We start from the raw sequence: 72,089 nt of genomic DNA, 5'->3' as shown, positions 1-72,089 counted from the left end.
ATAGATAGGCCCTTCGCAAAGGGAAGCAGGGATTTGTAGAGGTGCCAGAGCTCGATTTTGAAATAGAGATAAAAATATTTTGGGTGGTATACTTTCATTGTCAACATAACAAACAAGAGATCTCGATATCTTACATGCTACACACATTATAGGCGGTTCCCAAACAGAATGGTAAATTTTATACTCCCCCACCACCAATAATCATCAATCCATGGCTTGCCTGAAACAACGGGTGCCTCCAACTAATAACAATCCTGGGGGAGTTTTGTTTGCAATTATTTTGATTTGATTTGAGCATGGGACTGGGCATCCCGGTTACCAGCCATTTTCTCATGAGTGAGGAGCAAAGTCCACTCCTCTTGAGAATAACTCGCCTAACATGGAAGATACAGACAGCTCTAGTTGATACATGAGTTGTTCGAGCATACAAAACATAATTTCATTTGAAGGTTTGGAGTTTGGCACATACAAATTTACTTGGAATGGCAGGTAGATACCGCATATAGGAAGGTATAGTGGACTCATATGGAATAACTTTGGGGTTTATGGAAGTGGATGCACAAGCAGTATTCCCGCTTAGTACAAGTGAAGGCTAGAAGAAGACTGGGAAGCGACCAACTAGAGAGCGACAACAGTCATGAACATGCATTAAAATTAATAGACACTGAGTGCAAGCATGAGTAGGATATAATTCACCATGAACATAAATATCGTGGAGGCTGTGTTGATTTTGTTTCAACTACATGCATAAACATGTGCCAAGTCAAACAAATCAAATCATTAAAAGGAGGATACCACCCTATCATACCACATCACAACCATTTAATAGCATGTTGGCACGCAAGGTAAACCATTATAAACTCCTAGCTAAATAAGCATGGCATAAGCAACTATAATCTCTAATTGTCTTTGCAAACATGTTTATTCATAATAAGCTGAATCAGGAACGATGAACTAATCATATTTACAAAAACAAGATAGGTAGAGTTCATACCAGCTTCTCTCATCTCAATCAATTCATCATATATCATCATTATTTCCTTTCACTTACACGACCGAACGATGTGGATAATAATAATAGTGCACGTGCATTGGACTAAGCTAGAATCTGCAAGCATTCAATTCAAGGGAGAAGACAAGGTAATATGGGCTCTTAGTTAAACCAACAATAATGCATATGAGAGCCACTCAACATTTTCATCAAGGTCTTCTCCTCTCGACCCCCAAAGAAAAGAAAAAGAAATAAAACTATTTACAAGGGAAAGCTCCCAACAAACAAAAGAAGAACGAGAAATCTTTTTGAGTTTTCTTTTAATTACTACTACTACAAGCATGGAAAGTAAACTAGCTAAAAGCTATTACTAATTTTTTTTGTTTTTTTGTTTTCTCATAATGCCTAATAGGTATCCTAAGGTGTTTAGTAAGGCGTGAAGCATAGATACCTCCAAAGATGGGGCCCTTTGTATGGTTCAGACTTAATCGTTTAGCAACAATAGCGCCTAAACTAATAGTGTTATCATGAAATAAAGCATGGCACAAAATAGCAATATCAGGAACACTGAGGTTTCCACAATTCCCACGACCAATTAAGCATCTACTAGCAAATATTGCAAAGTAACGTAGAACAGGAAAGTGTATGCTAGTAATTCTTGCATTGGAAACCTTCCTCGTTTCTCCTATAGTAATCATATCAATAAAACCATCCACATCTCTATGATGTGGTTCCTCTATGCTTCCCCCGAAGGGTATCTTGCAAACCGCACAAAATTCACATGGTGACATCTCCCTAACCTCATCATATAAATGAAACTCCACTGAAGGTGGTGATTTCTTAGCACGAAAGTAAAATTTTTGCACGAAATTATTAGTGAGTAAGAGATACTATTCGAGTTGGTCGTGGAGGAAGTCGGTGAGGCCCGCATTATCAACCAAAGAATAAAAATCATCATGTATCCCGGCTGCTCTCAAGAACTCATCACAAGGCCATTCACACGGCCGAACTTCCACGACGTGAGGGAGATTATACTTGGGCTTATTATTCTCCTTACTTTGCTTATCCTTCGAGCTTTGGCTAGAAGAGCCCCTCAAAAATCTCTTCATCATTTTCTGAAATTTTTAGTAACTCAAAATAAAAGTAAACCAAACTCAATAAAATTGATAGCAACTACTCCCGCAAGTTCTTAGAGACTATATCATGCATTAGAACTACTTGGGACCAAATAAATTTGACATGCAAGCTCAAGAACAGGGTCACCTTCGCAGCAAAAATTTGCGATGAATAAAACACTAGAACAAAAACTAATTGGACCATGGAGGAGTTACATACCAAAGAACAATCTCCCAAAGCAGTTTCGTGAATGGAGCTTTGAGCAAGGAGATCAAAAATGGTAGTAAGTTGAGCTAGAACTCGTGCTTGAGCTGGTTGGTGATTTTTTGGGAGTAAGAAGAAGTGTGTGGGTGCAGGAATAAGTGGAGGGGGGCCACCAGGGGCCCACGAGGCAGGGGCGCGCCCCAGGGGGGCACCCTGGACCCTCGTGGCCAGGTGTTGTCTCCCTCTGGTCTGTTCTTAGTGCCAGATATTCTCAAATATTCCAAAAAAATCATATTTAATTTGCAGGGTATTTGGAGAACTTTTATTTTCAGGGTATTTTTTATTCCATGGATAATTCAGAAAATAGACAGGAAATACTATTTTTGCTTTATTAAATCTAAATAACAGAAAGTAAGAGGAGAGTATAGAGAGTGGTGCTTTCTAACTTCTTCCATCTCATGCCCATCAAAAGGAATCCACTAACAAGGTTGATCAAGTCTTGTTAAAAAACTCATTTCGAATCGCATGAAACTGGAGAATTTTTGAATAACACTAGGTTACCTCAACGGGGATATGTACATCCCCAACAATAAGAATATCATATTTCTTCTTGACAGTAGGAAGAGGAAATTCAAAACCTCCAATAATAATTGATGGAATTTTTCCAATAGAACTGATACTGTGAACTTGAGGTTGTTTCCTCGGAAAGTCCGTTAAAATAGTAACGTTTGCAACCACAACAGGCACATCCTCACAAATACCGACAGGTATAGCGGTTGATTTATCGGACATTTGCAAAGATATCTCAGTAGGCGTCAACTTATTCAATTCAAGTCTACGATGTAAAGAGAGAGGCATAACACTAACACCGGCTCCAAGATCACATAAAGCAGTTTTAACATAGTTTCTTTTAGTGGAGCATGGTATAGTTGGTACTCCTAGATCTCCAAGTTTCTTAGGTATTCCACCCTTAAATGTATAATTAGCAAGCATGGTGGAAATTTCAGCTTCCGTTATCTTTCTTTTATTTGTAATAATATCATTCATGTACTTAGCATAAGGATTCACTTTAAGCATATCAGTCAAACGCATACGCAAAAAGATAGGCCTAATCATTTCAGCAAAACGCTCAAAATCCTCATCATCCTTTTTCTTGGATGGTTTAGGAGGAAAAGGCATGGGTTTCTGAACCCATGGTTCTCTTTATCTACCATGCTTCCTAGCAACGAAGTCTCTCTTATCATAACGTTGATTCTTTGATTGTGGGTTATCAAGATCAACAACAGGTTCAATTTCTACGTCATTGTTATTGCTAGGTTGAGCATTTACATGAACATCATTATTAGCATTATCACTAGGTTCATGTTCATCACCAGATTGTGTTTCAGCATCAGAGATAGAAATATCATTAGGATTCTTAGGTGTGTCTACAACAGGTTCATTAGAAGCATGCAAAGTCATATCATTTTTCTTCTTCTTCTTTTTAGAAGGACTAGGTGCATTAGCATTATTTCCCTGAGAATCTTGCTCAATTCTCTTAGGGTGGCCCTCAGAATACAAAGGTTCCTGAGTCATTCTACCACCTCTAGTCATAACTCTAACAGTATTATCATTTCTCTTATCATTTAATTCATTGAGCAAATCATTCTGAGCCTTAAGCACTTGTTCTACTTGAGTGGTAACCATAGAAGCATGTTTACTAGTGAGTTTAAGTTCACCCTTAACTCTAGACATATAATCACTCAAGTGTCCAATCATATAAGTATTACTTTTCAATTGTCTACCAACATAAGCATTGAAATTTTCTTGTTTAGCCATAAAGTCATCAAATTCATCCAAGCATTGGCTAGCAAACTTAGTAGACGGGATTTCAACTTTATCATATCTATAGAGAGAATTTACCTTCACTACCTGTGTTGGGCTATCAAGACCGTGTATTTCTTCAATAGGTTGTATATTAAGGCCATGTATTTCTTCAACAGGAGGTAAATTCTTAACATCTTCAGCTTTAATACCTTTCTCTTTCATAGATTTTTTTGCCTCTTGCATATCTTCAGGACTGAGAAATAGAACACCTCTTTTCTTCAGAGTTGGCTTAGGAGTTGGTTCAGGAAGTTTCCAAGCAATTCAGCTTGATCAACTGTTCTTTCCCTGAAAACACAACCAACACAACTATCCAGGTGGTCTTTGGGAGCATTGGTTAGTCCATTATAAAAGATACAAGTATTCCATTTTTCATAAGAGGGTGATCAGGCAAAGCATTCAGTAATCAGAGAAGCCTCCCCCAAGCTTGTGGGAGACTCTCTTCTTCAATTTGCACAAAATTATATATTTCCCTCAAGGCAGCTTGTTTCTTATGAGCGGGGAAATATTTAGCAGAGAAGTAATAAATCATATCCTGGGCACTACGCACACAACCATGATCAAGAGAATTAAACCAAGTTTTAGCATCACCCTTTAATGAGAATGGAAATATTTTAAGGATATAGTAGTAGTGAGATTTCTCATCATTAGTGAACAAGGTGGCTATATCATTCAATTTAGTAAGATGTGCCACAACAGTTTCAGATTCATTGCCATAAAAAGGATCAGATTCAACCAAGGTAATTATTTCAGGATCGACAGAGAAATCATAATTCGTATCAGTAACACGGATAGGTGAAGTAGCAAAAGCAGGGTCATGTTTCATTCTAGCATTCAGAGACTTTTGTTTCAGCTTAGCTAATGATTTGTTAAGATCAGATCTATCATTGCAAGCAAGAAAATCTCTAGCAGTTTCTTGATCCATAACATAACCCTCAGGAACAATAGGCAATTCATATTTAGGGGGATAACCTTCATCATCACTTTCATTAATATTATCAGTTTCAATAGTTTCATTCTCTCTAGCCCTAGCAAGTTTTTCATCTAGAAATTCACCTAATGGCATAGTAGTATCAAGCATAGAAGTAGTTTCATCATAAGTATCATGCATAGCAAAAGTGGCATCGTCAATGACATGCGACATATCAGAATTACTAGCAAAAGCAGGTTTAGGTGTCGCAAGTTTACTCATAACAGAAGGAGAATCGAGTGCAGAGCTAGAGGCAGTTCCTTACCTCCACTTGTAGTTGAGGGATAAATCTTAGTTCTTTCGTCTTTCAAGTTCTTCATAGTGATCAGCAGATATAAATCCCAAGTGACTCAAAGAATAGAGCTATGATCCCCGGCAACGGTGCCAGAAAATAGTCTTGATGACCCGCAAGTATAGGGGATCGCAACAGTTTTCGAGGATAGAGTATTCAACCCAAATTTATTGATTCGACACAAGGGGAGCCAAAGAATATTCTCAAGTATTAGCAGTTGAGTTGTCAATTCAACCACACCTAGATAACTTAATATCTGCAGCAAAGTATTTACTAGCAAAGTAGTATGGAAGTAATGGTAACAGTAGCAAAAGTAACAGTAGCAGTTTTGTAGTAATTGTAACAGTGGCAATGGTAAAGTAACTAAGCAAAGATCAATATGTGAAAAGCTCGTAGGCATTGGATCAGTGATGGATAATTATGTCGGATGCGATTCCTCATGTAATAGTTATAACATAGGGTGACACGGAACTAGCTCCAGTTCATCAAAGTAATGTAGGCATGTATTCTGAATATAGTCATACGTGCTTATGGAAAATAACTTGCATGACATCATTTATCCTACCCTCCCGTGGCAGCGGGGTTCTATTGGAAACTAAGGGATATTAAGGCCTCCTTTTAATAGAGTACCGGACCAAAGCATTAACACTTAGTGAATACATGAACTCCTCAAACTACGGTCATCACCGGTAAGTATCCCGATTATTGTCACTTCAGGGTTAACGGATCATAACACATAATTGGTGACTATAGACTTGCAAGATAAGATCAAGAACTCACATATATTCATGAAAACATAATAGGTTCAGATCTGAAATCATGGCACTCGGGCCCTAGTGACAAGCATTAAGCATAGCAAAGTCATAGCAACATCAATCTCAGAACATAGTGGATACTAGGGATCAAACCCTAACAAAACTAACTTGATTACATGGTAAATCTCATCCAACCCATCACCGTCCAGCCAGCCTACGATGGAATTACTCACGCACGGCGGTGAGCATCATGAAATTGGTGATGGAGGATGGTTGATGATGACGACGGTGACAGATTTCCCTCTCTGGAGCCCCGAACGGACTTCAGATCAGCCCTCCCGCGAGAGTTTAGGGCTTGGCGGCGGCTCTGTATCATAAAACGCGATGAATCCTTCTCTCTTATTTTTTTTCTCCCCGAACGTGAATATATGGAGTTGGAGTTGAGGTCGGTGGAGCACCAGGGGGCCCACGAGGTAGGGGGCGCGCCCCCACCCTTGTGGATAGGGTGTGGGCCCCCTGGCCTTGATTCTTTTGCCAGTATTTTTTATTAATTCCAAAAATAACTTCTAAGGAGTTTCAGGTCATTCCAAGAACTTTTATTTCTACACAAAAATAACACCATGGCAATTCTACTGAAAACAACGTCAGTCCGGGTTAGTTTCGTTCAAATCATGCAAGTTAGAGTCCAAATCAAGGGCAAAAGTAGATATGACAAAGACGTATCAGCCCTATTATCATATCTATATTGACTTATTCCAAATACAGAGGAAAGCCCATGCGGACCAAAAAGAACCTGAACCAAATGCAGTGCAAATCTTCAAGTATTACCACACCAGCAAGATGAAGGGCATGAGCACACCAGTTCAAGACGCTGTTGTAAGTCCTTACTCCTCCCGCCTTTGAACTGATTGGTATTGTGATGTGTTCATTTAACTACTTGGTTTGCAGCCAATGTCAGTTACTCTGTTCACTTTTATACACAGTTGTCTTAACGTATCATTTCACCTTACATGGTTTAAAAGAGATGAAGAATATTCTTTTGGTCTGATCTGTAATCTAGTTGTTATGTTCACGTGTGCACACAATGATAAAATAGGTTGTTTGTTTTATATTTGTTTGCCCATGATATGAATGATGTCATACTATGTTCATCCTACTTTAAACCATGTCTCTTTATCCTTAGATGTCAACTAATGTGAGGAAATAGACAATACAGTAGGCATGCTACATGGACATATGTTCTGAAAGTGATTTTATTATGTAGTTGGCTCTACAATACATGTTAATGTATCACACTAGTTCACCAAAATAAGTTATGTATAAACGTGTAACCTACTTTGTTTGTTTTTGTATCATTAGTAACTTATCTGGTACACTAATCTACAAGTTCAAACTTTCAGGAAGCTATGGAACAAATGATTGAACAGCCACAACCACCTGAAGGTAACGAGGCTACCAAAGGAACAATGTCACCTCTTGCTGTAGTGTGTCAGTATCTCTCCACTATCAGTGCAAAAAGCACCTTCCTGCGTAATTCTGGGTTGGTTGTCAAGGTAACCTCATCCAAATCGCCTACTGAACAAAATCTTCCGGCTAGACAGAGTGATATATCTGTTCTCCAGACACAAGTACAATCCCTAATGGACGTCGTTTCGGAAACAAGAATAGTGGTTGACAAATGTCGTCAAGATATGAATGGTTTTGAAACCAGACTATTATACATTCGCTTCGTTGTTCAAGAGCAATGCGGAAAAAAGGTGAAGATCGTGCTGCTCCATCAGATTCTACAGCCTAAAACATTAGCACTCAGGTCAAATGATATGTGCTTCTATACATCTGATGGTGCTTTTATCTGCAAGCACTGTAAACTTTATGCCAACGGGCCTTTTGTTGTATGGTTGGAATTTATTTTGTTGTGATATAGCATTTATGATGCTGCCAAAGTCTGCAGTAATTACGACACTATTTTTATGTAGTGTAGGTTTATCTTAGTAATGTATTTGGCCAAAAGCTTCATAGGAGCCCATCATGCCAACATTCGTCGGGCCCATTCCAATTGGGCTAAAAACAATTATGGGCCAAAATTTGCATGTAGCCCACTAAAAATATATGGGCCTAATTCAGCATAAGCTTTCATATTTTTCTGGTAGGCCTGTGCCCGTAGTGGACCTTTAACAGGCCTAAACATAATTTGGGCCCTCAGTAACAATAAGCCGTTTACAGGTGTAAATATCTCGAGCCCATAAAAAACATGGGCCTTTAATAGGCTGAAAGTGAGATTGGGCCCTGATTGTGCCAAATAACCCACTGGTCTTAGCAGGCCGAAATGGTGGCCCATTTATGATGCGGATCTTTCACGGGCCGAAATTCGGACAGGCCTTTAACATGCTGGAAGTTCGGTCAGGCTAGATTATCGTCATTTTTATATGGGTCATTAATGGGCCCGATGTGACGTTGTGCCACATATGGCCCATGGATTTCGTCAGACGTTAACAGGCCAAAAATCACAACAGGTCGAAAGTGGCCCAAATCTATAGTGGGCCTATAACAGGCCGAATGTCACACATGATCGAATATGACCCAAATCCTTCACGGTCGTTTATGGGTTGATAGTTTCAATGGCCTGTAAATGGGCCCAAATGAAGCAGGACTTTTAACAGGCTAGAAATACATCAGGCCGTAATTCGGCCCAAATACTTAGCGGACTGTTAATGGGCCAGAAGTGACCATGGGCCGCGATGATGACAAGTTTAAGACAGGACGTTGACGGGCCGATTTGAAACTAGCCGTACAGGCCTTAACTGAGAATGTTGGGCCTTTAGCTGGGCCGGCCCATTATGGTCTACAAAATCTTGTGGGCTTTAGCTGGGCTGGCCCATTGTGGTCTGCTAAATCCTTTGGGCCTTTAGCTGGGCCGGACCATTATGGTCTGCAAAATCTTGTGGGCCTTTACCTGGGCTGGCCCATTGTGGTCTGCTAAATCTTGTGGGACTTTAGCTGGGCCGGCCCATTATGGTCTGCAAAATCTTGTGGGCCTTTAGCTGGCCCGACCCATTATGGTCTGCAAAATCTTGTGGGCCTTTAGCTGGGCTGGCCCATTATGGACCACAAAATCTTGTGGGCCTTTAGTTGGGCCGGCCCATTTAAAGCTTCATGGGCCACTTTTGGGCCAGTCCACGTGTCAACATTTCATAGGCGCATCTCGCCCATTCGATGAGTGACACCTGTGCCAACGCGGAGCTGACACGTGTTTCCTCCAGCCAATGATGATTTTACACGTGGAAAATCCCCGTTGGTCCGAGCTGTTAACGGGATATCGGATCCAAAACCGGACCCGATAGCTTAACGGTGTTCCGTTACGGTGGATACCACGTGTCGGTCACCCTTGACGAAAGCACTTCTGTGACGCGCGATTTATCATCATGGAAGTGGACACTTCTATGATGATAATTTTGGTAATATCATGGAACACTTCTACGACAGCACAGGTATGACTATCTTGATTCTGTCATAAAATCGTCATGGATGTACATGCATGACAAAAAACACGACCTACTGTGAAAAACACGTATCATCACGGAAGTGTATTTTTTTGTAGTGAGAGTATGATGAATAAAAGTTGTTGAGAGTTGACAAGCATAGTTTTGGTCATCATTGCAATTAATAGGAAGTAATAAAGAAAGAGAGGTTTTCACATATAAATATACTATCTTGGACATCTTTTATGATTGTGAGCACTCATTAAAATATGACATGCTAAAAAGTTGATGTTGGACAAGGAAGACAACATAATGGGTTATGTTTTCTTATATCCGAATAAGTTATATTATCATGGATCATCCAACATGTTGAGCTTGCCTTTCCCCCTCATGCTAGCCAAATTCTTTGCACCAAGTAGAGATACTACTTGTGCTTCCAAACATCCCTAAACCCAGTTTTGCAATGAGAGTCCACCATACCTACCTATGGATTGAGTAAGATCCATCAAGTAAGTTGTCATCGGTGCAAGCAATAAAAATTGCTATGTATGCTCTATTAGTGTGAAGAAAATAAGCTTTATACGAGCTTGTGATATGGAAGAAATAAAAGCGACGGACTGCATAATAAAGGTCCTTATCAGAAGTGGCAATATAAAGTGACGTTCTTTTGCATTAAGATTTTGTGCATCCAACCATAAAAGCACAGGACAACCTCTGCTTCCCTCTGCGAAGGGCCTATCTTTTATTTTTACCTTCTACCCTTATACAAGAGTCATGGTAATCTTCACCTTTCCTTTTTACTCTTTATCCTTTGGCAAGCACTATGTGTTGGAAAGATCCAGATATATATATATATATATATATATATATATATATATATCCACTTGGATGTAGGTTTTCATAAATTATTATTGTTGACATTACCCTTGAGGTAAAAGGTTGGGAGGCGAAATTATAAGCCCCTATCTTTCTCTGTGTCCGATTGAAACTTCATACCCATAAGTATTGCGTGAGTGTTAGCAATTGTGAAAGACTAAATTATAGTTGAGTATGTGGACTTTCTGAAAAGCTCATATATTGACTCTTTCTGATGTTATGATAAATTGCAATTGCTTCAATGACTGAGATTATAGTTTGCTAGTTTTTAATGAAGTTTCTAATTCATACTTTAAATTGTGAATAGATTGTTACTTTAGCATAACAAATCATATGACAATATATATGTTGCTATTCTAAGAATGATCATGATGCCCTCATGTCCGTATTTTATTTTATCTACACCTCTATCTCTAAACATGTGGACATATTTTTCGATATCGGCTTTCGCTTGAGGACAAGCGAGGTCTAAGATTGGGGGAGTTGATACATCCATTTTGCATCATGCTTTTATATCAATATTTATTGCATTATGGGCTGTTACTACACATTATGTCACAATACTTATGCCTTTTCTTTATTATTTTATAACGTTTACATGCAGAGGGAGAATGCCCGCAGCTAGGATTCTGGGCTAGATAAGGAGCAAATATTAGAGACCTATTCTGCACAACTCCAAAAGTCCTGAAACTCCACGAAAGTAAGTTTTGGAATATAATAAAAATATTTGGTGAAGAAAGCACCAAAAGGGGGCCACCCAGCAGCCACGAGGGTGGAGGGCGCGCCCTACCCCCCTGGGCGCACCCCGCTACCTCGTGGGCCACCTGGCAGGACCCCGATGCCCATCTTCTGCTATATGGTGTCTTTTGCCCTGGAAAAAATCATAAGGAAGATTTCAGGACGAAGCTCCGCCGTCTCGAGCCGGAACCTAGGCGGAACCAATCTAGGGCTCTGGCGGAGCTGTTCTGCCGGGGAAACATCCCTCCGGGAGAGGGAAATCATCGCCATCATCATCACCATCGATCCTCTCATCGAGAGGGGGTTAATCTCCATCAACATCTTCACCAGCACCATGTCCTCTCAAACCCTAGTTCATCTATTGTATCTGATCTTTGTCTCAAAACCTTAGATTGGTACCTGTGGGTTGCTAGTATTGTTGATTACTCCTTGTAGTCTATGCTAGTTGGTTTATTCGATGGACGATCATATGTTCAGTTCCTTAATGATATTCAATACTCCTCTGATTATGAACATGAATACGATTTGTGAGTAGTTACGTTTGTTCCTGAGGACATGGGAGAAGTCTTGCTATTAGTAATCATGTGAATTTGGTATTCGTTCGATATTTTGATGAGATGTATGTTGTCTTTCCTCTAGTGGTGTTATGTGAATGTCGACTACATGGCACTTCACCATTGTTTGGGCCTAGGGGAAGGCATTGGGAAGTAATAAGTAGATGATGGTTTGCTAGAGTGACAGAAGCTTAAACCCTAGTTTATGCGTTGCTTTGTAAGGGGCTGATTTGGATCCATATGTTTCATGCTATGGTTAGGTTTACCTTAATTCTTCTTCCGTAGTTGCGGATGCTTGCCAGAGAGGTTAATCATAAGTGGGATGCTTGTCCAAGGAAGGGCGGTACCCAAGCACCGGTCCACCCACATATCAAATTTTCAAAGTAATGAACGTGAATCATATGAGCATGATGAAAACTAGCTTGACGATAATTCCCATGTGTCCTCCGGAGCGCTTTACTTTATATAAGAGTTTGTTCAGGCTTGTCCTTTGCTACAAAAAGGATTGGGCCACCTTGCTGCACCTTAGTTACTTTGTTACTTGTTACCCATTACCAATTATCTTATCACAAAACTATCTGTTACCGATAATTTCAGTGCTTGTAGAGAATACCTTACTGAAAACTGCTTGTCATTTCCTTCTGCTACTCATTGGGTTCGACACTCTTACTTATCGAAAGGACTACGGTAGATCCCCTATACATGTGGGTCATCAAGCACCAATATGTTGTGGTAAAAAAATTGGCCACATTTGGACAAGTTTTGGTATAAGCTTCTTGCAATCCGGAGCTTCTCTCGAGAAGACTCGTGGTTCCCAAGGGGGGGACCTGTCACCTTTGTGTGTGAAACGATATACACTGCGTCCCCCCTTGATTTTTTTATAGAGGCAACATAGAACTATATGAGTGTCGTTTTAAAATTTGGAATTATTCTGGGTTCGTTTGGACTTTTTATACATTAATTGAATTTCTGGTCATTTAATGTGCATAATACAAATTTGAACTACAAGCACATGCTCCAGTGCACCAAAGTTGGTTGAAAAAACACACGTGTATCCTTGGGTGAATTTCTATGTCCCATGCAAGAAATGGGAATGAAATTCAAACATTTGGGCGTCATGGCTGAGGCGGAAATATTGAGAAACTTGTTTCTTTAATTCATGTAAATCCAAAACACGCCTGAAAAACTTGAAACTTGGCATGGTGTCATGACATAGCACCAACATGTTGTGGCAATTTTTTTGGCCAAATTGGGACACGCTTTGGTATAAGCTTCTTGCAAACCGGGGCTTCTATCAAGAAGGCTCATGGTTCCGAGAGGGAACGTGTCACCTCCGTGTGCGAAACGACATACACTGCCTTCTCCCGCCTTAATTTTTTTACACGGGCAGATTAGACCAAATAGAAGTATCGCGCTAAATTTTGGAATTTTTTCGGGTTCGTTTGGCCTTTTTTATACATTAATTGAATTTCTGGGAATTTAATATGCATAATTCAAATTTGAACTACAAGCACATGCTCCGGTGCACCTAAGTTGGTTGGAAAATCACATGTGTGTCCTTGGGTGAATTTGTAGGTTCCATGCAAGAAATGGGAATGGAATTCAAACATCTGGGTGTCGTGCATCGGCTGGAAATATTGAGAAACTTTGTTCTTTTAATTCCTGTAAATCCCAAACACGCCTGAAAATCATGAAACTTTCCATGGTGTCATGACATGGCACCAACATGTTGTGGTAAATTTTTTAGCCGAATTGGGACAAGCTTTGGTATAAGCTTCTTGCAAACCAGAGCTTCTCTCAAGAAGGCTCATGGTTCCGAGAGGGAACGTGTCACCTCCATGTGCGAAACAACATACATTGCCTTCTCCCGCCTTGATTTTTTTACACAGGCAGCTTAGACCAAATAGGAGTTTCGTGCTAAATTTTGGAATTATTCCGGGTTTGTTTGGCCTTTTTATACATTAATTGATTTTCCAGGCATTTAATGCACATAATTCAAATTTGAAGTACAAGTGCATGCTCCAGTGCACAAAAGTTAGTTGAAAATCATTTATGTGTACTTGGGCGAACTTCTAGGTCCCATGGAAGAAGTGGGAATGGAATTCAAACATCTGGGTGTCATGGCTCGGCCGGAAACATCAAGAAACTTGGTTTTAAAATTCCCGTAAATCCAAAACTCGCTAGAAAATCATGAAACTTGGCATGGTGTCATGACATGGCACCAACATGCTGTGGTAATTTTTCTGTCCGATTTGCGAAGGCGCACACATTAACAATCAACAAAGTCATTTTGGAACAAGTACTGTCACGTTACAAATCAGAAACACAAGCATTATTGAAACCGTGGGCATTCTACTTACGAGTTACGTGTCACCACGCGTCCCCTTTTTTATTGGCTAGGAGATGACATGCGGGGTAGCTATTTGAGTATGGGAGGCGTGCGATCAGACACCTACGCGTGCTCATCGGGAGGAGAGCCCTATGACCTCTATCTACCGCCCACCTCCCTCCCAACGTCTCCATTAATGGCGCTCGAGCCCCTATTTCACAGCGTGGATATGTCTCACTCGACTGAGATTTAAGAGAGAGAAAATAAAATATGAAAAGTGAGTTCTGCACGGATCATGACGTAAGATCCGACAGACCTATATAGCATCGACTGTGACTTATAGCAATACTGATGAATATAAGGACGATGATAGTGTATCATAATTGTCTTACATATTTAGGAAGATAATTAAAAAAGCCACATGCGGTAACGCCTGAAATACACAAGAGCAAAAGAAGAAGGAAGACAATGATCTAGCTCGTTGATCTCTACTTTCTTGATGTGTTGCTGCAGGCCGCGAGAACTAGTCTCCACGGCAAGCGGCAAACTCATTCGTGTCCTCAAAATGATGCTTGATAGCATCCATGGATTCCTCCACCAGCCTTTGGCGCTCGATGCGGAGCATGTCATTCTCGTTCATAAGTTTCTTGATGATGACGCTGGTCCTCTTCAACAAGGCAGTGGTCTCCTTCTGCTGCTCCACACTTCCGACGATGTTCGCCCTCAGCAGGTCATGCTTGGACCGGAGCTTCGCATTTCCCTCACTTAGTTGCCGGATGACGCCGGTAGCTTGTTCAAACGAGGCTTATTTCATGTCGTCCTGCAACCTCCCCTAGCCGGAGATCTGATCCATATGCCTATGGATGATTGCATTCATGTGCCTGTAAGAGTCCTCCCCTGCCCGTGAGACATTTTCCCGGGCCACCGCAATGCAGGAGGACATCTCTGCTGCATTCGCGGTGCAGTGGGACATTTTTGCTGCTTCTGCGGTGCGGCCAAACTAGTCTGCTGCATCGACGGTGCGACGGGACCTTCGTGCTGCTTCAGTGGCGCGACGGGACCTCTGTGCTGCTACGGCCGCGCGGCGGGACATGTCGGTTGCTTTCATGGTGAGGGGGGACATCTCTCGTGCTTCCGCTTCCATGCTTGCCTCTCCCTGGTGGTAATCTCTCGACCCATAACTCACGCTAGCCATGGCAGACGCAAGGGAACGATGATGAATGACTTGTTTGTTTTTGTGGATGAGGAGTTCAGGAGGAATGTGCAGTCATCTTGGAGTAATAGTATTTACTAGATCATTGACGGCGCGCGTTGCTGCGCCCGTCTATTTCACGATGGAATGTTACGAATTTTCTTCAATATACAAATACATTAATTTGCCAAGACTTATACATTTGTTAGCACAATAGATGAGATGAATGTCTTTTTTTAGGGCTAGAAGAGGTAATGTTAATTTGTTTGCTTGGGAAGTACTGTGGTAGTACAGCGGGACATGGTTTTTGCCTTCGGTCTAATGGGCTTCAACTTGGTGCTTCGATTTTGAATTTATAAGCTTTTAAATAGAACGGTGAACAAGTGGCATGGTAGATAATGAACCACACATAAAATCAAAATCAGGAACCAATACATGGACGCTTAGACAAACGACACAATCTGTATCAGGACAAATCTAAGACAAGCTTTTTGGGATGGAGGCAATATAACAGAGTGCTGGTACATCATGAAGCACTAACGCCCTTTTCCTAGACAACATAACAACATGTGCAGGGCTGATCAAAATGAGTTATTCAACAACTGGTTTACAACATTTGCATAGATTCAATATGTTGAAGCCTATGTAATCAACATAGCAGTAAGCTGCCCAAAAGCATTCTAGCATGGAATTATTCAATGTTGTCTGTGGATCCAAAAGATCTAAAAGAAAAATATTACAGTCACAATATGTCTACATTTAGGCTTGTGAACTCATAATCAAAGTCAGGCTACATACGATGGAAATCAATATTAAACATGACATAAACAAAAGTTGTAATTTAAATGGCACATAACAGTAAAGTGCATGCTACCATTTGTTTCCAAATTTATAATCTTCCAAAATGAATTCATGAGGTGTAAACTTTTACTGACGTTGTATGGTGCAGCATTCTGCTTTTGTGCCAGCTAGCTAATCATATATGAGATGTAAAGTTTTACTGGCATTGCATGTGGCAGCTTATTCTGTTTTTGAGCCAGCTAGCTAATCAAGAGAAATTAGTGTTCATTAGGCCACATAAAAGATGAATGATAAGGTTGAATATGAAATATTTTGTTTAGGAAAAGCACGTAGCAAGCCATAAGCTTAGGAAGAGCTGCCACGATTTTGTTTGAACATGTCAATGAAGTTTTCTGGTCAGGTAGTCATGTAGTGTGGAAACTGGAAAAAAAAGTACAAAAGCAACATTCCCTAGTCTAAAGAGTGTCTTGACTGCCAAACCTAAGCCACTGAAAAGCAAGTTACAACCAAGATATCTCACTTCTATGTACCCTTGATTTGTCGATGCAAGATACATGCAAATGATACAAGGGGGGCGAATGATCTGATCTGCGCAGACTTCAGTGTAGATCAGATTCAATTCATGCATCATCAGAGAAAACTCTAGTTCAGACCGTTGAAGTGCAACACATTCTGACCAATAATATTATGGAGAAGACAAACAGGAATGCATGCCTGGAGATCAGATCATGAGAAAAGAGAGAAGTACCTAGATGTGGTCGATGGTGGCACGGAGGTTGGTGGAGTACTTTTAAGCAAATTATGTTTTGTGTTAGCACCACGCCAAAATGAAAACTGAAGTATGCTACTTGAGAAACTGAGATGTGTACCTTCCCAATCAGTATTAACCCAATAATAGTATTTACATTGTTCAGAGCCTAGCAAAAAATGAGACGAGTCCATGTTGCTATCATGCACCGTGAATAAAGCTAGCCTTTTATCTTTCTCGGGTATATGACTTTGCTCGCCTACAAATTCAATGCCGCATATATATATATATATATATATATATATATATATAATTGCAGGGAGAAGAATATTAGGTGGAGAAGCTAAACTTAACTTTCATAGATGTTCAAAAGAATAGTGTCAATCTATCTATCCTAAAACTTATAAACGAATAATTGGATTTAAGAGGCAAACTTGAAGGCATTTTTTTTCTCTTTGACAACCTGCTCCTATGCAGGGAGAAGAATACTATGTGGAGAAGCTTAATTTAATGTTCATAGATGTAGCAAAAATATAGTGTCAAAATTATAGAAGCAAACCTGAAGGCATTTTCTTTTCTTTCTGACAACCTACTCCTACGGGGTTGATTAATGAGTACACACGCACTACATAGCAATAGAATCAGGAAATCATTAGTTCCAGAACACACGTCATTCAAAGGGCAAACTCCATGTTGATTTTGCAGTAGCATATCTTGTATTGGTTCTCTTCCCAGCCAATGAATCAATCCATGTGATGTCCTGTTAAACCGCAGGAACACAATTACCAACCCATGGAAATCGAATCAAGGAAGAAAATCATATCCTCACGAATGACGAGTGATAGGTATTATAGGCTGCCGCTGCGGTGATTAGGGTGATAGAGTGCTCACTGGTGCATTGTTGCAGAGGAAGGACCGGCATGGAGGGAGGACCAGAGGAGGCACGGCGTCCAAATTTGGATGACCTCTCGCCTACGGACGCCGGCCAGGCGAGCTGGCAAGTTGAGATGGCCCTTCCGCTCGGGTTCATGGTCGCGCAAGGGTGGGTAGGAAATTGCCATGGCGTTGATCGCGTCACTGGGAGGGTGATGGTTCGCCGCCGCCGCCTGCTTCATCTTGGACTCCTGGTTGTCACCATCCGACGTCGCTGCCACTGCCGGCGATAGAGTTTGCGAGGGACTACCGTGAGAGAGGGTGGAACCGTTGAAAAGAAGGAGTTTGCCCGCCATCGTTGTTGTCGTCACCTCTCTCCCTTGTGGCGGCGGCGACAATCAGATCGGGAGGATTTGGGGGCGTGACCATGAGAGGAGGTGGGGAATGTGCGTGTCGTGAACCCCCTGAGACATCCAGTCATCCAATGGGTTGGGCTTCAATAACAGCCCAATTAACCACAGGTCTTGAAAAAAGTCCCCAGAGTAGCAGCCCATTAGGACAGATGGCCCAAGTCGCGGTAAACCGGCAACGAAACGACGATCTAACGATCAGAAACGGGTCCAATGCGAATCTGACGGCCAAAATCGTTGATAGCGTGAGAGGACTCGGTTTGGGTGCGGTTATACTGTCCTTAATAACCGAGTACTAATATGCTCCTAAGTGGGAAACCGTTTAGGTTTTGATCCGTGTGAACAGGTTTGCAATTAAATATAGTGTGGTAGTAATTTGGGATGTGACGGGACGCAGGCTCAAAATTTATTGACTGTTATATCATTTCTAAGTGCGGCACTATTCACGGACGACGTAACGTGGGCACGCTTTCTCGGCGGCGTACGTGGCGTTTTCACTATAGGGTGCACCGCAATAGGCAATGTCAGCACACGTCTTGTTCCAACAACCATGCGCGCTCGTTATTACCATCACTGATGCTTCTTTTAATTAGAATGTGTGCCCGTCTAGCGCACACACGTTGATCTGTCTAACTATTTCTGTTTGTTGTGGCTTAACATAAACAGTTCATCCGTGTGAAGTGTATGCCATCAATTGCAGACACTTTGATCTGGCTGACCGTTTCTATTCTGTTGCCTAATCGCAAACAGTTAATCCTTCTGAAGTGTATGCCCTCAATCGCACAAACCTTTATCCAGCTGTCTGTATCTGTTGTTCTGCCTCATCATAAACAATTAATCCGAGTGAACTGTATGTCGTATATCGCACACGCCTTCATCTGGCTGCCCGTTTCTGTTCTTCTTCCTCATCTCAAACAGTTAATTGAACTGAACCATATGCCCTACATAGCACACGCAACTAAAATCGGAACCGTGTTTGATGGCTCTGCCATCACAAACATTTTGCATCTTTTTTAATGGTTTTCTACATCACCTTTTGTGATTAATGCATAGCACACAGTTTTGTCACAGGGTCTCTGATCGTAGTGTCGCGTTAGCAGCATCCTGCATTAGTGAATCACTAGTAAACACTTTTTCTAAAAATTCTCTTTTAGCTCTAAGCATACCGGTTCTTTACTTACTTTCATCCATAGAAACATATAAAGCTTTATTTGATTCCTCAACCTTAGGCACACAAATTTTCATCTTGAGATTTTCTACATCATGAGAAATTCTATCAACACTTCTAGACATATCATCAATCTTATTCAGCTTTTCTTCTATAGTAGCATTAAAAACCCTTTGAGTATTGAAAAATTCTTTAATATTATTCTCAAGATCAAAGGTGTTCCTATTATTATTATAAGAAGGATTACCATAGGAATTACTAGGAAAAGGCTTAGGATTAAAATTACCTTTATAAGCATTGTTATTGAAATTGTTTCGAGAGATAAAATTCACATCTACGGCATTACTATTTTGCTCAATCAAGGTAGACAAAGGCACATCATTAAAATCAATAGGAGCACTTTTATTAGCAACCAATTTCATAAGAGCATCAACTTTTTCACTCAAAGAAAAAATTCTTCAACCGAATTAACTTTTTTACTAGTAGGAGCTATTTTGGTATGTCATTCTGAATAATTTGCCATAATATTAGCAATTTAGTAGCTTCACCGAAAGTAAATTCCACAAAAGTATCACTTATGGTGGAATCTAAAAGATTTCTGGAAAGAAAATTCAATCCCGCATAAATTTTTTGTATGATCATCCAAAGATTTAAACCATGAGTAGAACAATTTCTTAGCATCAATTTCATTCTTTCCCAAGATTGCGCAACATGTTCGTGCTCAGGTTGCTTAAAATTCATGATTTGCTTCCTAAGGGAAATGATTTTCGCGGGCAGAAAATACTTAGTAATAAAGGCATCTTTGCACTTATCCCAAGAATCAATACTATTGCGAGGCAAAGAAGAAAACAAATTTTTTGCATGATCTGGCAAAGAAAACGGGAATAATTTCAAGTTCACAATATCGCTGTCCACATCTTTTTTCTTTTGCATATCGCATAATTCCACGAATGTGTTAAGATGGGGACACGGCATCCTCACTAGGAGTACTGGAAAATTGATCTTTCATAACAAGATTCAACAAAGCGACATTAATATCACAAGACTCTACACCAGTGGCGGGAGGAGCAATCGGAATGCTAATAAATATTTGTTGTTGGTATTGGAGAAATCACACAACTTGGTGTTCTCCGAGTCATTCTGACTACGCAACAAGATTGCACTCAAAACAGATATGATGAGAAAATGGCAAACGAAAAAGATGGCAAATAAAACGGCAAATTTTTGTGAAGTGGGAGAGAAGAAAATGAGAGGCAAATTGCAAATAATGTAAATTGCAAGGAGATGAGATTTGTGATTAGGAACCTGGTAGATGTTTATGATGTCTCCTCGGCAACGGCGCCAGAAATTCCTTTCGATGCGGCTTGAACTACGTTGGTATTTCCCCAAAGAGGAAGGGATGATGCAGTACAACAACGGTAGGTATTTCCCTCAGTGATGAGACCAAGGTTATCAAAACAATAGGAGAACCACACAACACCATGTAAACAGCTCCTGCACACATAGAACAAATACTTGCAACTCGACGTAAGAGAGGGGTTGTCAATCCCTCACGGGTAAAAAGATAGGTAAAATTGTAGTAGATTAGATACATAGATCTCGCGGGAACGCGAGATAAAATAAATAAATAAAAATTGCAGCTAGATATTTTTGTGTTTTTGGTTTAATAGATCTGGAAATAAAAGCAAATAAAAATAGATATCAAAAGCAAATATAATAAAGAAGAGACCCGAGGGCCATAGATTTACTAGTGGCTTCTCTCGATAAAAATAGCATACGGTGGGTAAACAAATTGTTGTTGGGCAATTGATATAACTTCTCATAATCATGAAGATATTCAGGCAATGATCATTATATAGGCATCACGTCCAAGATTAGCAGATCGACTCCTGCCTGCATCTACTACTCTTACTCCACACATCGATCGTTGTCCAGCATGCATCTAGTGTATTAAGTTCATGAAAAATGGAGTAATGCAATAAGAACGATGACATTATGTAGACAAGATCTATTTATGTAGAAATAGACCCCATCTTGTTATCCTTAATAACAATGATACATACGTGTCGGTTTCCCTTCTGTCACTGGTGTCACATCCCTAGCTTTACCCTGGCCATGGACTAGCTTGGTTGCTGCATCATGTTTAAATTCAAATGAAATTTGAACTGAGGAATTCAGAAGCCTCAAAACCCTAATTAAAAGAAGGGCAAGCAACCCTTAAATTGCATTCTGTGAATCCAAAATGCCCTAAAAATAGTTTTGTGAATTTTGGCAAGAGTTATATATGAAACCAAAATTCTGGAATATTTTTAAGGAATTATTTGGTCTCTGAATTTAAATCAATAATCTATTTGAATTTGGGGATATATTCATAATATATAATGAATATATTTTCAAATGCTTTGAAATGTTTTATGTACTTTTGGAATAGTCCAGAGAGGTAACATAAAATATTTCAGAATGTTTTGGCACTGTATGAAATTATTTTGGAATTGAAAACAGTGGCAAAAGATATTAAATAAAAAAAACAGAACAGAAAAATTAAAAGGGACAGTACTTACCTGGCCTCACCCGTGCAACCCACCAGAGCCGGCCCAGCTCCTGTGCTGGTCCAGCACTGTGCGGCCCAGCCCATCCCGGTCGCCACCGTCTTCAACCTCCTGCCAGTAGGCAGGAGGGCGTGTGCCCGACGCGCGCGCGCACGCTCCGGCCACCTCCTGCTTACCCGCTCGCCGCTGGAGGCACCCGAGGGCGCCACGCACTCCCCCTCGCCCCCTGCACCTCCCCTCTCTCCCCCTGGACCTCATTCCCTCCTCTGTTTCCCTCTCGCGCACACCACCGAGCGGAGCTCGCCGCCATCGTCGCCGTACCCATGGCCACCGGCCACTCCTAGCCTCGCCGACGCCCCAGGAAGCTCCGCCGGTCCTCCCTCGACCTCCTCGTCGTGTCACGCGACCAGAAGAGCCCCGGAACGCCACCCCGACGTTTTCCCCTCGCCGGCCGCCGAGGAGCTTCTCCGTCGATTCGGCCACTCCGGCGCGCCCCCGAGCCAGCCAACCATCCCTACGGCACCGCTGTGAGCTCCTACGCCTCCCCTCCCTTTTTCCCCCTTCGATTGCGCCCTGTAACCGCCGCCCCACGAGCACCCGAAGCCGCCGTCCGCCATGGCCGGTGAGCTCCGTGCTCCCGAGCTCCTCCACCTGCGCTTATTGCCTTCGAGTGCTCCTGACGACCCCAGTAATCCGTAGAGACCCTCAGCTGACCTCGCCGTGCCGTGTAACGCCGAACCCGAGCACGCCCGAGCTCCGGCCGCCGCTGCCAAGCTCGGGGCCGTCGTCTCCGGCCGCCCTAGCTGCTGCTGCTTGCTGAAACCGGCGCGGGTGAGCTCCAGCTCCCCGTAGCCGCTCTCCTCCGTCCATTTGGACGCCGGAGGAGCGAACCCGAGCCCTCCGCCGCGCCTGTTGCCACCGGCGACGATCCGCCGGCGTGTTAGGCCCTGTTGACCAGGGGTTTGACCCCCCCTGGGTCATTTACATGTGGGCCCGGGGCCCTGCTAATTTAGTTTAGATGCTAATTAAATTTTAGCTAACCCACTGACTCACTGACAGGTGGGCCCTACCCTTTAATTAACCCGGCTAACCATTTAGTTAAGTTAATTAAACTCTGTTAAATCACTGTGCAGCTGACATGTGGGTCCCATAGGTCAGATTTGACCTGGACAACGCCGTTGACTTGCTGACGTCACTGTGAAGTCATGCTGACGCAGTAATTCATTTCTGGATTTATTATTATTCAGAAATTTCAGAAAATGCCTAAAAACTTCCAAAATTCATAGAAAATTAACCGTAACTCCAAATTTAATAAATTATATATGAAAAATTATCAGAAAAATTCAAGGAATCCATCTGTACCATTTTCATGCATGTTAGAACAACTTATAGGTGCTGTTTAGCACAAATCATATAAAGGGCATTTAAATAATCACATATGGAGTTTGAATTTGAATCTTGTATTCAAACCAACTTCATTTAATCTGTTGCTAGTTGCATTAGCCCAAAACACATTCATTTTGCTATGTCATGATCATGCATCATATTGTGCATTGCATTGATTGTGTTTCCTTCTGTGTTACCGGTATTTGTCCCCTCTCGATAGACGTGATACCGAGGATGTGATCGTTGACACTGATGAAGACTCAATGTTATCTTCAGAAGTGCCAGGCAAGCAAAACCCCCTTGTTCATTCCGATACAATCCTACCCTCTCGCTCCTGCTCTCTTTTACTGCATTAGGACAACACCGATTCAACTGTTACATGCTGCGGTAGTTGAACCCCTTTATCCTTTGCATGACCTGTCATTGCCACAGTAAATAGATGAAACCCACTAGCATGAGTAGGAGTTGTTTGAGCCCTGTTGTGCCTACTCATTCATGCTTGTTTGTCATGCCTGCTACTGCTTAGAGTTGAGTCAGGTCTGATTCATCGGGGATGAATCAGAGGCGTGTGAACATGTCCTACTGTGTGTGAGCTAAGTGTGTGAACACGATTTGGTAAAGGTAGCGGTGAGAGGCCATGTAGGAGTACATGGTGGGTTGTCTCATTGTAGCCGTCCTCAGGAACTGAGTTCTGTGTTTGTGATCCATGATTCAGTTACTACCATACATTGGGCCCTAAAATATGACCCCGCTCGACTTCTTATTCACCCATGTCCTCTGTCCAGGAGTTGCAAGTAGTTTCTGGTGTTTGTAGCTTACTGGAGGCCGTGGACAGCGCTGACCGTAGGGGTGGGCTGTGATGCGGTAGGTACGTGGCACGGTGTACCGGATGCCCGTTAGGTATCTCGGGAACCCTGTTCACATCGTTTGGGGCTGTGAGCGAAACTCCGGCCGGATCTCCTCATGGATGGAACCCGAATAGGCGATAAACCTGGACTAGAGACTTGAGTGTTTAGGTAGGTCGTGGTCTACACCCACGTCGGCTTTCGCTTGAAGTCTGCCGAGCACATGTCGTGTGCAGACGCTAAGTGGTGGAAACATGTATGAAGAAGTACACCCCTGCAGGGTTAACATCATCTATTCGAATAGCCGTGTCCGCGGAAAAGGACTTCTGGGTTGCTTATATCAGTTCATAGACAAGTGAAAGTGGATACTTTAAAATACGCAAGATAAGCGTGAGTGCTATGGATGGCGTTCTCGTAGGGAGACGGGAGCGGTTCCATAGTGGTGTATTGATATGGTGAATATGTGGACTCATGTGCGCCACCTCAAAAGAGTCGCTTGCAGTCGTAGTTTAGGATAGCCACCGAGTCAAAGCTGGCTTGCTGCAGTTAAACCCCACTATCCCCTTGTTGAAAATGATGCATATGTAGTTAGTTCTGATGTAAGTCTTGCTGGGTACATTTGTACTCACGTTTGCCTATTTTATGTTTTTGCAGAGAGACTTCAGTCTCACTAGTAGTTCCACGTGGACTTCGACGTTTAGCTTGTTACCTCAGCTACGATCTTGTGCCCTCGGCAGGATCTGATAGATAGTCAGGCTTCTCAGCCTTTTTCATTTATAGATGTCTGTACCCAGACATGATAGCTTCCGCTTGTGCTTTGATTTGTATGCTCTGAATGTTGGGTCATGAGACCCCTGTTTGTAATATCTCGCTCCTCGGAGCCTATTGAATAAATTACTTGAGTCGTAGAGTCATGTTGTGATGCCATGTTGTGTTTGCACATATCGAGCATATTGTGTGTATGTTATTGAAATGCTTGGTATGTGTGGGATCTGACTATCTAGTTGTTTATCTTTAGTAGCCTCTCTTATCGGGAAATGTCTCCTAGTGTTTCCACCGAGCCATGGTAGCTTGCTACTGCTCCGGAACACTTAGGCTGGCCGGCATGTGTCCTTCTTCGTTCCTGTGTCTGTCCCTTCGGGGAAATGTCACGCTTTGAGTACCGGAGTCCAGTTAGCCCGCTACAGCCCGGTTTACCGGAGTCCTGCTAGCCCAGTGCTACAGCCCGGACCCACTTGCTGATGACCGACACGTTCGAAGCTGGGTCATGGATGCCTGTCCCTGTAAGTCTGTGCCACTTTGGGTTTACGACTAGTCATGTCAGCCCGGGCTCTTTATCATATGGATGCTAGCGACACTATCATATACGTGAGCCAAAAGGCGCAAACGGTCCCGGGCAAAGGTAAGGCGACACCCGTGGGAACACCGTGCGTGAGGCCGCAAAGTGATATGAAGTGTTACCGGCTAGATCGATGTGACATCGAGTCGGGGTCCTGACAGCGTTGGTATCAGAGCTTGACTGCCTGTAGGATTACCAAGCCAAACTGGTCGAAGTTGAGTCTAGAAATTCTTTAGTTATGTAAGGGAATTGATTGTGGGATGGAACGTAAGGCTCTTTTTACTCCTTATACCTTATGCCCTTCTGATCTGAGTCATCATCTTATCTTCTACGGGGATTAAGAACTAGGCTTTCTCTTCTTTCTATCAGGATCACGTGTTACTAATCCGAAGACTTATAAGATTGTTGGATTTAAGCTTGAGTTCAGTTCCTACTACTTCCGTATGTTAATTGTTGATCTCGAAACCTTGATATTGTGTTTCTGAGTGGTTATGCCACCATTTTTGTGAATGTCTCAAGTCTTTTCTGAGCATTTACAGCCGTTATGCTGTCCGAGTCATCCCAGGTTTCTAAATAGTCCGATGCATTTGCAAATCCCTTCCTTCTGTTTCCGATGTTCCCATGGGCCAGATTAACCACACTAATCGGTGTGTTGAGGTAATTATTGCCTCGACATATATGTTGGAATTATTATTATGACCCTAAGTGCTTAGGGGATCATCTAGTAATTTAGCCATGATTGTGTTCCCAGTGTGAAGATTCTGGCCTTTATTCTCGGAAGCATCCCGTGATGCTACTTAGTAGTAGGTATTCTACTCCTTGGGCTTTGAACCCGAGATTCACTCTACCTACTTCATGTTGATAGTAATTGCTAGTGCCTTCAGGATATTAGTAACCTTTGCGATAGTCCTTGAAGTCCGTGGTATCTTCCTCTTCCAAATACCAGGAACTACTTATGGCAGAAGTTCCTCGTTGAACTGAAATATCACAACAGGATTATTCTTGAGGAGTTCTCCATTCATAAATCGTGACTCTGCCAGTTCTACCTCTCTGCATGGGTTATCCGGAAGAAATATGTTGAACTTGGTTCGACATACTAATCTATGCATCCACAACTCGGAAAATTATATGTTCCTTTGAGTTGTTCTCTTTACTTGCATTCTGACCCTCGTCTATCAATTGATAGTCAAGAGTATGCATGCATTCGTTCGTCGATGTCTATTACTCTTGTGGTCCGTCAAGCCATTCTGTCCTGAATGACTTGGAGAAACAAACTCCAGTACCTCTTCCATATCCAGGATTGGGTCAAAGAAGTTGTGCTCCGCAGATCAAATTGCTAATCCAGCTTTTGGTTCCGCTCTACCTTGGAGTATTACATATTTTATATCGAGATTGTTATAGGAATTGCACACCATTCCATGAACTCTTGGTACAGTGATACTTCTTGCCATCGCTGTTCATTCCTCGGCCCTCGTGTTGATGCAACCGGAATACCGACAAATGAATTGTGATGTGTGAAATCAATACTGCTAGCAACTCTGTTGCTTGGTAGTTAAAGGATAATAATTTCATTCTTAGTATGTTGGTTTTCGAATCATCATTCTAAGGTTGATCATGCTACCTAGTCCTTGTTCTCAGTGCCCTCCTCGATCGATGGGTTAGGATTATTTCAAATTCTTGCTCTATTGATCATATCGTCTTGCCCTGAAAAGCAAGATTGTTCTCGAGCTTAGTAACATACCAGTGGCTCGTGATTTTCTGAATATCTTCTCAGAAGTATTACCAGGTTGTCACCTGACCGCTATGTTGAGCTCGTGATCAAGTTGGTTTCTTGTGAACCACCTTCTCTCCAAGAATCGGTGTTAGATATCCCTGAGCTAGTTGGTTAAGCTAAACAATAACTTGGAGGGTTGGAAGATAAAAGCTTGCCTGACTTAGTTCGTTCCAAAGGGATATTCTTGTGTAGTGTGTATTGAAGAAAGATGATATCTTCATCGATTGGTCCCTGTGATCAGTTGCTGGACCTATTGTCTTATCAATCCTTTAATTTGAGTGTGGGCTATCGTCAAATCAAGTCAGAACCAACGATGTTCGTAATGTTGTCTTACTCGTGGTTGATCCCTCGAGCATACACCATTATATCTTTGGGGCTGACCAATGCTATCACCGTGTTCACACGATGGTGGAAGTCCAGTGATATGGAAATTCTGATGAGTTGTTGTTGAGCCCATTGACAACATTCTTATCTCCTCCATGATGTTGTTGAACATTAAGTTAGTGTTGGAAACTTTTGAAAGCATTTACTTCATGCCCCGTTCATGAAGTATATGTTTGGATGAAGGTAGTGACTTCCTTTAATTCATGTGCATCTGATGCAAGTTGCCGCCGTGGATTCGAGAAAGTCAATGTTGCTTTCTTTGGAATCATTCCAAATCAGTCATGCACATGTGCGAAGAATGCTGTGGTTTGAAGACTTGCAACCTTCAATCTATATGTATCCCTAGCACACCAAGCCACTGATTGATTTGTTCAAGGAGAAGGAGTTCCTTCATAAGAGCTAATCCGGACTTATGAAAGAACTTCGATACCCTCGTTGATGGTTCCCCCTCCTGAACTCGGTAGTGTTTTATTATAAGACTACCACGTGGTCATGTTTGTCTGGGACAGCGTGTTCACATGTTGTAGCAGAACCAGCTCATGTTTTGGAGCTTACTATCGTAGCTCACTCCCCGAGAATCTCGCAACGTCATCTCGTCGAATTGTGTTACAAACTTTCATTTTTCTTCCTAGACTCGATGAGTCTGGAATATCCTGACACCAACCAGATCTGAATCTCAGGCAGATATGATGGTTTGGAACATTTCCCAAGAACTATAATATTGGTCCCTTGATAACCGGTAAAGTGGATGTCGTGGCTAGCACCACCTAGCCGAAGGACCTATTATTGTGGTATCTTGATTGAAGCAGTTGGCCACCTTCCCATAAGGACTTCGTAGGATTTACTTCCTAGTTGTGCCTTATGCTTATTGTGTTCCCGAAGTTCGACCTTTTACTTGATGTTTTAGATATCAAACCATATCTATGAATGGGTTATACTAGCACATCAAGGAGAACATTAGAAGCGGAGTGCTAAATGTCTCTCGGTCGATCATCCAGATTTTATTTGCTTGGCCTCGCTAAGGTGAAATCTGAGAAAGTGTTATCCTCCTTCGCATCTGCATCGTCCATCGCTATTCATCATGGTAGTATGTTGTTTTGTCAGCACCCTTGACGCGGTTGTTGATAAAACCTTGATGATTGTGGAAATGCTTAAGTTCTTGAGAGAATGCACAAGCGCTACGTCTTATCATCGGCACTAGCTGGGATTGCCCCAGATTTCCTCGGTTATGCTATAACCACTCCAACAGTGAATTCACTCTCTATTGTTGGGTTCTTCCCCAGTTACCAGAATCATTCCCAGCATTTGCATTTTGTTCCCAGCTTGCACCACCAATGTGTCATTCTACCATGGGTCCCTTCCATTTCCGGTGATAAGCAAAAATCATCCATTACGTTGTCTTCAACAAGGTAATCCACATCATCCAAGTTTGAGTATGCCATTCTACCGACCCCCTCCAAACGATCGCTCGAGAATTGTCTTAGGCTGGTTTAAAGAGTTTCAATGATCTCTGAATCAAAAGTAATTCTTTTTGCCACTTAAGGGAATATCTCTACGAGTCACGGTTCCGAAGGTGTCTCGTTGTGATATCATGGCAACTCAACTCCTCGCTACGTTGACAATTGTTTACCACCTTCTTAAGCGTGAAATTGTTGTCTACCTAGTGAACCCTCGTCATCTGCTTCACTCCTTTTCTTCGGATCTGTGCTTCATCTCTCAGCTCAAGAGATGTTGCTATGTCTCATCCCATGAGTTGATCCTAAGTTGTTCGGTCTTCTCGAAGATCGATTGTTCTAGAGTTTCCTTCCCTCTTCTTGTCATGATTAGCTGGAGTTCTCAGAGCAAGACATCAAGACAAAGATGGTGTTCAAATCAACGTTCAACTGAAGTGCACCCTGGATCGTGAAGATTATACTAGTCCGCGTTACCCTTCACCTTACCCTACGCTTGAATCTCGAGACAAGATTCTTGTTTAGTGGGGGTGAGTTGTCACATCCCTAGCTTTACCCTGGCCATGGACTAGCTTGGTTGCTGCATCATGTTTAAATTCAAATGAAATTTGAACTGAGGAATTCAGAAGCCTCAAAACCCTAATTAAAAGAAGGGCAAGCAACCCTTAAATTGCATTCTGTGAATCCAAAATGCCCTAAAAATAGTTTTGTGAATTTTGGCAAGAGTTATATATGAAACCAAAATTTTGGAATATTTTTAAGGAATTATTTGGTCTCTGAATTTAAATCAATAATCTATTTGAATTTGGGGATATATTCATAATATATAATGAATATATTTTCAAATGCTTTGAAATGTTTTATGTACTTTTGGAATAGTCCAGAGAGGTAACATAAAATATTTCAGAATGTTTTGGCACTGTATGAAATTATTTTGGAATTGAAAACAGTGGCAAAAGATATTAAATAAAAAAAACAGAACAGAAAAATTAAAAGGGACAGTACTTACCTGGCCTCACCCGTGCAACCCACCAGAGCCGGCCCAGCTCCTGTGCTGGTCCAGCACTGTGCGGCCCAGCCCATCCCGGTCGCCACCGTCTTCAACCTCCTGCCAGTAGGCAGGAGGGCGTGTGCCCGACGCGCGCGCGCACGCTCCGGCCACCTCCTGCTTACCCGCTCGCCGCTGGAGGCACCCGAGGGCGCCACGCACTCCCCCTCGCCCCCTGCACCTCCCCTCTCTCCCCCTGGACCTCATTCCCTCCTCTGTTTCCCTCTCGCGCACACCACCGAGCGGAGCTCGCCGCCATCGTCGCCGTACCCATGGCCACCGGCCACTCCTAGCCTCGCCGACGCCCCAGGAAGCTCCGCCGGTCCTCCCTCGACCTCCTCGTCGTGTCACGCGACCAGAAGAGCCCCGGAACGCCACCCCGACGTTTTCCCCTCGTCGGCCGCCGAGGAGCTTCTCCGTCGATTCGGCCACTCCGGCGCGCCCCCGAGCCGGCCAACCATCCCTACGGCACCGCTGTGAGCTCCTACGCCTCCCCTCCCTTTTTCCCCCTTCGATTGCGCCCTGTAACCGCCGCCCCACGAGCACCCGAAGCCGCCGTCCGCCATGGCCGGTGAGCTCCGTGCTCCCGAGCTCCTCCACCTGCGCTCGTTGCCTTCGAGTGCTCCTGACGACCCCAGTAATCCGTAGAGACCCTCAGCTGACCTCGCCGTGCCGTGTAACGCCGAACCCGAGCACGCCCGAGCTCCGGCCGCCGCTGCCAAGCTCGGGGCCGTCGTCTCCGGCCGCCCTAGCTGCTGCTGCTTGCTGAAACCGGCGCGGGTGAGCTCCAGCTCCCCGTAGCCGCTCTCCTCCGTCCATTTGGACGCCGGAGGAGCGAACCCGAGCCCTCCGCCGCGCCTGTTGCCACCGGCGACGAACCGCCGGCGTGTTAGGCCCTGTTGACCAGGGGTTTGACCCCCCCTGGGTCATTTACATGTGGGCCCGGGGCCCTGCTAATTTAGTTTAGATGCTAATTAAATTTTAGCTAACCCACTGACTCACTGACAGGTGGGCCCTACCCTTTAATTAACTCGGCTAACCATTTAGTTAAGTTAATTAAACTCTGTTAAATCACTGTGCAGCTGACATGTGGGTCCCATAGGTCAGATTTGACCTGGACAACGCCGTTGACTTGCTGACGTCACTGTGAAGTCATGCTGACGCAGTAATTCATTTCTGGATTCATTATTATTCAGAAATTTCAGAAAATGCCTAAAAACTTCCAAAATTCATAGAAAATTAACCGTAACTCCAAATTTAATAAATTATATATGAAAAATTATCAGAAAAATTCAAGGAATCCATCTGTACCATTTTCATGCATGTTAGAACAACTTATAGGTGCTGTTTAGCACAAATCATATAAAGGGCATTTAAATAATCACATATGGAGTTTGAATTTGAATCTTGTATTCAAACCAACTTCATTTAATCTGTTGCTAGTTGCATTAGCCCAAAACACATTCATTTTGCTATGTCATGATCATGCATCATATTGTGCATTGCATTGATTGTGTTTCCTTCTGTGTTGCCGGTATTTGTCCCCTCTCGATAGACGTGATACCGAGGATGTGATCATTGACACTGATGAAGACTCAATGTTATCTTCAGAAGTGCTAGGCAAGCAAAACCCCCTTGTTCATTCCGATACAATCCTACCCTCTCGCTCCTGCTCTCTTTTACTGCATTAGGACAACACCGATTCAACTGTTACATGCTGCGGTAGTTGAACCCCTTTATCCTTTGCATGACCTGTCATTGCCACAGTAAATAGATGAAACCCACTAGCATGAGTAGGAGTTGTTTGAGCCCTGTTGTGCCTACTCATTCATGCTTGTTTGTCATGCCTGCTACTGCTTAGAGTTGAGTCAGGTCTGATTCATCGGGGATGAATCAGAGGCGTGTGAACATGTCCTACTGTGTGTGAGCTAAGTGTGTGAACACGATTTGGTAAAGGTAGCGGTGAGAGGCCATGTAGGAGTACATGGTGGGTTGTCTCATTGTAGCCGTCCTCAGGAACTGAGTTCTGTGTTTGTGATCCATGATTCAGTTACTACCATACATTGGGCCCTGAAATATGACCCCGCTCGACTTCTTATTCACCCTTGTCCTCTGTCCAGGAGTTGCAAGTAGTTTCTGGTGTTTGTAGCTTACTGGAGGCCGTGGACAGCGCTGACCGTAGGGGTGGGCTGTGATGCGGTAGGTACGTGGCACGGTGTACCGGATGCCCGTTAGGTATCTCGGGAACCCTGTTCACATCGTTTGGGGCTGTGAGCGAAACTCCGGCCGGATCTCCTCATGGATGGAACCCGAATAGGCGATAAACCTGGACTAGAGACTTGAGTGTTTAGGTAGGTCGTGGTCTACACCCACGTCGGCTTTCGCTTGAAGTCTGCCGAGCACATGTCGTGTGCAGACGCTAAGTGGTGGAAACATGTATGAAGAAGTACACCCCTGCAGGGTTAACATCATCTATTCGAATAGCCGTGTCCGCGGAAAAGGACTTCTGGGTTGCTTATATCAGTTCATAGACAAGTGAAAGTGGATACTTTAAAATACGCAAGATAAGCGTGAGTGCTATGGATGGCGTTCTCGTAGGGAGACGGGAGCGGTTCCATAGTGGTGTATTGATATGGTGAATATGTGGACTCGTGTGCGCCACCTCAAAAGAGTCGCTTGCAGTCGTAGTTTAGGATAGCCACCGAGTCAAAGCTGGCTTGCTGCAGTTAAACCCCACTATCCCCTTGTTGAAAATGATGCATATGTAGTTAGTTCTGATGTAAGTCTTGCTGGGTACATTTGTACTCACGTTTGCCTATTTTATGTTTTTGCAGAGAGACTTCAGTCTCACTAGTAGTTCCACGTGGACTTCGACGTTTAGCTTGTTACCTCAGCTACGATCTTGTGCCCTCGGCAGGATCTGATAGATAGTCAGGCTTCTCAGCCTTTTTCATTTATAGATGTCTGTACCCAGACATGATAGCTTCCGCTTGTGCTTTGATTTGTATGCTCTGAATGTTGGGTCATGAGACCCCTGTTTGTAATATCTCGCTCCTCGGAGCCTATTGAATAAATTACTTGAGTCGTAGAGTCATGTTGTGATGCCATGTTGTGTTTGCACATATCGAGCATATTGTGTGTATGTTATTGAAATGCTTGGTATGTGTGGGATCTGACTATCTAGTTGTTTATCTTTAGTAGCCTCTCTTATCGGGAAATGTCTCCTAGTGTTTCCACCGAGCCATGGTAGCTTGCTACTGCTCCGGAACACTTAGGCTGGCCGGCATGTGTCCTTCTTCGTTCCTGTGTCTGTCCCTTCGGGGAAATGTCACGCTTTGAGTACCGGAGTCCTGTTAGCCCGCTACAGCCCGGTTTACCGGAGTCCTGCTAGCCCAGTGCTACAGCCCGGACCCACTTGCTGATGACCGACACGTTCGAAGCTGGGTCATGGATGCCTGTCCCTGTAAGTCTGTGCCACTTTGGGTTTACGACTAGTCATGTCAGCCCGGGCTCTTTATCATATGGATGCTAGCGACACTATCATATACGTGAGCCAAAAGGCGCAAACGGTCCCGGGCAAAGGTAAGGCGACACCCGTGGGAACACCGTGCGTGAGGCCGCAAAGTGATATGAAGTGTTACCGGCTAGATCGATGTGACATCGAGTCGGGGTCCTGACAACTGGGATCAAGCACTGTAAGATCGAACCCATCACAAAGCACCTCTTCCCATGGCAAGAAAAATCGATCTAGTTGGCCTAAATAAACCAAAGAAAGGAATAAATACGAGGCTATAAGTAATCATGCATATAAGAGATCAAAAGACTCAAATAACTTTCATGGATAAAAACATAGATCTGATCATAAACTCAAATTTCATCGGATCCCAACAAACACACCGCAAAAAGAATTACATCAAATAGATCTCCAAGAGACCATTGTATTGAAACCAAATGAGAGAGAGAGGAATCCATCTAGCTACTAACTACGGACCCATAGGTATACAATGAACTACTCACGCATCATCGGAGAGGCACCAATGAGGATGATTAACCCCTCCGTGATGGTGTCTAGATTGAATCGGTGGTTTTTGGAACTTGCGGCGGCTGGAATTGATTTTTGTCGACTCCCCTAGGGTTTCTGGAATATTGGGGTATTTATAAAGAAAAGAGGCGGTGTGGGAGGCCATCGAGGTGGGTATAACGCACTAGGACACGCCTCTGGTACTTTGTTGGCCCATATGGTGTGGTCCAGAAAAAATCACCAAAAAGTTTTGCTGCGTTTGGACTCCTTTTGGTATTGATTTCCTGTGAAGTAAAAAACAAGCAAAAAATAGCAACTGGCCCTGGGCACTATGTCAATAGGTTAGTCCCAAAAAATGATATAAAGTTACTATAAAATGATTGTAAAACACCCAAGATTAATAATATAACAGCATGGAACAATCAAAAATTATAAATACGTTGGGGATGCTGATACGTCTCCAACGTATCTATAATTTTTTATTGTTCCATGTTGTTATATTATCATTCTTGGATGTTTTACAATAATTTTATAGCAACTTTATATCATTTTTTGGTACTAACCTATTGACATAGTGTCCAGTGCCAGTTGTTGTTTTCTGCTTGTTTTTTACATCGCAGGAAATCAATACCAAACGGAGTCCAAAGGCAGCGAAACTTTTCGTGGATTTTTTCTAGACCAAAAGACACCGTATGGGCCAAGAAAGTACGAGAGGGGTGCTCTAAGGGGAGCACACCCCACCAGGTCGCACCTGGGGGCCCAGGCGCGCCCGGGTGGGTTGTGCCCACCTCGTGGCATCCTGCACCGCCTCTTTGCTCTATATATAAATACCCCAATATTCAAGAAACCCTAGGAGAGTCAACGAAAATCGATTCTAGACGCCGCAAGTTCCAGAAACACTAGATCCAATCTAGACACCATCACGGAGGGGTTCATCATGTCCATTGGTGCCTCTCCGATGATGCGTGAGTAGTTCTTTGTAGACCTATGGGTCTGCAATTAGTAGCTATATGGATTCCTCTCTCTCTCTCTCTCTCTCTCTCGATTCTCAATACAAGGGTCTCCTGGAGATCCATATGATGTAAGTCTTTTTGCAGTGTGTTTGTTGGGATCCGGTGAACTTTGAGTTTATGATCAGATCTATGTTTTTATCCATGAAAGTTATTTGAGTCTTCTTTGATCTCTTATATGCATGATTGATTATAGCCTCGTATTTCTTCTCTGATATTTGGGTTTTGTTTGGCCAACTTGATTTATTTATCTTGCAATGGGAAGAGGTGCTTTGTGATGGGTTCGATCTTATGGTGCTTGATCCCAGTGACAGATGGGGAAACGAAATGTATGTATCGTTGCTATTAAGGATAACAAGATGGGGTCTATTTCTACATAAATAGATCTTGTCTACTTCATGTCATTGTTCTTATTGCATTACTCCGTTTTTTCCATGAACTTAATACACTAGATGCATGATGGATAGCGGTCGATGTGTGGAGTAATAGTAGTAGATGCAGGCAGGAGTCGGTCTATTAATCTTGGACATGATGCCCATATAATGATCATTGGCTGGATATCATCATGATTATTTGAAGTTCTATCAATTCCCAACAGTAATTGTTTTCCCACCGTTTGCTATTTTTCTCGAGAGAAGCCACTAGTGAAACCTATGACCCCCAGGCCTCTTCTTATCATATTTGCCTTTGTGATCTATTTTCCTTTGCTTTTATTTTCAGTTCTATTAAACCAAAAATACAAAAATACCTTGCTGTACTTTATGTTATTTGCGATCTATTTATCCTATATATTACAACTTTATCACGTCTCTGTGCCAACTTGTGGCGCTGAGGGAGTCCTGGATTAAGGGGTCCTCGGACAGCCGAACTATATGCATGTGCTGGATTGTTGGGCTATGAAGATATGAGATAGAAGACTTCGTCCCGTGTCCGGATAGGACTCTCCTTTGTGTGGAAGGCAAGATTGGCGATTCGGATATGTAGACTCCTTTCTCTGTAACCGACTCTGTGTAACCCTAGCCCCCTCCGGTGTCTATATAAACCGGAGGGTTTAGTTCATAGGGCAAGAACAATCATAATCATAGGCTAGCTTCTAGGGTTAGCCATTACGATCTCGTGGTAGATCAACTCTTGTAATACTCATACCATCAAGATCAATCAAGCAGGAAGCAGGGTATTACCTCCATAGAGAGGGCCCGAACCTGGGTAAACATTGTGTCCCCCGCCTCCTATTACCATTAGCCTTAGACGCACAGTTCGGGACCCCCTACCCGAGATCCGTTGGTTTTGACACCGACACTGGTGCTTTCATTGAGAGTTCCACTACGTCGTCATCATAAGGCTTGATGGCCCCTTCAATCATCTACAACAATGCAGTCCAGGGTGAGATCTTTCTCCCGGGATAGATCTTCGTATTCAGCGGCTTCGCACTAAGGGCCAACTCGCATGACCATCTGGAGCAGATCGACAGCTACGCCCCTGGCCATCGGGTCAGGTTTGGAAGCTTGAACTACACCGCCTACATCTGTGGAGACTTGATCTTTGACGGATTCTAAACCATGACAGCCGCACCTTGCCGCCACGATGAACATGACCTAAATTTGTCATCACACTGTGTGCAGGAGATAGCGCCCATAACAGCCCTGGCCCTAGATCCAGAGCAGATCGCGCCATCCGAGGACGGGAGGCTGGACCCTGCCATAGAAACTGCAGACTCAATGGCGTTAGAGCCGAACATAGATCTGACCTCCAATGAGGCCTGTGTCATCGGAACTTCGGACTCATTTCCGGCCATAAGTTCCGAACCGCATATATCCGCGCCCACCGAGTCCGGCTGGGCACCGATCTTGGAGTTCAGCTCCGCGGACATTTTCCAACACTCCCCCCTGGGTGACGTGTTAAACTCATTGAAATCTCTCTCCTTGTCAGGAGATTCGGGGCCGAACTATGTCCGTCTTGAGTGGGAAGCGGACAACGAAGAACTTTGTTACCCACCCACCACCCACTTGATAGCCATTGTCGACGGCTTGACCGACATGCTTGATTTCAACTCCGAAGACATCGACGGTATGGATGATGATGCCGGAGAGGAACAGGAACCATCGCCCATAGGGCGCTGGATAGCCACCTCCTCATACGATATATACATGGTGGATACACCCAAAGAAGACAATGGCGAGGACCAAAAGGATCCAGTCGAGGATAAGCCTCCTAAGAAGCAGCCGAAGCGCCAACGTCAGTGGCGCCGCTCTAAACCATGCCATGGTAAAAACAACGATACCGGTACAGAGACAATAGCACTCTAGACGATGCCAAAGACAACAACGACCCCGCCCAACCAAGTTTCGAACAGGCTGAACGGGAAGACGGGCGAGCCAGCCCTGATGAACAGGCCATGAATGAAGACTCGAAGGACAGTAATTACATGCCTCCCTCCGAGGATGAGGTGAGTCTCGGCGACGAAGAATTTATCGTGCCTGAGGATCCCATTGAGCAGGAGCGCTTTAAGCGCCGGCTTATAGCCAGTGCAAAGAGCCTGAAGAAAAAACAGCAGCAGCTTCAAGCTGATCAAGATCTGCTCATTGATAGATGGACTGAGGTCCTGGCAGCCGAGGAATATGGACTCGAACGCCAAACCAAAAGTTACCCGAAGCGCGGATTGCTACCTCAATTCGATGACGAGGCGCCGAAGCCCGTGCTAACAGCACATGATGCGGCTGACCGACCACCACGTGGACATGATAAAACGACAACTCAGACCGAACACCAGCCCGCACCATGTCGCCGAACAAATAGAAACACAATAGCTCGGGGACACACACATGACCTGCGATACGACTTGGAAAACAAAGCAGGACAGACCAGATCAATCTATGGATCACGGGGGTGCGCCCCAATGTGCAACGACGGCCACCACGTCGGATATAACAAATACAAACCTGTCCAGGCCGAGTACCGCAGACCAGCTTCATCCGAGTTGCGTTGCGATGTAGCCCGACATAGAGGCGCCGCTCACCCCCTATGCTTCACGGATGAAGTAATGGAACATGAATTCTCAGAGGGGTTTAAACCCGTAAACATTGAATCATATGATGGGACAATAGATCCCGCGGTATGGATTGAGGACTTCCTTCTCCATATACATATGGCCCGCGGTGATGATCTCCATGCCATCAAATATCTCCCGCTAAAACTCAAAGGACCAGCTCGGCACTGGTTGAACAGTTTGCCCGAAAACTACATTGGCAGTTGGGAGAACCTGGAAGACGCATTCCTTGACAACTTCCAAGGCACCTATGTCTGACTTCCGTATGCCGATGACTTAGGTCATATACTTCAAAGCCCGAAGAGTCAGCCAGGAAATTCTGGACTCGGTTCTTAACTAAAAAGAACCAGATCATTGACTGTCTGGATGTCGAAGCCCTAGCGGCCTTTAAGCACAACATCCGGGACGAATGTCTTGCCTGACACCTCAGCCAAGAGAAGTTGAAGTCCATAGTAGCCCCTCAATTCGATGACGAGGCGCTAGAGCCTGCGCTAACAGCACATGGTGTGGCTGACCGACCACCACGTGGACGGGATAAAACGATAACTCAGACTGAACACCAGCCCGCACCACGTCGTCGAACAAATAGAAATGCAACAGCTCGGGGACACACACATGACCTGCGATACAACTTGGAAAACAAAGCAGGACAGACCAGATCGATCTATGGATCGCGGGGGTGCGCTCCAATGCGCAACCACGGCCACCATGCTGGATATAACAAATACAAACCTGTCCGAGCCGAATACCACAGACCAGCTTCATCCGAGCTACGTCACGATGTAGCCCGACATAGAGGCGCCGCACACCCCCTATGCTTCACAGATGAAGTAATGGAACATGAATTCCTAGAGGAGTTTAAACCCGTAAACATTGAATCATATGATGGGACAACAGATCCCGCGGTATGGATTGAGGACTTCCTTCTCCATATACATATGGCCCGCGGTGATGATCTCCATGCCATCAAATATCTCCCGCTAAAACCCAAAGGACCAGCTCGGCACTGGTTGAATAGTCTGCCTAAAAACTCCATTGGCTATTGGGAGAACCTGGAAGATGCATTCCTTGACAACTTCCAAGGCACCTATGTTTGACCTCCGGATGCCGATGACTTAAGTAATATACTCCAACAGACCGGAGTGTCAGCCAGGAAATTCTGGACTCGGTTCTTAACTAAAAAGAACCAGATCGTCAACTGTCCGGATGCCGAAGCCCTAGCGGCCTTTAAGCACAACATCCGTGATGAATGGCTTGCCCGACACCTCGGCCAAGAGAAGCCGAAGTCCATGGCAGCCCTTACGACGCTTATGACCCACTGTTGTGCGGGCGAGGACAGCTGGCTAGCTCGTAGCAACAGCACCTCAAGTAAACCTAGAACTTCTAAAGCCAGAGATAACAATGGCAAGCCCTGACGTAGTAGACACAAGCGTCGAAACAATGGCGATAGCACCGAGGACACGATTGTCTATGCTGGATTCAATAGATCTAAGTTCGGTCAACAGAAGAAGCCATTTAAAAGAAACAATCTGGGCACTTCTAGTTTGGACCGCATACTCGACTGTCCATGCTAAATTCACGGCACCCCGGGTACACCAGCTAATCATACCAACGAAGAATGTTGGGTCTTCAAACAGGCCGGCAAGTCAAATGCCGAAAGCAAAGAGAAGGGGTCGCAAAGCGATGACGATGACAAGGAGCCCCGGCCACCAAAAACAGGAGGACAAAAGAAGTTTCCTCCACAAGTCAAAACGGTAAATATGATATACGCCACCCATATTCCCAAGAGGGAGCCGAGGGCGCACTCAGGGACGTCTACGCGATGGAGCCAGTCGCCCCAAAGTACAACCCATGGTTGTCCTGTCCGATCACTTTTGATCGCATGGATCATCCGACCAGTATCCGTCATGGCGGTTCAGCCGCACTGGTCCTTGACCCAATCATTGAAGGATTCCACCTTACGTGAGTCCTTATGGACGGCGGCAGCAGCCTAAACCTGCTTTATCAGGATACAGTGTGCAAGATGGGTGTCGACCCCTCAAGGATCAAACCCACCAAAACCACCTTCAAAGGTGTCATACCAGGTGTTGAGGCCTGTTGTACGGGCTCAATCACACTGGAACTGGTCTTCGGATCCCCAGATAACTTCCGAAATGAAGAGCTAATCTTCGATATTGTCCCTTTCCGCAGTGGTTATCACGCACTGCTCGGACGAACCGCATTCGCTCGATTCAATGTGGTGCCACACTATGCTTATCTCAAGCTTAAGATGCCCGGTCCACGTGGTGTCATAACAGTCAACGGAAACACTCTCAATTCAGCGGCCAAGCTCCCATACACTATCAAAAGAGTCTGAACTGCCCTGCAGCAGGATAGCCTAGCTCGTCAAGAGCTCAACTAGCCACTTAGCCTTCGTCCCAACCTCAACCAAACGGTGGCCCTTGTTCCGCGTGTACTTAACTACGCATTAAAGATACCATGGGGATAGACGAAGGCACAGCTAAGTTGTGTTCCACAATGCGGCTCAACCGCTCCGGGACACACACACATTATTTTACATTTTCTTTTTTTCAGGTTAACTTTTGTCTAGGCCATCACCAGCGACCTGACGACCAGACCTATCAAGGGACGGATATACCAAGGAGGTAAGTAGCTCGAATGCACGAGGGAATCCTTAGATATTCTTCTCGATGATCATCCTATCGCTCTCTGGATCCGCACGCAGCTCCCCTGGTCTTAGCAGGTTCCGAAGTCATATTTTTTATTGCACTACTTGTACTTATACGCTTTTGACGTATTACTAAATTACAATGAAAACAATCTGCTGCTCTATTTATATGACATTCACTTGTTGTTCCGCTTTGTTGATACTTTTTGTCAATTTGCAACCGTACATCCTGGTACGCCTCAATTCGCCAGGGGCTTCATCGTACCCCATAACACGGCAGGAAAGTCCAAACACCTTTATGGTTGTTCGGCACCCCGAACTTATAGCATTAAATGCATCGGCTCCGAATCATGTCTTGGGTCAATAGTTGGGTTGCCTGGCTCCTGTGCTTGCTACCCTACGTTCCGCTATATCGGCTAGGGTAGTAAAGGGAGAACTACTACGATTGTGTCTTGGTTCTTCGGATGAGCACCTCAGTAGAGAAAGCCAAAAACTGACTGTCATAATGCGGCGAGAGCTGGTCAACTATTCGAGAGGTCACAAAATCTTTAGTGATTTCTTCCGCATTATGCGTTAACTAATGCATCGTGTGATGGGTCGGTTTTTATCCGATTAGGTGTTTATAGAACCCCAAGTTCGGTCTTCCGAACACTAGGGGTTGCGCCTACCTTTCTTTTTGTCAAACTCCTATGGCTAAGTGAGGGTGATAAAGCCTTATAGTCCGATTGTGTGGTTCGTTGCGCTAAACACCTCCTTTAAGGACCAAAATCTGGAGTAAAGAGTGTTTAGATTTATCCCGAACACCCCCGTACTTCCTGCATGGGGGCAGAAGCCGACGACTGGCCAACTCTCAAAATTAACATAAAAACGGCCGCTCAGGAGGTAAAAATTCAAATAACAAGCACTATATTACATAACGACCTTGTTTCATATTACAACATAGGATAACATGAATATATTCACGGGAAAATAATATCCTTGGCACATTGCTCTGCCACAAGGCGGGATCCCTCTAGGACACTGTCACAATACAACTCGGGCTTGCGGTGCTCCTTCCCGGCGGGCGGTCCTTCGGTCATCAACTTTGTGGCATCCATCTTCGCCAAGTGCACCTTGGCGCGGGCAAAGGCCATTCGCGCACCTTCTATCTAGACCGACCGCTTGATGGCATCAAGCCGAGGGCCAGCACTAACCAGCCGCTTCACGAGCCCGAAGTAGCTGTTGGGAATCACCTCGGAAGGCCATAGCCGGATAATCAAATCCTTCATGGCTAGTTCGGCCGCCCTATGCAGCTCGACCAGCTGTTTCAGCTAATCGATAAAGGGCACTGGATGTTCTGGCGCAAGATATTGCGACCAGAACAGCTTCTCCGTAGAGCTCCCCTCATCAGCTCGGTAGAATTGTGCGGCATCAGACACGCTGCACGGCAGATCCGCAAACACCCCCGAAGAACTCCGAACTCGGGTTAGTAAAAGGAATATCTCCTTCACATATTTGCTTTGCATAGTAAAAGCCTTACCCACTGCGATCTTTCTGGCCTCCTGGATTTCCTAGAGGGCGCCTTGGGCTTCACCCCGGGTATCTTGTGCGGCCTGACGAGCCTTGGTGAGTTCGGATTCTCTATCCGCCATACTTTGCCCCAAGGCCTCGCACTTCTTCACGGCCTCTTAGAGCTCTTGTTGAACCTCAATGACCCTGTCCTCGTGTTTTTCTTGAGTGGCCTTCTCCTTGGTTGCCTTCTTCTCGGCCTCGGCTACTGCCTCCTTAAGAGCCTCGACTTCGGTCGCCGCTCCTAATAGATATCATGACATTTTTTAGTCACATTAAATCATTCATTCGTATTGAATACAAACAAGGTTTTGCATACCTTGGTTATCCTCCAATTGCTTCTTCACTTGGCCGAGCTCTTTTTTAGCCCGCTCCAGACTCTGCTTCAGTCCGGAGACTTCCGCAGTATGAGAGGTTGCAGTCAATAAAGACGCTTGCTTATCCAAATAGGTATTGCATGGTAAGTCTCCTGCGAAATATATTTGATCCTCTGTCCGGCTTTTCTTTTCGAACACCGAACAGTGCATCAGGAGTTACTATCTATATTGTGACACTCTTTTAACTTCACTACTTACCTCAAAGCCTGTTAGAAGGCTGGTGCAGGCTTCAGTCAGCCCGCTTTTGGCAGACTGGATCTTCTCAATCACCGCACCCATAAGGGTATGGTGTTCTTCAATGATGGAAGCGTTTTGCAGCACTGCCGATAAAGTATCCGGCACCTCTGGCTAGACAGAGGTCGCCAGTGGAATAGGCGCACCCCCTTCTGTTGAAGGAGGTTGCTTGCCTGAATCCGGAGCTGTTTGGGTCTCCGGAACTGTGTCCGGCTGGGGGCCGAATTCAAGATGACCCCCGCCGTCAGTATGCATGGGGGTCTGCTCCCCCATGTGTTCGGCTGCCGAGGTTTGACCCTCTGGCGCCGCCTCGATGGTCTCCTGAGCTCCACCCTGGCTCGGGCCCCTTTGGGACGACACCTCGGTGTTGTCCATGCATTTGGGGGAGGAAGCCGTCGGGAGGGTCCCGCTATCCATTGCATCCGGATCCAACGAGTCTTCCGATGAAGATCGCTCGATGTTGGACCTAGCCGAACTACAGAATGCGTGACTCAATACATCAATATTATGCAGAAGTGAGACTGGATATATGAATGTGTCCGGGTTACTTTGTACTCACCATTTGGCCAGGGGTTTGACCCTGGGTACCCACTCCGGGCTGCTGTCGGTGGCTGTGGTGGATTTGTCTGGAAGGGAAGCTTTCCCCTTCTTGGACGTGTCGGCCTCCACATGGATATATGAATGTGTCCGGGTTACTTTGTACTCGCGATTTGGCCAGGGGCTTGACCCTGGGTACCCACTCCGGGCTGCTGTTGGTGGCTGTGGTGGATTCGTCTCGAAGGGAAGCTTTCCCCTTCTTGCATGTGTCGGCCTCCAAACATGTGGAGGCCGTCCTCTTCTTTCTCCCCCTCGCAGGGGGGACTGGCTTTCCTCTTCTTCCTCCTCCTCTTCCTCGTCTTCTTCAGCGGAGGAGTGGGCCTTGGTGTCTTCGGACACCATATCCGAAGTGCCCTTGCGGTAGAGACCGCCCCTAGTCTCCTTGACCTCTTTCTCGGCCTTCTTCTTCGGCGCCTTATAAGGCACCGGGACCAGCATCTTCATCAGAAGTGGGCCGGCTTGTTCTTCGGGCAGCGGGGTTGGACAGTAGATCCATTTCGCCTTCTTCGTCCGGCCATGTGAGAATCATTAGGGAAATATTAGGCGTTTCCCTCAGAGTATGCAAATAAAGGATACACCTTGCCAACATAAAAAACTTACCGAACTTGCGGGGCGGGACAGTTGGTACCCGCGGTCCTCAGTCGAGTCCGACCACGACTTGCTGAGCTTGAAGAGCACCTTCCAGATGTCTTCCTATGTTGTGTCGAAGAACTCCAACAGGGTCTGGTGCTTGGCCGGATCAAACTCCCATAAATTGCAAGTCCTGTGTTGACATGGGAGAATCCGACAAACTAACATCACCTGGACCACATCAACAAGTTTGATGTTCTTGTCTCCCATGCTCTTGATGCGCGCCTGGAGCACCGTCAGCTCATTTGAAGAAGACCAGTCTAGGCCCTTCTCGGGCCAGAACGTGAGCCGCAATGGGGCTCCGGATCGGAATTTGGGAGCTGCGGCCCATTTGGTGCCGCGTGGCTCGGTGACATAGAACCACTGTTGTTGCCACCCCTTGAGGGACTCGTTGAATGTGCTTGATGGCCATTTGACGTTGGGCATCTTGCTCACCATGGCACCTCCGCATTCGGCATATTCCCGCCTACCACCTTCGGCTTCACGTTGAAGATCTCTAGCCACAATCCGAAGTGTGGAGGGATGCGGGGGAAGGCCTTGCACACGACGATAAATGTCGAGATGTTGAGGAAGGAATTGGGGGATAGATCATGGAAATCAATCCCATAGTAATACATGAGGCCGCGAACAAATGGGTGGAGGGGAAACCCCAACCGGCGGACGAAGTGAGGGAGGAATACAACCCTCTTGTGGGGTTCTGGAGTAGGGACGATCTGTGCCGCCGTCGGAAGATGGTGCACGATCTTCTTGGCCAGGTAGTCGGCCTCCCAGAGTTTCTTGATATCCTTCTCTTGGACGGAGGAGGCCATCCACTTGCCTTGCACTCCAGATCCGGACATGGTCTGCTTTCTAGGCAGAAGAGATGAGAGATTGGGCGTTGGAGATCGAGAATGGGCAAGCAGAAGAGAAGGCGTGGGTGAAAAAGGGGAATCCTTGTCCCTTTATCAAGGCAGTAAAAATCATGTGCCTCCCCACTCGCCCTAAAACTCGCTTATTCCCCAAGCGCCGTGCTAACAGCACGGTTGGGTTACCCATACCCGTATTGATGAGAATCCCGTGATAAGGGGATACGATCTCTGCTTTGACGAGATGTGCCAATAAAGCTGCACCTTGAAATATGGGAGGGCAGGCTAAAACGGTTTGAATAGACTGGGCTGTGGCGTGATATCATGCTATGAAAAAATTGTTAGCAGATTGGACTCATGGGATGTTATACTCTCTACGGCGGTATGTGGAATTTGCTTTGTAGAGCCGAACACGATTCTGGTGTTCAAGATCTACTTTGGAGTATTCGGAGAAGGAACCCGCCTTGCAATGTCGAAGACAATCTGCGCACTAGACTCATCGTCATTGAAGCCTGGTTCAGGGGCTACTGAGGGAGTCTTGGATTAAGGGGTCCTCAGACAGCCGGACTATATGCATGTGCCGGACTGTTGGGCTATGAAGATACAAGATAGAAGACTTCGTCTCGTGTTCGGATGGGACTCTCCTTTGCGTGGAAGGCATGCTTGGCGATCCGGATATGTAGATTCCTTTCTCTATAACCGACTCTGTGTAACCCTAGCCCCCTCCAGTGTCTATATAAACCGGAGGGTTTAGTCCGTAGGACAAGAACAATCATAATCATGGGCTAGCTTCTAGGGTTAGCCATTACGATCTCATGGTAGATAACCTCTTGTAATACTAATATCATCAAGATCAATCAAGCAGGAAGTAGGGTATTACCTCCATAGAGAGGGCCCGAACCTGGGTAAACATCGTGTCCCCCGCCTCTTGTTACCATTAGCCTTAGATGCACAGTTTGGGACCCCCTACCCGAGATCCACCGATTTTGACACCGGCAGGTGCCATTACCCAAAAGGGATTGACAGCCCCTTTGACACGTCGGGTTGCGAGTATTTGTTATTTGTGTGCAGGGGTTGTTTACATTGTGTTGCGTGGTTCTCCTACTAGTTCGATAACCTTGGTCTCATCACTAAGGGAAATACCTACTATTGTTGTGCTACATCATCCCTTCCTATTTAGGGAAATACCGACGTAGTTCTAGCAGACATCGGTGGCCCATGTGGTCAATGAGACCATGACGAGCCGCGCTCCAAGGCGGGGTCACTGAGTCAACGAACGAGAGGACGCCCCTGCTTCTGTGCCAGGTCATGGCGTGGCCGGGCAGGACTTGCGGCTACAGCATACGAGGAGGGCGTGGGGCACACCAAGAACGACATGAACGGAGTGGTGGGAGGCTCCTGGGTTCAGATCCGGCAAGTGGAGTCGCGGATCGAAGCTCAGAGCGGCGGTGCGGTGCAACCTATTCGAACAAAGAGAGAGGGAGCTCGAGGTGAGGTGGTGAAGAGAGTAAACAAAGGGAAACATGAAGGAGATGGCAACGTGGCGACTTGCTCACCCGCGAACCATGCTGGCCGGCGCTCCTACGGGCCCCATGGCCAAGGTGCTCTCCGACGGGTTCCTGTAGTTGAAGGAGAGAGAGACAAGCTAGGCATGAGCGAAGGAAAAAGATAGGAGGAAGGAGACGAGTGAAGAGGGACAGGGTGCCGGTGGGAGGAGGAGCGCGAGGGCGGAGGTCCTGGTCCCGTGGGTCGCCGGGATGCACCGGAATGGTGGCGGCGGTTTCACTCGTGGACGAGCTCCGGCTCGAGGAGCACCTGGACAAGCGTGGGGCCTACTTGCTGGTCGTTGGTGGAATGAGCTGCTGGTGATCCCCTCGGGATCGAGCAAAGGAGGCTCTAGTCGATTCGCGCGATGGGCACAGGCGCGATGGAGGCTGCGGGATGCACGCGGTTGTTCGACTGGATACCGAGCTAGGACAAGGTGGCGGCGGGATGGATCTAAGGTGGAGAGGCTACTGATTGGTGGGATTGGGAAAACGAGGAGAATGCAGGTGGGTGGCGGCGGCGGGTGAGGGGATGGACGGGACATCATCCCTAGAAATTAGGGTTGGCTAGATTTGGTTAAGGTGTTGCCTACTATATATAAGTAGGTGGATGATTTGAGAGCCGATCAGAGCCCTAAGATTTCAATTGGACGGCTCCAGGTGGTCTAAGCAAGAACTGAAGATATTTAGGGGATGTTCGGGGATGATCCGGACCCATCGGTGATGACTGAGCGGTTCGTGTTCGAGACAGTATTTGGATGCGCGCGAGGGGGATTTGTGCACTTTGTAGTGAGGCTAGGCGATTAGACAAGAGGGTCTCGAAAAAACCAGGTTGGTCTCAGAAAGGACAATGAAGACAATGAGGAGAAGCGGCAACTACGAGCGGATGCAAGTTTTAAGAAAACATGCGGATGCAATGCGAATGATGACATGATGAATGCAACAAACAAATAATACACACGACGACAATGAAATATTTGGAAGGCATCTGGTGTGTCGGTCTCGGGTCTTTACAACTCTCCCCACTTACAAGAGATCTCACCCCGAGATCTAGGGATGACAAATGGAAGAGGAAGAGAAGAGGTAAAACTAAGTTGCTTCTTGACAAACGAGTGAAACCAAAGAACCTTAAAGGTTGCAAAGACATGAAAAGAACACAAGGGACAAGGATGAATTGAAACCACTCTGGTTGAAATGAAATATACAAGGAATGCAAAAGAACAAATTTGGGTAGCACTCCGGTTGAAAAGAGGAGCAAAGCTCGATAAGATGAAAAGAACTTGAAGAGATGACACAACACTCCGGTTAAAATGGATAAGCAAGTAAAAGAACATGATCTTGGCAAAACGAGATAATGGGACGAAGAGAGCAACATCACAATGCCTTCGGAACAAAAGAATAGAAGTTGAATCATTGGAAAGAAAAGAACAGAGAAGAAAATGACAACGTCTACCATAATTGAATTCGGAAAGCATCATTTAAAAAAAAGGATTGAACAAAGATGTTGAAAAATCAACCACGAAAGGGATAAGCTTGTTGCGGGCTTATGGAAAACATCTCAAAATTGAGGTGAAATTCCGCCACTAACAGAAACAATTGATTGGTTGAAAGGATCTCCTGAACGAAGAGAAAGTGATGGGTTTAAAATATCTCATTCGTGACAACTTTAGAATCACGAAGGGAAATTGTCAACAACAACATAATACCACCACAAAAGATAAGGTAGAAAGAACTACACTTCAGCACGATAAAGAATGCTTGAGCTCCTCCAACAAGAATCTTGACAAACATTTTGATAATGAAAAGGAATCTTTAATGAACTACCATGTAAAGTCTCTTGGAAGACTTCAGACACAGAAGGATGATGGAAAAGAAGCAAAATTTGAAAGAACAAGAATTGAAAGCTTGCAATGATTTAGATGGAGCTTCATGACAATATAATGAGAAAACTTGGAACTCCGGAAAAGGAAAAGATGAACAACTTAGAATCGAGAAATTGATACCATGACAAACTCCGAAAGAAGGAATTAATCACTTGGATGAAAGAGTAATAAGAATTATGTTATGCGTATCCTTCACCAATTTAAATTGATGACAAGCAATAGATTTGACATACTACTTATTCTCCTTGAAATGGTTAAGAAAGATATAGCGCAAACTTGGGAAGGTCTTCAACGAACCATCGGTAGGATTGGAAAGAATGAATGAATTGATACGATAACAAAGGAAGAGGAATCTTCAAGGAACCACCGTAAGAACTAAAAACTATTGAAGAAAAGAGAACGAATCACCAGAAAGAGTTATAACACGAACAAAGATACTTGAGGGAATTTAGATACAAAAGAACGAAGAGACATGAGCTGACTAGAGTATACTTGAACAAAGCACCGGAAGAATATGGAGACGAATGAAGAGACATGAATTGAGAAGAATTACGGAAATGAAGTTGAAAGATGAGAATGAATAAATCTTTTGAAATGATGGCCTTTGGATGATAGAGAAAGGAAAAACAACTCCTGAAATGCATGGGATAGGTATGAAAAGAATTTCTCATGATCGGGACAATTTTAGGGGATTACATGAAGCTTGAAATCATGAAACTTCAAGAGAACAAATAAAGATTTAAGAAAAACTCTTCTTTGGTCTTAAACGCTGAGAAAGAGAATGAAGAACTCCACCATGAGTTGTTGAGACACTCCGGATTAATGAAAGAGGAAAGGTTGAGCCAAAGATGAAAACTAATTTGAAAACAATCTTGGAGGAGGCATCTGACTAATGAAAATTCATTCTTACGTCAAATTTTAAATGAATTTGAGAATAATTCTGGAAAAATTAGAAGAGTCGGGTAAGATCCTCGGAAAAGACCAATGGGTTATGGGCCCACTCAAAAGAAAACACCATTGAATGATTTTTAAGGAGATATTGCACCGGTTGAATTAAATGGCTTGAATGAGATAACAATCTCAAAATAACTTGAACGGATTAACATGGAAACATGAATCTTCTGAGATATCTTCTACACTCCGGATATGAATAGAGAGGGGTGAATAAACAAGAGAGGCTTGGATATGAACTTCCAACATGGGAAAGCATGTAGCCAATAGAAAAGGGAAAAGATGAACATCAAAATCTTGAATTTACGGAAGAAGAAAATGAAAATGAAGAATGATAAACTTGAAGCTTTTGAGCTTCTCCATGAGAAATCACCGGCTAAGAACATTGAAGTAAAAGAATGAAGATACTTCACATGAATATAGCTGTGTACTTGATCTGAGATCTCTGAGTCCTTGAAGAAAAAGGGTGGGTGGTGGGGAAAGAAGAAGCCAATTTGGTATGGGTGAAACAAACAATCCTCAGGCTCCTCAACGACGCCTGTATGAAATAACTTGAAGAGAAGTGAACCAGTTGAAAAGGATTGACCTGACAATCTTCATGATCAAGAAGGATTAGCACTCCCATAGAAATATGAGAACACTACTTAGGAAAAGATATGGAAAAGGTATCACATCAAACAAGATCCAGATATAATGTTCATGCTCAACGTTGGCACCAAATAACAATTACTCAGGTCTAAAACTAATCCCGAAGGTAGATGCAGAGGTAGCGTACCAACGGTGATCACATCGACCTTGGAACCATTTCCGACGCGCATCGTCACCTTGTCCTTAGCCAATCTTAGTTTAATCCATAGCCCCTATTTCGAGTTGCAAATATGAGCAACAGAACCAGTATCAAATACCCAGGTGCTACTACGAGCATTAGTAAGGTAAACATCAATAACATGTATATCAAATATACCTTTCAGTTTGCCATCCTTCTTATCCGCCAAATACTTGGGGAAGTTCCGCTTCTAGTGACCAATCCCTTTGCAGTAAAAGCACTCAGTTTCAGGCTTAGGTCCAGACTTGGGCTTCTTCCCGGGAGTAGCAACTTGCTTGCTATTCTTCTTGAAGTTCCCTTTCTTCCCTTTGCCCTTTTTCTTGAAATTAGTGGTCTTGTTAACCATCAAAACTTGATGCTCCTTCTTGATTTCTACCTCCACAGCCTTTAGCATTGCGAAGAGCTCGAGAATCGTTTTCATCATCCCTTGCATATTATAGTTCATCATGAAGCCTTTATAGCTTGGTGGCAGTAATTGAAGAACACTATCAATGACACTATCATCAGGAAGATTAACTCCCAGCTAAGTCAAGTGGTTATGGTACCCATACATTCTGAGTATGTGTTCACTGATAGAACTATTCTCCCCCATTTTGCAGCTATAGAACTTGTTGGAGACTTCATATCTCTCAACTCGGGCATTTGCTTGAAATATTAACTTCAACTCTTGGAACATCTCATATGCTCCATGACGTTCAAAACATCTTTGAAGTCCTGATTCTAAGTCGTAAAGCATGGCACACTGAACTATCGAGTAGTCATCAACACACGTCTGCCAGGGATTCACAATGTCTGCAGTTGCTGGCACAGGTGGTACACCTAGCGGTGCTTCCAGGACATAATTCTTCTGTGCAACAATGAGGATAATCCTCAAGTTACAGACCCAGTCCCTGTAATTGCGACCATCATCTTTCAACTTAGCTTTCTCTAGGAACGCATTAAAATTCAAGGGAACGGTAGCACGGGTCATTGATCTACAACAACAGACATGCAAAAACTATCAGGTACTAAGTTCATGATAAATTAAAGTTCAATTTAATCATATTACTTAAGAACTCCACTTAGATAGACATCCCTCTAGTCATCTAAATGATCACGTGATCCAAATCAACTAAACCATGTCCGATCATCACGTGAGATGGAGTAGTTTTCAATGGTGAACATCACTATGTTGATCATATCTACTATATGATTCACGTTCGACCTTTCGGTCTTAGTGTTCCGAGGCCATATCTGCATGTTCTAGGCTCGTCAAGTTTAACCCGAGTATTCTGCACGTGCAAAACTGGCTTGCACCCGTTATATGTGAACGTAGAGCTTATCACACCCGATCGTTGATACGTCTCCAACGTATCTATAATTTATGTGTTGGGGAACGTAGCAGAAATTCAAAAAATTCCTACGAGTCACCAAGATCTATCTATGGAGAGACTAGCAACGAGGGGAAGGAGAGTGCATCTACATACACTTGCAGATTACTAAGCGGAAGCATTCAAGAGAACGGGGTTGAAGGAGTCGCACTCGTCGTGATCCAAATCACCGGAGATCCTAGTGCCGAACAGACGGCACCTCCGCGTTCAACACATGTGCAGCCCGGTGACGTCTCCCATGCCTTGATCCAGCAAGGAGAGAGGGAGAGGTTGGGGAAGACTCCATCCAGCAGCAGCACGACGGTGTGGTGGTGGTGGAGGAGCGTGGCAATCCTGCAGGGCTTCGCCAAGCACCGCGGGAGAGGAGGAGTACTTGGGAGAGGGGGAGGGCTGCGCCAGAACTTCGGGTGCAGCTGCCCTCCCACCCCCCACATATATATAGGGGCAAGGGAGAGGGGGCCCGGCCCCCTCAGATCCAATCTGAGGAGGGGACGGCGGCCAAGGGGGGGAGGAGTGCCTCCCAAGTCAAGTGGAGGCCCTCCCCTTTAGGGTTTCCCCTCTCCCATGCGCATGGGCCTTGGGGGGGCTGGTGCCCCTGGCCCATTAAGGCTAGGGCACTCCCCTACAGCCCATGCTGCTGTATTGGATGTGGTGGAACAATTTCCGGACCTCCGGACCCCTCCAGAATCCTCCGGAACCTTCTGGAAGCTCCCCGGTACAATACCGGAAGAACCCGATTTTTTCCCGGAACCCGAACAACAACTTTCCATATATAAATCTTTACCTCCGGACCATTCCAGAACTCCTCGTGACGTCCGGGATCTCATCCGGGACTCCGAACAACATTCGGTAACCACATACAAACTTCCTTTATAACCCTAGCGTCATCGAACCTTAAGTGTGTAGACCCTACAGGTTCGGGAACCATGCAGACATGACAGAGACGTTCTCCGGTCAATAACCAACAGCGGGATCTGGATACCCATGTTGGCTCCCACATGTTCCAGATGATCTCATCGGATGAACCACGATGTCAAGGACTCAATCGATCCCGTATACAATTCCCTTTTTCTAACGGTATTGTACTTGCCCGAGATTCGATCGTCGGTATACCGATACCTTGTTCAATCTCGTTACCGGCAAGTCTCTTTACTCGTTCCGTAACACATCATCCCGTGATCAACTCTTTGATCACATTGTGCACATTATGATGATATCCTACCGAGTGGGCCCAGAGATACCTCTCCATTTACACGGAGTGACAAATCCCAGTCTCGATTCGTGCCAACCCAACAGACACTTTCGGAGATACCTGTAGTGCACCTTTATAGCCACCCAGTTACGTTGTGACGTTTGGTACACCCAAAGCATTCCTACGGTATCCGGGAGTTGCACAATCTCATGGTCTAAGGAAAAGATACTTGACATTAGAAAAGCTTTAGCATACGAACTACACGATCTCTGTGCTAGGCTTAGGATTGGGTCTTGTCCATCACATCATTCTCCTAATGATGTGATCCCGTTATCAACGACATCCAATGTCCATGGTCAGGAAATCGTAACCATCTATTGATCAACGAGCTAGTCAACTAGAGGCTTACTAGGGACATGGTGTTGTCTATGTATCCACACATGTATCTGAGTTTCCTATCAATACAATTATAGCATGGATAATAAACGATTATCATGAACAAGGAAATATAATAATAATAACTAATTTATTATTGCCTCTAGGGCATATTTCCAACAGTCTCCCACTTGCACTAGAGTCAATAATCTAGTTCACATCGCCATGTGATTAACATCATACGTCACATCGCCATGTGACCAACATCCAAAGAGTTTACTAGTGTCATTAAACTAGTTCACATCATCATGTGATTAAGACTCAATGAGTTCTGGGGTTTGATCATGTTTTGCTTGTGAGAGAGGTTTTAGTCAACGGGCCTGCAACATTTAGATCCGTATGTACTTCACAAATCTCTAGGTCATTCTGTAAATGCTGCTTCCACGCTCCACTTGGAGCTATTCCAAATGGCTGCTCCACTATACGTATCCGGTTTGCTACTCAGAGTCACTCGGATAGGTGTTAAAGCTTGCATCGACGTAACTCTTTACGCCGAACTCTTTATCATCTCCATAATCAAGAAACATGTCCTTATTTACTCCAGGGACAATTTTGACCGCTGTCCAATGATCCATTCCTGGGTCATTCTTGTACCCCTTGACTGACTCATGGCAAGGCAGACATTCGGTGCGGTACACAGCATAGCATACTATAGAGCCTACGTCTGAAGCATAGGGGACGACCTTCGTCCTTTCTCTCTATTCTGCCGTGGTCGAGCTTTAAGTCTTAACTTTGTACCTTACATCTCAGGCAAGAACTCCTTCTTTGACTGATCCATCTTGAACACCTTCAAGATCATGTCAAGGTATGTGCTCATTTGAAAGTACCATTAAGCGGTTTTGATCTATCCTCATAGATCTTGATGCTCAATGTCCAAGTAGCTTAATCCAGGTTTTTCCCTTGAAAAACACTTTTTAAATAACCCTCTATGCTTTCTAGAAATTCTACATCATTTCTGATCAACAATATGTTTACAATATATACTCATCAGAAATTCTATAGTGCTCCCACTCACTTCTTTGGAAATACAAGTTTCTCATAAACTTTGTATAAACCCAAAATCTTTGATCATCTCATCAAAGCGTACATTCCAACTCCGAGATGCTTGCTCCAGTCCATGGAAGGATCGCTGGAGCTAGCATACCTTTTAGCATCCTTAGGATCGACAAAACCTTTCTGATTGTATCTCATACAACCTTTCCTTGCGAAAACTGGTAAGGAAACTTGTTTTGACATCCATCTGCCAGATTTCATAAATGCAGCTAATGCTAACATGATTCCGACGGACTTAAGCATCGCTACGGATGAGAAAATCTCATTGTAGTCAACTCCTTGAACTTGTGAAAAACTCTTCGCCACAAGTCGAGCTTCATAGATGGTGACATTACCGTCCACGTCCGTCTTCTTCTTAAAGATCCATTTATCTCAATGGCTTGCCGATCATCGGGCAAGTCCACCAAAGTCCATGCTTTGTTCTGATACATGGATCCTATCTCGGATTTCATGGTTTCTAACCATTTATCGGAATTTGGGCCCACCATCACTTCTCCATAGCTCATAGGTTCATTGTTGTCTAGCAACATGACCTTCAAGACAGGATTATTGTACCACTCTGAAGTAGTACGCATCCTTGTCACCCTACGAGGTACGGTAGTGACTTGATCCGAAACTTCATGATCACTATCATAAGCTTCTACTTCAATTGGTGTAGGTGCCACAGGAACAACTTCCTGTGCCCTGCTACACACTGGTTGAAGTAATGGTTCATTAACCTCATCAAGTCTCCACCATCCTCCCACTCAATTTTCGAGACAAACTTTTCCTCGAGAAAGGACCCGATTCAAGAAACAATCCCTATTGCTTTCGGATCTGAATTAGGAGGCATACCCAACTGTTTTGGGTGTCCTATGAAGATGCATTTTATCCGCTTTGGGTTCGAGCTTATCAACCTGAAACCTTTTCACATAAGCGTCGCAGCCCCAAACTTTTAAGAAACGACAACTCATGTTTCTCCAAACCATAGTTCAAACGGTGTCGTCTCAAAGGAATTACGTGGTGTCCTATTAAAGTGAGTGCGGTTGTCTCTAATGCCTAACCCATGAACGATAGTGGTAATTCGATAAGATACATCATGGTACGCACTATATCCAATAGGGTGCAAATATGATGTTCGGACACACCATCACATTATGGTGTTCCAGGCGGTATTAATTGTGAAACAATTTCCATAATGTCTTAATTGCGTGCCAAAGCTCGTAACTTAGATACTCATCTCTATGATCATATCATAGAGATTTTGTCCTCTTGTCACAATGATCTTCAACTTCACTCTGAAATTACTTGAACCATTCAATAATTCAGACTTGTGTTTCATCAAGTAAATATACTCAACATCTACTCGAATCATCTATGAAGTAAGAACATAATGATATTCACTGCATGCCTCATCACTCATTGGACTGCACACATCAAAATGTGTTACTTCCAACAAGTTCCTATCTTGTTCCATCTTACTGAAAAATGAGGCTTTTCAGTCATCTTGCCCATGTGGTATGATTTGCATATCTCAAGTGATTCAAAATCAAGTGAGTCCAAACGATCCATCTACATGGAGTTTCTTCATGCGTATACACCAATAGACATGGTTCACATGTCTCAAACTTTTCAAAAACGAGTGAGTCGAAAGATCCATCAACATGGAGCTTCTTCACGCGTTTTACACCAATATGACTTACATGGCAGTGCCACAAGTAAGTGGTACTATCATTACTATCTTATATCTTTTTGGCATGAAAATGTGTATTACTACGATCGAGATTCAATAAACCATTCCTTTTAGGTGCAAGACCATTGAAGGTATTATTAAAATAAATAGAGTAACCATTATTCTCCTTAAATGAATAACCGTATTGCGATAGACATAATCCAATCATGTCTATGCTCAACGCAAACACCAAATGACAATTATTCAGGTTTAATACTAATCTTGATGGTAGAGGGAGCATGCGATGTTTGATCACATCAAACTTGGAAACACTTCCAACACATATCGTCAGCTCACCTTCAGCTAGTCTCCGTTTATTCCGTAGCTCTTTTATTTCGAGTTACTAACACTTAGCAACCGAACCGGTATGTTAATACCCTGGTGCTACTAGGAGTACTAGTAAAGTACACATTAACATAATGTATATCCAATATACTTCTATCGACCTTGCCAGCCTTCTCATCTACCAAGTATCTAGGGTAATTCTGCTCCAGTGGTTGTTCCCCTTATTACAGAAGCACTTACTCTCGGGTTTAGGTTCAACCTTGGGTTTCTTCACTGGAGCAGCAGCTGATTTGCCGTTTCATGAAGTATCCCTTCTTGCCCTTGCCCTTCTTTAAACTAGTGGTTTCACCAACCATCAACAATTGATGCTCCTTCTTGATTTCTACTTTCGCGGTGTCAAACATTGTGATTACCTCAAGGATCATCATATCTATCCCTGATATGTTATAGTTCATCACGAAGCTCTAGCAGCTTAGTGGCAATGACTTTGAAGAAACATCACTATCTCATCTGGAAGATTAACTCCCACTCGATTCAAGTGATTGTTGCACTTAGACAATCTGAGCACAAGCTCAACGATTGAGCTTTTCTCCCTTAGTTTGCAGGCTAAGAAAATCGCCGGAGGTCTCATACCTCTTGATGTGGGCACGAGTCTGAAATCCCAATTTCAGCCCTCCAAACATCTCATATGTTCCGCGATGTTTCGAAAACGTCTTTGGTGCCTCAACTCTAAACCGTTTAACTGAACTATCACGTAGTTATCAAAACGTGTATGTCCGATGTTCGCAACATCCACAGACGGCGTTTGGGGTTCTGCACACTGAGCGGTGCATTAAGGACATAAGCTTTCTACTGATCACATAATCGCTACTGTCAACTTTCAACTATATTTTCTCTAGGAACATATCTAATACAGTAGAACTAAAGCGCGAGCTATGACATAATTTGCAAGAATCTTTTGACTATGTTCAGGATAATTAAGTTCATCTAATGAACTCCCACTCAGATAGACATCCCTCTAGTCATCTAAGTGATTACATGATCCGAGTCAACTAGGCCGTGTCCGATCATCACGTGAGACGGACTAGTCATCATCGGTGAATATCTTCATGTTGATCGTATCTACTATACGACTCATGCTCGACCTTCCGGTCTCTTGTGTTCCGAGGCCATGTCTGTACATGCTAGGATCGTCAAGTTAACCTAAGTGTTTCGCGTGTGTAAATCTGGCTTACACCCATTGTATGTGAACGTAAGAATCTATCTGTGACGCCCCCGATTTAATCGTACACTAATCATGCACGCAAATGTGTACGATCAAGATCAGGGACTCACGGGAAGATATCACAACACAACTCTACAAATAAAATAAGTCATACAAGCATCATAATACAAGCCAGGGGCCTCGAGGGCTCGAATACAAGTGCTCGATCATAGACGAGTCAGCGGAAGCAACAATATCTGAGTACAGACATAAGTTAAACAGGGTGCCATAAGATGGCTAGCACAAACTGGGATACAGATCGAAAGAGGAGCAGGCCTCCTGCCTGGGATCCTCCTAGGTCACTCCTGGTCGTCATCAGCGGGCAGCACGTAGTAGTAGGCACCTCCGGTGTAGTAGGGGTCGTCGTCGACGGTGGCGTCTGGCTCCTGGACTCCAGCATCTGGTTGCGACAACCAGGTAGAAGGGAAAGGGGAAAAGAGGGAGAAAAGCAACCGTGAGTACTCATCCAAAGTACTCGCAAGCAAGGAGCTACACTACATATGCATGGGTATATGTGTAAGGAGGCCATACCGGTGGACTGAACTGCAGAATGCCAGAATAAGAGGGGGATAGCTAATCCTGTCGAAGACTACGCTTCTGGTAGCCTCCGTCTTGCAGCATATAGAAGAGAGTAGATTGTAGTCCTCCAAGTAGCATCTCCAAGTAGCATATCCAGGTAGAAACGCATAGCATAATCCTACCCGGCAATCCTCTCCTCGTCGCCCTGCGGAAAAGCGATCACCGGGTTGTCTGTGGAACTTGGAAGGGTGTGTTTTATTAAGTATCCGGTTCTAGTTGTCATAAGGTCAAGGTACAACTCCAAGTCGTCCTGTTACCGAAGATCACGGCTATTCGAATAGATTAACTTCCCTGCAGGGGTGCACCACATAGCCCAACACGCTCGATCCCATTTGGCCGGACACACTTTCCTGGGTCATGCCCGGCCTCGGAAGATCAACACGTCGCAGCCCCACCTAGGCAAAACAGAGAGGCCAGCACGCCGGTCTAAACCTAAGCGCGTAGGGGTCTGGGCCCATCGCCCTGAGCACACCTGCACGTTGCGTGGGCGGCCGAAAGCAGACCTAGCCTAGTGGCGTTCCAGTCCAATTCGGCGCACGCCGCTCCGTCGCTAACGTCTGAAGTGCTTCGGCTGATACCACGACGTCGGGATACCCATAACTACTCCCACGTAGATGGTTAGTGCATATAGGCTCGTAGCCGACTCAGATCAAATACCAAGATTTCGTTAAGCGTGTTAAGTATCCGCGAACGCCGAACAGGGCCAGGCCCACCTGTCTCCTAGGTGGTCTCAACCTGCCCTGTCGCTCTGCCACAAAGTAACAGTCAAGGGCCGTCGGGAACCCAGGCCCACCTCTACCGGGATGGAGCCACCTGTCCTTTCAGCCCCCTCGTCAAAATCACTTGCGGGTACTCAATGAGCTGACCCGACTTTAGTCACCATCTGTATAGTATGTATGTATGTATAGTATATACCCGTGATCACCTCCCAAGTGATCACGGCCCGATAGTATAGCAAGGCAGACTGACAAGAATGTAGGGCCAATGATGATAAACTAGCATCCTATACTAAGCATTTAGGATTGCAGGTAAGGTATCAACAGATGTAGCGACAATGTCAGGCTATGCATCAGAATAGGATTAACGAAAGCAGTAACATGCTACACTACTCTAATGCAAGCAGTATAGAGGAGAATAGGCGATATCTGGTGATCAAGGGGGGGGCTTGCCTGGTTGCTCTGGCAAGAGAGAGGGGTCGTCAACTCCGTAGTCGAACTGGTCAGCAGCAGCGTCGGTCTCGTAGTCTACCGGAGAGAAGAGGGGGGAGAAATAATGAATACAGAGCAAACAAAGCACCACAAAATATATCAAGGCAATACGCGGTGTTCGGTGTGCCCTAACGCGGTAGTAGGTGATACCGACGAAGGGGGAAAACATCCGGGAAAGTATTCCCGGTGTTCCGCGTTTTCGGACTGGTGAACCGGAGGGGGAAAGTTGCGTGTTCGGTATGCTAGGGGTGTGTGGCGGACGAACGGGCTGCGTAACCGGATTCGTCTCGCCGTTCTGAGCAACTTTCATGTAGAAAGTATTTTCATCCGAGTTACGGATTAAAAGATATGATTTTCTAAAGATTTTATTAATTTCTGGAATTTAATTAATTATTTAATCCAACATTATCCAAAATAGTAAATGCTGACGTCAGCATGACGTATGTGTGATGTCAGCAGGCAACAGTGCGGTTGACCTGGGTCAAACTGACATGTGGGTCCCGTGGGACCCACCTGTCATACACTGTTAGGTTAATTAGGGTTTAGGTTAATCTAATTACAGTTTAATTAAACTAACAGGTTAATTAGTTTAGTTAATTGATCAGGTTAATTAAACTCAATTAATTTAGTTAATTAATTAATCAATATTATTATTATTATTATTATTTAATATATTTTATATATATTTTTTTTTCTAATTCCTTTTCTTTTCTTTCTTTCTTTTTTTTTAACCGTTCTGGGGCGGGGCCCCCTAGTCAGTGGCCTGGGGGGGCCTAGCGGTGGCTACGGGCGCAGGCACCCGGCCTGATTGGGCAATGCCCAGATCGACAGGGGGAGGCGCCGGCCACGGGCACGGCAAGCCCGGACGACGCGGGCGGCCGGTGGGCGAGCACGGCGCGCGCGGAGCCTCAGCACGGGGCGTCGGCGAGTGTGCACGGGAAGGCGAGCACGGGCGGACGGGCGAGGCGCGACGGACGTCGTGATCGGTGCAGGGAGGCAGCGCAGGGCGAGGATGACTCGGGCACGAGGGGGGGGGCTCGGCGCAAAGGGCGTGCGGGGCATGGTGAGAGCGTGCTCACCGCGGGCGCGCGTGTGGGGGCGTCTACCGTGCGGTGACCGCGAGCGAGACGGGAAGCAGAGAAGGGGAGAGGCCCAGGGCCTCACCAGCGTTGATGGGGAGAGGGGGCGCCGAGGCTTGCTGGCGGCCGGCGGGGAAGAGGCCGAGGACGCGAGGTCCTGCGAGGAGGGGTCGAAGAGGAGGACGGCAGGGCCGCTCCGCGAGGCAGCTCCGACGATGGCGGGGTCCAGCGGCGTCGAGGTCGTGCCGGGGCTCGGGGAAGACGGGCGCGATGCCGGAGGGTGAGGAAGAAGGCCGGGAGGGGGCGGCGAGGACGAGGCGTTCGGGGCCGGGCGGCACCGGTGAGGTGGCGTCGCGGGGGAGGACGGAGGCGGGGGGATCGGGCTCTGGGGCCCCGATCCAGACGGGATCGGGAGAGATGGGGGGGAGTGGGGATCGTGGAGGCGGCGCTGGGGCGAAGGGATCGGGGCGGCGAGCGATTGGGCGCGGCCGTGCGGGAGGAAGGGATCGAGCAGGGGCGCCCCTCCCCCAGGCACGATGCGTGCATGAGTGTGTGTGCGTGTGTTGCGTGTGGTGGCGGCGGGTGAGGGGACGAGGGGAAAGGTGGGGGGAGTGGGATGACGGGGGCAACGGGTTAGGGTTTCTGGGGGGTAGTGGCCTTGTAGGCCAGAGATGGGGGGGCGGCTGGGCCGGCCGGTCGGCCAGCTGGGCCGGGGCCCAACGGGAGGGGAGGTTTTCTCCCCTTTTTTTTTCTGGTTTTGTGTTTTCTCTTTTTCTTTTAGTTTTTCTTTTTTTATATATATCGATTCGCATTAAGTAGAGCCATCAGTTGATTTTTGTAAAAAGTGTAACTTGCCTCATAACTCAAATTGCATTGAATGGCACTGCCACAAAAAGTTTTACTCCAGAATAAATTAGTTTAATATTTTATAAAATTACCAAAGGCATTTTATTAATTGTTTTGTTGCTGTTTTATCCACTTATAGTATTTAAACATTTTATGAAAGTGTGGTTCCTCCACCGTAGTTACTTCTGCACCGTTGGGCACAACCCGAACATTTTAGTTTTAAAGTTCGAAAATCTTGATGTTTGCCTTTTATTAAATTTTGAATTTGAATTGGTTTTTGAACTAACGCGGGATTAACAACAATAACTGCGGTGACGTGGCATCATTAACGGGGGATTACTGTAGCTAAATACCCGGGCGTCACAACTCTCCTCCACTACAAGAAATCTCGTCCCGAGATTTAAGAGGGGAGTAAGGGGGGTTCTGGTTATTCTAAGGGATCTTCTTGAAGAAGTTAATCCCTTTCATTGATGCCTTCATTTCACTGCTTCAAGTCACCATGATCAATTTGTCATCCTTTCTTCGGGATCTCCATCGTACTTACGAATAGGTAAGGGGCAGCTCTACAACGATAGGATGTTACAAGGGAAAATCTTCTGGGGGTTTCCCAAGTATGAACATATGAGTATCTCTCGAGTTGAACAAATCGAATACATCAAGAGTAAGGTACGAAGGTACAATAAGAGGTTCCAAGTGGATAGATGGTTGCTCGAAGTCTGAACCAGAGTGAGAAAGGGTTTCAGAGCAGCGAGAGTAAGTATTGCGTCTGATACCAGAATAGAGCATTAGGAAGGTGGCCCGTGAATTAAATACGAAGCCAAGCGCGAGGAATAACTTCGACAACTTCGACAACAGGGTGTATAGGAGAGTCAGATTTCGATCCTGTGGAACTGTGGGTTATGGGCCCACCATGTGGGTTAAAAGTTGGAAGGGTGGAGACGTCTTGCGTGATCATGCAAGCAAGGCAAGGCAGAGGCTAGCCTGTCGATTATGTCGGCAACAACGACGGTACCAAGGGCGAGGGACGAAGAGAACCATTTTCCTGCTCGTCGAACGAGGCGGACCAATAGGCAAGGTTCTCGTCCATCGGTGGCTACCAGAATGTCATCAACAATAGTAACAGGGTCTTATTGACAGAGTCGTACAACCGAGGTGTTTATATAAGCAGCGAATCTTTACTTCTTAGATCATATAAATCACAATAAAGGTTAACCCAACAATGGAAAGGAAAATATGATTATCAAATTAAACAGAACAAGGGAAAGGAAAATGTGTTTAAACACATATATCAGGGGTATATCCTTCCCAAGGACAAGCAGAGCATGATATCCTTGGCAGGATATAATGTAGAAAACTCCTTAGGAAAGGGGAGAGAAATTTCATGACATTACCGATGCAACGGTGTTTGGGGTAATTGAGCAAGTAACATTTAGCATTGGGCTTCAAATGTTCTTGTTGAAAATCGGAGCACCACCGACATGCTTCGAGATAGCATTGACATGGTCTATAGGTGAAGATCAGACTTTGGATACTCAAAGGATCCATCAGGAACAGCTTGTAGAATAAGTCTTACAATTTCCTCATGGAAGAATGGATAGCATTGCTAAAAGGAAAATTATAGCAATAGGTCCTCCGGTCAGGTGTGCTAGGCATGACATCATGTTACCGGGTCATCAAAGGATCAACATCATAACTCTTGGAAAGTTGTCCCAACCATCATATCTGACCGAGATTCAGATCCGATTGGTGTCAGGATACCTCAGGCTTAGGATACCTGAGAAGAAAAGGTGCAACGCAAATTGACGAGATGACATTGTAAGATTCTCGGGGAAATGAACTATGAAGGGATTTCCGTTAACAAGAGTCCATCATTAACCCAAGGAGAGGACAAGGAGGTGTCTGGTGAACTCAACGGCAATTCACCAAGATTCCCAAAAGATGGATTTCCTCCATTAAGTGAACAAGGAGATAACATTTGTCAGATCAAATGATATAAGGAAGTATGCTCGAGGAAAACATACACAATTAAACATTGGTTGAAAGGTGCGCCCGAAATATGGATTGGGTTGCACGACCAATGTCAGAATGGTGATTCAATAAGCCATAGTTGTAGAATGAAACTATAGACCAATAACTTCAAAGCAAGAGGGTTGCTCGAAGTTTAGAATTTACACATCACAGACCATTTGTCGGTATTCCGGTTAGAAACATCACGGGGACCAAGAAAAGAATGGTGATGTTAATAAGTATCACTGGTATCAAGAATTCTTAAGGGTGGTGAATTTCTCACAACATTGAGGACATAAGAGATGTTGATGTTCCAAGGTAAAGAAGAACAATTACTGGATAGCAAGGAACTCAAGGTATAACACCAAACATGAACAAGCTTGTGTTGGTGGGAGGGCAATAAAGTGGTCGACGATAATACAGTTCATCGAGGGCAAGGATGGTATTTCTCATCATGAATTCAATTGATATCCTGGATGAGCTCAGAATGTTGATGATCACGACACCTTTGTCGCGAGAGTTCATGAAGATGTAATCGATCGGTAACGACATCAAGTCAAGTAATGATGAAGTGAAAGGTTATTGGAACCAAGGGTACGACACAAACTCGAAACCAAGCTTGTTGTTCAAGGCGAAATGATATGACGATGAGGATCGACGTAAGGTTAGTTTATCGTCGAAAATTGGTGCTCCGAGAATAAGGACCAGGTAGCACAGTTAGAATCGTCACGACAATGATATAGCCAAACAGGCTAGGAATGGCGTGATCGGGTACAAACTCGTACTTATAGAAGCTTACTGAAGAGTTGTTGAACCGAAGAGCGGACTCGGTTCAGTTATCGGTGTCTTTTGAGTGTCTAATAACGCAGAGCCCGTGAAAAATTGGAATCCGTGAGAATGTAGTACTTGATGAAGAACTCATAAGAAGTTCTGCAGTTCCATGATAATTTCGAGATACCAGGGGGTAATACTCGACGACAATTCCAAAGTAGAGGTTGGACTAGGGCATTACTCTACATAAGACCAGTGCTTAACTTGCACGAGAAATGGTATTTAAAGGAGAACATGGTCAGAAACCACGATCATAAATGATTGAACCACGGATACAAGATGAACTCATAACAAGGGGGTAACTATTTTTACGAGCAGCTTCCATGATAAGTTATACATCGTGTCCATGGGCATGAACGCAAGGTTCAAGGTCGACTCCCACTTCTCCAATGCATAACCTTTCATTTACTTCTCGCGTTCGATGAAGTTGCAGTGTTGAAATTTTTTTTCTGGTGAAGCGCCAGAAGAGTATGACTCGTGAAAACTTTCGGGTTCACACGGTTTAGAGAAGGCATATGTTCAACCCATAGGGGCTTCTTAGAAACATATACCTCAAGTTTCAAGAGTAAATAACACAAGCCCGAAAGTAGAGCATGGTTGGCCAAGCAGAGGATACAACTTAACAAGGGCGTCATGTATAAGGGGAAGAACTCACAAAGGGTTCAAATGTGAAGGACACTGTCAGATAACAATCCAACAAAGGACTTGATAGTCCACAAAGGACCTGATATGAGTATCGGTACTCAACCAGAAGAGGAAGGAATGCAAATGCAACAGGTTATGGAATCATCTGAATAATTCAAAGCTTAAATAAAAAGGAATTATGATTTCCACAACAAAGGATCAGAAGTAGACGTTCTGATCAAGGATGGATCAATTGAATATACCAGAGGCACAATCGACGACAGATAGTTTGGTCGAGAACCAGCTCATGTTTGAAAGACGTCTGAGCTGGAGAGATAATTTAAAAGGATCAACTGATGATTACTTGCATTCGCCACATATTGAGTCAACAGACTCAAAATGATAATGACAAGGAATGTCAATAAGATTTCTATACTTATGGGATTATTCATAATGAAAGCAAACAAGAAATTCCAGAGCAATAGGTTGCTGAGGATTTTTGGAATATCGGGTGGTATTTCGAAGACTTTTGTGTAACACATAAACAACTGGGGGATGAGCGGATATTCTATAAATGCGAGAATTAACCGTAGGGGTATTCAAGTGACAAGAACAGCAAGGCAGTAAGCTCAAGGGATTATCGAAACCACGACGAGTTTTTCAGGGTATCTTGTAATAACAAGACCAACTGGGGATGATATAAGAATAACAACTGTAAGTAGTTACCCATAAGGGTTGACGGTGGAAGGGGAATTGCAAACGCGATGAACACAAGTTCTCGGCCTAACAGCGGAAAGTATCTTCAGGGTCTTCACGTGCAGCAGACGATCATCAATAATAAGGGGATCTCCGGGTGAAAATGATAACGAGATCCTAATGTTAGATTTAGTAAGATTCATTTAACCCGAATAGAAGAGATGTCAGAGTCCCAGAGTATAGGTCGAGGAATAAAAGATCCTACTACCACCCGATGGCGACGTGGGCCCATGGGCCACACAGCCATGTTAGTAAAAGTTTTTCAACGACTAGACTCGACTTCGGCCAAGGAGTTGGAAAGGGGGATTCCTACAGGCAGTCGGCTCTGATACCAACTTGTGACGCCCCCGATTTAATCGTACACTAATCATGCACGCAAATGTGTACGATCAAGATCAGGGACTCACGGGAAGATATCACAACACAACTCTACAAATAAAATAAGTCATACAAGCATCATAATACAAGCCAGGGGCCTCGAGGGCTCGAATATAAGTGCTCGATCATAGACGAGTCAGCGGAAGCAACAATATCTGAGTACAGACATAAGTTAAACAGGGTGCCATAAGATGGCTAGCACAAACTGGGATACAGATCGAAAGAGGAGCAGGCCTCCTGCCTGGGATCCTCCTAGGTCACTCCTGGTCGTCATCAGCGGGCAGCACGTAGTAGTAGGCACCTCCGGTGTAGTAGGGGTCGTCGTCGACGGTGGCGTCTGGCTCCTGGACTCCAGCATCTGGTTGCGACAACCAGGTAGAAGGGAAAGGGGAAAAGAGGGAGAAAAGCAACCGTGAGTACTCATCCAAAGTACTCGCAAGCAAGGAGCTACACTACATATGCATGGGTATATGTGTAAGGAGGCCATATCGGTGGACTGAACTGCAGAATGCCAGAATAAGAGGGGGATAGCTAATCCTGTCGAAGACTATGCTTCTGGTAGCCTCCGTCTTGCAGCATATAGAAGAGAGTAGATTGTAGTCCTCCAAGTAGCATCTCCAAGTAGCATATCCAGGTAGAAACGCATAGCATAATCCTACCCGGCAATCCTCTCCTTGTCGCCCTGCGGAAAAGCGATCACCGGGTTGTCTGTGGAACTTGGAAGGGTGTGTTTTATTAAGTATCCGGTTCTAGTTGTCATAAGGTCAAGGTACAACTCCAAGTCGTCCTGTTACCGAAGATCACGGCTATTCGAATAGATTAACTTCCCTGCAGGGGTGCACCACATAGCCCAACACGCTCGATCCCATTTGGCCGGACACACTTTCCTGGGTCATGCCCGGCCTCGGAAGATCAACACGTCGCAGCCCCACCTAGGCAAAACAGAGAGGCCAGCACGCCGGTCTAAACCTAAGCGCGCAGGGGTCTGGGCCCATCGCCCTGAGCACACCTGCACGTTGCGTGGGCGGCCGAAAGCAGACCTAGCCCTAAGTGGCGTTCCAGTCCAATTCGGCGCGCGCCGCTCCGTCGCTGACGTCTGAAGTGCTTCGGCTGATACCACGACGTCGGGATACCCATAACTACTCCCACGTAGATGGTTAGTGCGTATAGGCTCGTAGCCGACTCAGATCAAATACCAAGATCTCGTTAAGCGTGTTAAGTATCCGCGAACGCCGAACAGGGCCAGGCCCACCTGTCTCCTAGGTGGTCTCAACCTGCCCTGTCGCTCCGCCACAAAGTAACAGTCGAGGGCCGTCGGGAACCCAGGCCCACCTCTACCAGGATGGAGCCACCTGTCCTTTCAGCCCCCTCGTCAAAATCACTTGCGGGTACTCAATGAGCTGACCCGACTTTAGTCACCATCTGTATAGTATGTATGTATGTATAGTATATACCCGTGATCACCTCCCAAGTGATCACGGCCCGATAGTATAGCAAGGCAGACTGACAAGAATGTAGGGCCAATGATGATAAACTAGCATCCTATACTAAGCATTTAGGATTGCAGGTAAGGTATCAACAGATGTAGCGACAATGTCAGGCTATGCATCAGAATAGGATTAACGAAAGCAGTAACATGCTACACTACTCTAATGCAAGCAGTATAGAGGAGAATAGGCGATATCTGGTGATCAAGGGGGGGGCTTGCCTGGTTGCTCTGGCAAGAGAGAGGGGTCGTCAACTCCGTAGTCGAACTGGTCAGCAGCAGCGTCGGTCTCGTAGTCTACCGGAGAGAAGAGGGGGGAGAAATAATGAATACAGAGCAAACAAAGCACCACAAAATATATCAAGGCAATACGCGGTGTTCGGTGTGCCCTAACGCGGTAGTAGGTGATACCGACGAAGGGGGAAAACATCCGGGAAAGTATTCCCGGTGTTCCGCGTTTTCGGACCGGTGAACCGGAGGGGGAAAGTTGCGTGTTCGGTATGCTAGGGGTGTGTGGCGGACGAACGGGCTGCGTAACCGGATTCGTCTCGCCGTTCTGAGCAACTTTCATGTAGAAAGTATTTTCATCCGAGTTACGGATTAAAAGATATGATTTTCTAAAGATTTTATTAATTTCTGGAATTTAATTAATTATTTAATCCAACATTATCCAGAATAGTAAATGCTGACGTCAGCATGACGTATGTGTGATGTCAGCAGGCAACAGTGCGGTTGACCTGGGTCAAACTGACATGTGGGTCCCGTGGGACCCACCTGTCATACACTGTTAGGTTAATTAGGGTTTAGGTTAATCTAATTACAGTTTAATTAAACTAACAGGTTAATTAGTTTAGTTAATTGATCAGGTTAATTAAACTCAATTAATTTAGTTAATTAATTTAGTTAATTAATTAATCAATATTATTATTATTATTATTTATTTAATATATTATATATATATATATATTTCTAATTCCTTTTCTTTTCTTTCTTTCTTTTTTTTAACCGTTCTGGGGCGGGGCCCCTAGTCAGTGGCCTGGGGGGGCCTAGCGGTGGCTACGGGCGCAGGCACCCGGCCCGATTGGGCAATGCCCAGATCGACAGGGGGAGGCGCCGGCCACGGGCACGGCAAGCCCGGACGACGCGGGCGGCCGGTGGGCGAGCACGGCGCGCGCGGAGCCTCAGCACGGGGCGTCGGCGAGTGTGCACGGGAAGGCGAGCACGGGCGGACGAGCGAGGCGCGACGGACGTCGTGATCGGTGCAGGGAGGCAGCGCAGGGCGAGGATGACTCGGGCACGAGGGGGGGGGGCCTCGGCGCAAAGGGCGTGCGGGGCATGGTGAGAGCGTGCTCACCGCGGGCGCGCGTGTGGGGGCGTCTACCGTGCGGTGACCGCGAGCGAGACGGGAAGCAGAGAAGGGGAGAGGCCCAGGGCCTCACCAGCGTTGATGGGGAGAGGGGGCGCCGAGGCTTGCTGGCGGCCGGCAGGGAAGAGGCCGAGGACGCGAGGTCCGGCGAGGAGGGGTCGAAGAGGAGGACGGCAGGGCCGCTCCGCGAGGCAGCTCCGACGATGGCGGGGTCCAGCGGCGTCGAGGTCGTGCCGGGGCTCGGGGAAGACGGGCGCGATGCCGGAGGGTGAGGAAGAAGGCCGGGAGGGGGCGGCGAGGACGAGGCGTTCGGGGCCGGGCGGCACCGGTGAGGTGGCGTCGCAGGGGAGGACGGAGGCGGGGGGATCGGGCTCTGGGGCCCCGATCCAGACGGGATCGGGAGAGATGGGGGGGGAGTGGGGATCGTGGAGGCGGCGCTGGGGCGAAGGGATCGGGGCGGCGAGCGATTGGGCGCGGCCGTGCGGGAGGAAGGGATCGAGCAGGGGCGCCCCTCCCCCAGGCACGATGCGTGCATGAGTGTGTGTGCGTGTGTTGCGTGTGGTGGCGGCGGGTGAGGGGACGAGGGGAAAGGTGGGGGGGAGTGGGACGACGGGGGCAACGGGTTAGGGTTTCTGGGGGGTAGTGGCCTTGTAGGCCAGAGATGGGGGGCGGCTGGGCCGGCCGGTCGGCCAGCTGGGCCGGGGCCCAACGGGAGGGGAGGTTTTCTCCCCTTTTTTTTCTGGTTTTGTGTTTTCTCTTTTTCTTTTAGTTTTTCTTTTTTTATATATATCGATTCGCATTAAGTAGAGCCATCAGTTGATTTTTGTAAAAAGTGTAACTTGCCTCATAACTCAAATTGCATTGAATGGCACTGCCACAAAAAGTTTTACTCCAGAATAAATTAGTTTAATATTTTATAAAATTACCAAAGGCATTTTATTAATTGTTTTGTTGCTGTTTTATCCACTTATAGTATTTAAACATTTTATGAAAGTGTGGTTCCTCCACCGTAGTTACTTCTGCACCGTTGGGCACAACCCGAACATTTTAGTTTTAAAGTTCGAAAATCTTGATGTTTGCCTTTTATTAAATTTTGAATTTGAATTGGTTTTTGAACTAACGCGGGATTAACAACAATAACTGCGGTGACGTGGCATCATTAACGGGGGATTACTGTAGCTAAATACCCGGGCATCACACTATCACACCCGATCATCACGTGGTGCTTCGAAATGACGAACTTTCGCAACGGTGCACAGTTTAGGGGGAACACTTTCTTGAAATTTTAATGAGGGATCATCTTATTTACTACCGTCATTCTAAGCAAATAAGATGTATAAACATGATAAACATCACATGCAATCAAATAGTGACATGATATGGCCAATATCATTTTTTTGCTCCTTTTGATCTCCATCTTCGGGGCTCCATGATCATCATCGTCACCTGCATGACACCATGATCTCCATCATCATGATCTCCATCATCGTGTCTCCATGAAGTTGTCTCACCAACTTATTACTTCTACTACTATGGCTACCGGTTAGCAATAAAGTAAAGTAATTACATGGCGTTTGTTCAATGACACGCAGGTCATACAATAAATTAAGACAACTCCTATGGCTCCTGCCGGTTGTCATACTCATCGACATGCAAGTCGTGATTCCTATTACAAGAACATGATCAATCTCATACATCACATATCATTCATCACATTCTTCTTGACCATATCACATCACATAGCATACCCTGCAAAAACAAGTTAGCTCTAATTGTTGTTTGCATGTTTTACGTGGCTGCTATGGGTTTCTAGCAAGAACATTTCTTACCTACGCAAAAACCACAACGTGATATATCAATTGCTATTTACCCTTCATAAGGACCCTTTTCATCGAATCCGATCCGACTAAAGTGGGAGAGACTGACACCCGCTAGCCACCTTATGCAACAAGTGCATGTCAGTCGGTGGAACCTGTCTCACGTAAGTGTACGTGTAAGGTCGGTCCAGGCCGCTTCATCCCACGATGCCGCCGAATCAAGATTGGACTAGTAACGGTAAGAATATAGAACAAAATCAACGCCCACAACTACTTTTTGTTCTACTCGTGCAAACAATCTACGCAATAGACCTAGCTCATGATGCCACTGTTGGGGAACGTAGCAGAAATTAAAAAATTTCCTACGAGTCACCAAGATCTATCTATGGAGAGACTAGCAACAAGGGGAAGGAGAGTGCATCTCCATACCCTTGTAGATCGCTAAGCGGAAGCGTTCAAGAGAACGGGGTTGAAGGAGTCGCACTCGTCATGATCCAAATCACCGGAGATCCTAGTGTCGAACGGACGGCACCTTCGCGTTCAACACACGTGCAGCCCGGTGGCGTCTCCCGTGCCTTGATCCAGCAAGGAGAGAGGGAGAGGTTGGGGAAGACTCCGTCCAGCAGTAGCACGACGGCGTGGTGGTGGTGGAGGAGCGTGGCAATCCTGCAGGGCTTCGCCAAGCACCGCGGGAGAGGAGGAGTACTTGGGAGAGGGGGAGGGCTGCGCCAGAACTTGGGATGCGGCTGCCCTCCCACCCCCCACATATATATAGGGGCAAGGGAGAGGGGGGCCGACCCCCTCAGATCCAATCTGAGGAGGGGGCGGCAGCCAAGGGGGGGAGGAGTGCCTCCCAAGTCAAGTGGAGGCCCTCCCCTTTAGGGTTTCCCCTCTCCCATGCGCATGGGCCTTGGGGGGATAGTGCCCCTGGCCCATTAAGGCTAGGGCGCCCCCCTACAGCCCATGCTGCTGTACTGGACGTGGTGGAACAATTTCCGGACCTCCGGACCCCTCCGGAATCCTCCGGAACCTTCTGGAAGCTTCCCGGTACAATACCGGAAAAACCCGATTTTTTCTCGGAACCCGAACAACAACTTTCCATATATAAATCTTTACCTCCGGACCATTCCGGAACTCCTCGTGACGTCCGGGATCTCATCTGGGACTCCGAACAACATTCGGTAACCACATACAAACTTCCTTTATAACCCTAGCGTCATTGAACCTTAAGTGTGTAGACCCTATGGGTTCGGGAACCATGCAGACATGACCGAGACGTTCTCCGGTCAATAACCAACAGCGGGATCGGGATACCCATGTTGGCTCCCACATGTTCCACGATGATCTCATCGGATGAACCATGATGTCAAGGACTCAATCGATCCCGTATACAATTCCCTTTGTCTAACGGTATTGTACTTGCCCGAGATTCGATCGTCGGTATACCGATACCTTGTTCAATCTCGTTACCGGCAAGTCTCTTTACT

Source organism: Triticum aestivum, chromosome 2B (assembly GCF_018294505.1).
Source record: "Triticum aestivum cultivar Chinese Spring chromosome 2B, IWGSC CS RefSeq v2.1, whole genome shotgun sequence".
Taxonomy (NCBI): domain Eukaryota; kingdom Viridiplantae; phylum Streptophyta; class Magnoliopsida; order Poales; family Poaceae; genus Triticum; species Triticum aestivum.
The sequence above is the reverse complement of the archived record's forward strand: the minus strand, read 5'-3'. Positions refer to the sequence as shown.